Source organism: Oncorhynchus nerka, linkage group LG13, assembly GCF_034236695.1.
Source record: "Oncorhynchus nerka isolate Pitt River linkage group LG13, Oner_Uvic_2.0, whole genome shotgun sequence".
Classification (NCBI taxonomy): Eukaryota; Metazoa; Chordata; class Actinopteri; order Salmoniformes; family Salmonidae; genus Oncorhynchus; species Oncorhynchus nerka.
The window spans coordinates 19,554,356-19,624,017 of NC_088408.1; the positions used below are offsets into that span (position 1 = coordinate 19,554,356).

General features: G+C 42.8%; 1 protein-coding gene across 1 annotated transcript; it reads right to left on the bottom strand.

The window, feature by feature from the left end:
* Positions 1 to 17,164: 17,164 nt before the first annotated feature.
* LOC115139193 (synaptosomal-associated protein 25-A) lies at positions 17,165 to 54,772 on the bottom strand. The gene is made up of 8 exons (XM_029676329.2): positions 54,679 to 54,772; positions 38,430 to 38,573; positions 35,990 to 36,031; positions 33,575 to 33,623; positions 30,130 to 30,247; positions 25,911 to 26,030; positions 18,143 to 18,287; positions 17,165 to 17,350 (listed from the first exon to the last, which is right to left on the bottom strand). Exons 2-8 carry the CDS (start codon positions 38,499 to 38,501, stop codon positions 17,282 to 17,284), a joined length of 615 nt encoding a protein of 204 aa, XP_029532189.1. The 5' UTR covers positions 38,502 to 38,573; positions 54,679 to 54,772; the 3' UTR covers positions 17,165 to 17,281.
* Positions 54,773 to 69,662: the final 14,890 nt, after the last annotated feature.

A 69,662-nucleotide genomic window follows, 5' to 3' on the forward strand; every position in this document is an offset into this window, starting at 1 on the left:
CCGGCTGTAAGGACAGCTCTGTTAGATTTCATTACACTGTGAGCAGTTCTACTTCTACAAGGGCTGCTCAGATGTGATGGTCGCTGTAGCCTGCTTGCAAGGACAGCCTGAATACATTTAGGGAGACAGATATAGCCCCTGTAAATGAGAAGGAGTGCTAGCAAGCCAGGCAGTCAGATAGGGAGAGGAATGAAAATAGAGAGAATAGGGGGATGAGGGTATAGAAGATGAGGGAGTGAACGTGTCAGATGTTGAGAGATCCACAGTGGGTTCTGAGTGTGTGTAGAATAAATAGACAGCCAGGTATGGGGAACATGAGGTGACAGATTCTGTGGGAGACAGTGTATGGGGGATGCCAAACACAGAAGAAGATATGATTCTAGGGAAGAGGCTAATTCTCAGTACTGTTTGAGACAAGACACATCTCTATCATAAAACACCAAATTCTTTAATTACCTGCTAGTAGCCATCAGCACCAGCACAAACTGGGTGGTGTATCCATCAGACAGACAGAGAGAAGGGGAGAGAGAGAGAAAGAGAGAGGACAGGGAGAGAGAGAGAGAGACCATGTCATGTGTCTTCTCTGTCAGGTTGAGACTGATCTATTACTATTGCTTTAATGTGTTATTATTATTGTTGTAGTTGCTGTTAATGGTAATCACATTTCAACTACTACTATTATTGCTGTTGGTCCCTCCAATTAAAATATATTTTTATATGTATACTTTGTCAATAAAGTCAATTGAATTGAGAGAGAGAGACCGGGAGAGAGAAAGGGGGAGCAGGATGTCTGTAATAAGCTCACATCCTGGATGTAGACGACACACAGTACCAGACAGGAGCTGCTGAAAGGAAGAAGTCAGCAATGTTCCACTGCAGGGAGTGCACTTGTCATTCACCACACACACACACACACACACACACACACCCTTTTAATCCATCCATTTTACAACCTCATTACACACAGTCATTCATATGTTATACTTTAGCCATACAACAGTCACTCTTATGTTATACTTTAGCCATACAACAGTCACTCTTATGTTATACTTCAGCCATACATCTGTCACTCATATGTTATACTTCAGCCATACATCTGTCACTCATATGTTATACTTCAGCCATACATCTGTCACTCATATGTTATACTTCAGCCATACATTTCTCTGTATCTTCTCTGAAAACCACATACTCAGACAGCAACATTACCCTATTATTTACTGTGTTTAAGTGATCACGACCCACAGTCACGATGCAGGGAGCATCCGAGCTGTAAATGGCACTGGGTGCATCCCAAATGGCACCCTAGTCCCTATTTAGTGCACTAGCTTGAACCAGGGCCCACAGGGTAGTGCATTATATAATGTATAAGGTGCCATTTGGAACGCAGTGAGGGGACTGGAGGAGGGCTTGTTTACTGGTGGGTAGCACTTTACTTTATGCTATTTATTTATTTATTTAAGAAATTACGTGATCAAATGGTCAAATGGTAATTACACATCTATTGCACAGGCACCACAACCATTTGCATAGAATGCAGCGGGGGCCGGTGCCGTTTAAGATCAGGGAGGAAGATTTTTAAAATTATGAGCATATTGGATAATAATAAATCATTTGCCTGTTTTGCATGTTATTTTGGCATTAAAAATTAAACAGTGAGTGGTTTGGAAGGAATTAGTGGCTAACTGCAAACATTGCAAAGCAATCACAAGCATTTCGCTACACTTGCAATAACATCTGCTAACCATGTGTATGTGACCAATAAAATTTGATTTGACTATTTTGCTTTGCCTGATGTAAGGTGGAGAGGGTGTGTGGTCCAAGTCTGGTTTTAAGGGTCTCTTTTCTAATCTTAAAAGGATAAACATTCACATGCAACACCATGGTCCAGAAAAGCTTGAATACATTGGCCATGCTGTCAATCCAGCATGACTTCTGCCGAGTTCAAAACAACTGGAAACTCAGAACTGGGAAATCTCAGACTTCAGTGAGTTCAAGACAACTGGGAACTAAGAATCAAACAAGCTTCGACTGGGAAAACACGTCATCCAACTCAGAATTCCAAGTTGGGAACTCCGACCTGAAGATCCCTGACAAAAATTTGATGACACAGTTGCCCACAAGAAGGACCGCTGCGCCACCTTCCTGTGAGCACAACGGTGAGTACAAACATGTCTTGTATGCTGCTGCATAAAGGATGTAATATACCAGGGAGATATGTTACTGTAGCTAAGAAAGTAATACTAAGTGTATGTTGTGTAGTAAGCTGTTAGTAGCTCATGTGCCTCACCCTAATAATTTGGTCCCTTCCCCCTCATAAATTAACCGACAGTTCTGCCTTGGTGGTCCACATGTAGCCTATAGTCTGTTTTAGAGAAATGTCATCATCGAATATTGTAAGAGCTTTCATTGTCTGCTTATATGCCCCTTTTATTTATCCTATGGTTCTGACTTGGTGTACAGGGAGAATAATGCAAGAATGGCCCATGTACTGAATTCTGTCGCAGTACATTTCAAAAGTGCTGAACAAATAGTTATTGTCTACGTTTTCCAGGGGTAGTCCTCACACTCTGGTTCTCAGCCAATCCGGTCTGGTACACCAGGGGGTAGTCCGACAGTCCAGGTCACAACGGGCAATCTCACAGATTTTACTCTCGTTTCTCTCGCTCTTCATACCTCCCTTGTCTCTCACCTCCTCTGCCCCTTTGTGCAGGCTACTTCCTCCTTTATCCCCAAGCACTCCCTGGCTTAACGAGTCTCAGTCTTGCCTCGTTGGGGCAGGAAGTCCATATAAGGCTTGGGTCTGAGCCAGCGACCTGTAAATGATCTCTCCTCAATTACCGCTCCCCTCACTTCTCCCTGCCGTCTGCCACAATATTTTCTTAAATGAGGCTTAATAAACTGCCAGACTGCCAGACAAGGCTCCGCTGATAGCCAGGTGTAGTGGTGGTAAAGATTCACTCCTTGGTGCTGAAAAGAAAGCTCTGCTGTTGGGACAGCTTTATGTAGGCCCTAACAGTTTGTGGGCACTGTTTGTCATCGTTATAGTGCAATTCATGCATTGTTGTGTTGTGTGGTGGCTTTGCTGGCCCCACCAAGATTTATATGCTAAAATCACCACTGTCTTGGATGATTGTCTTTCATATTCTATTCACCCAGTTCAATGTAACATTGATAGGTTTAGGCTACTACATGATTTGATACCAATCATGAGGTTGCTGCAACCTAGCCTATGAACTAAAGTTTACAATGTAGGTGCACACAGGCCGAGATAAGTTTTTTAGGTGAGAGACAGTGATACGTTCAATACCGCCTTCCACACTCTTGCCTGCATCTAGCGGATTTAGGGTGTAATAATTAGTCCAACAGTTGCAAACAAGAGTTTCTATTGGACAAATTCAGGTATGTTTGTCTCCGTTTTGTTCCATTTTAAATGTTTTTCAACAGAATCGGCGGAATGAATACACTCCTGATCACCCAGAAACACAGTTGACTGTCATAATAGCCATGAACAAACAGCGTACAGTCATTAAACAGTTCAGCAGTTACCCACCGACGGGCCCCAGTGGCAATAAATGAGTAAACTCAAAAGCTTACCTAGTCATAGCCAGCTAGCTAACATAGCATTCCTCTGTTTGAGACAGGTGTTTGAGTAGGCTAAACTAGCTAGCTACATTTGCTAGCTAAGCAAGTGAACGTGAAAAGAAATGACTAAATATAGCTCTCTCTCTCTTGCTTCCCCTTCATTTTTGAAGAAATATATTTGTTGAAAACTGTTTAACTATTGTCTTTCTTTCTCTTTGAGTCAACTACTTACTACATGTTATGCACTGCAGTGCTAACTAGCTGTAGCTTATGCTTTCAGTACTAGATTAATTATTTGATCTTTTGTTGATTGGGTAGACAACATGTATGCTCATGCTGCAAAAGCTCTGATAGGTTGAGGACGTCCTCAAGAAGTTGTCATAATTACTGTGTAAGTCTATGAAAGGGGGTGACAACCATGTGCCTCCTAGGTTTTGTATTGAAGTCAATGTACCCAGAGGAGGACCGAAGCTAGCTGTCCTCCGGCTACACCATGGTTCTACCCTTCAGGTTACTGTAGGCCTTCATTGCAAAACTGTCTTTGAATCAATTATTTGTTGACCTGAATATATTTATAGTTTTCTCTAAAAATGATAACGTTTTAAATGTCTCACAATTTTTTATTTTTTTTACTGAGGAGGATGTTCCTCCCCTTCCTCCTCTGAGGAGCCTCCACTGATAGAATGTAATATGTTTATGTTACTAAAAAGTATCACAAATATAAATGAATGGAAAGTTACAGTTATTGATCAGTATCGCTGTACCTCTCCTCCCCTGCTCCTCTCTCCTCCTCCTCCTCCCCTGCTCCTCTCTCCTCCTCCTCCCCTGCTCCTCTCTTCTCCTCCTCCCCTGCTCCTCTCCCCTCCTCCTCTCTCCTCCTCTTCCCCTCCTCTCCCCTCTCCCCCTCTCCTTCTCTTCTCCCCCTGCTCCTCTCCTCCTTCCCTCTCCTCCTCCACTCTCTTCCTCCCCTCTCCTCCTCTCCTCCTCCCCTTCTCCCCCTCTTCCCCTCCCCCCTCTCCTCCTCTCCTCCAGTCCCCCTCCTCCCCTCTCCTCTCCCCCTCCTCTCCCCTCCTCCCCATCCCCTCTCTTCCTCTCTTCCTCTCCTCTCCTCTTCTCTCACTAGATGTACTTCTGTTATGAATAATGGAGAAGCTACAGTACAGTGTATAGTGATTGCGTCGTATTGCAGCAGCACTTGTTTTCCCCAATGTTTCCTTTATCCTGATTTATCTCACTGGAAGCTCCAGAATAGATGCAGCATCATGCGCTCTGTCTCTGTAGCAGCTTGGTCTGATTCAACAGTTTGGCAGAAATATGCAGACTGCCCTCTAAGAACTGACGTTCTCTCATAAGAGATATTACACTTTTGTGTGGCATAAGACAACTCAAAATGATCGACAAGGTTGTTCTTGTGAAGAAGACAGGAATATAATTGTGTAATACAGTATAAGGCACATTTATATTTTGGAATACGTTTATTTAGACAGTCACGGTAATAATGTTGTTTTTCTTCCTTGGGATATCATACATGTTGTAAATATAATGTTTTCTTCCTTGGGATATCATACATGTTATAAATATAATGTTTTCTTCCTTGGGATATCATACATGTTATAAATATAATGTTTTCTTCCTTGGGATATCATACACTTTGTAAATATAATGTTTTCTTCCTTGGGATATCATACATGTTGTAAATATAATGTTTTCTTCCTTGGGATATCATACATGTTGTAAATATAATGTTTTCTTTCTTGGGATAAAAAATAATCCACAAAACTCTATAAACAGTGATACACAAAGTAAAAGGTCTGTATCAGACATGATAAGAGTGATCGATTGGTTGCATGTGTGTGTGTGTGTGTGTGTGTGTGTGTGTGTGTGTGTGTGTGGTGTGTGTCTGTGTGCAGGTGTGTGTCTGTGTGTGTGTGTGTGTGCAGGAGTGTGTGTGTGTGTGTGTGTGTGTGTGTGTGTGTGTGTGTGTGTGTCTGTGTGCAGGTGTGTGTCTGTGTGCAGGAGTGTGTGTGTGTGTGTGTGTGTGTGTGTGTGTGTGTGTGTGTGTGTGTGTGTGTCTGTGTCTGTGTGCAGGTGTGTGTGCAGGAGTGTGTGTGTGTGTGTGTGTGTGTGTGTGTGTGTGTGTCTGTGTCTGTGTGCAGGTGTGTGTGTGTGTGTGTGTGTGTGTGTGTGTGTGTGTGTGTGTGTGTGTGTGTGTGTGTGTGTGTGTGTGTGTGTGTGTGTGTGTGTGTTTGCCTGGGGGATGTTGTGCTGGGTTGTCTAGCCATTAGAATCTAATATGAAGTGTGGAAGGATGATTGATTATAATTTTAAAACACCACCATCACATTCATCTAACTAATGAGACCTTCCAAAAGTCCACCGGATGCTGACTCCTGGGTTGTGTCCCAAATCACACCCTATACCCTATATAGGCCCTGGTACAACGTGGTGCACTACATAGGTAATAGGGTGCCGTTTGGAACACAACCCAATTGTTACCTTTAATGAAGGTAACAATTGGCTCATATTAAAAATGATTGAAGTACATGCATAACTCCATAAAGCTGGATGGTGTAGTACAATATATGTATATTGTATATTAATATCAGTCAAGTTATACAGTGCCTTCATACCATTGACTTAATACACATTTTGCTGTGTTACAGTCGGAATTCAAAATGGATGAAATATATTTATTTTCTCACACCTCCACACACAATACCCCATAATGACAAAGTGAAAACATATTTGTAGACATTTTAGCAAATGTATTGAACAGGAAATGCAGAAATATCTCATTTACACAAGTATTCACACCCCTTTTGAAGAAGCACGTTTGGCGGCGATTACAGTTGTGTTATATTTCAGTCTCCTGTGATGTATATAAAGTGTAATACTGAGATGCAAGCTCAACATTGTATACATTTCAGGTGGTACAAGCACGGTGGCTAGGAAAAACTCCCTAGAAAGGCCAAAACCTAGGAAGAAACCTAGAGAGGAACCAGGCTATGAGGGGTAACAGAACATTGGCAAGATGTTCAAATGTTCATAAATGACCAGCAGGGTCAAATAATAATAATCACAGTAGTTGTCGAGGGTGCAGCAAGTCAGCACCTCAGGAGTAAATGTCAGTTGGCTTTTCATAGCCGATCATTAAGAGTATCTCTACCGCTCCTGCTGTCTCTAGAGAGTTGAAAACAGCAGGTCTGGGACAGGTAGCACGTCTGGTGAACAGGTCAGGGTTCCATAGCCGCAGGCAGAACAGTTGAAATGCATGGTCAGTCTACCAGGTCCTTTCTGCCAATTTGCTCAGTTTCTTCAGACAGCAAGTGGTGCAGTGGTCAAAGGCACTGCATCTCAGATACATCACTACAGTGACTACACTTTAATCCAGGCTGTATCACATCCAGCTGTGATTGGGAGCCCCATAGGGCGGCGTACAATTGGCCCAGCGCCATCTGGGTTTGGCCGGGGTAGGCCATAATTGTAAATAAGAATTTGTTCTTAAACTGACTTGCCTAGTTAAATAAAGGTTACATTTAAAAAAAACTACATTTGGCAGAGTCTGGGTAGTTCCATATTTCTTTTACATTTCCCAATGATGGAGACGACTTTGCTCTTGGAAATGTTAAACACTCTAGAATCTCCCCAGATATATGCCTCATTACTATTCTAGTCTACGGACAGTTCCTTGCACTTCATGGTATAGTTCCTGCTCTGATATGAACTGTCAACTGTCAAATATATATATTTCACCTTTATTCAACCAGGTAGGCCAGTTCAGAACAAGTTCTCATCTACAACTGCGACCTTGCCAAGTTAAAGCAACGCAGTGCGACAAAAACAACAACAAAGAGTTACACGTGGGATAAACAAACGTACAGATGTATACAGAATGGTATATAGATAGATGTGTTTCTTTCTAAATCATGTCCAAACATTAGAGTTGGTCACAGGTGGAATCCAATCAAGTTGTAGTGACATCAAGGATGATCAAAGGAAATTGGATGCTCCTGAGCTCAGTTTGGAGAGTCATAGCAAAGGGGTGTGAATACTTATATCGGCAGTCAAAGGTTTTGACACACCTACTCATTCAAGGGTTTTTCTTTATTTGGACTATTTTCTACATTGTTCAAAGTAGTCACCCTTTGCCTTGATGACAGCTTTGCACACTCTTGGCATTCTCTCAACCAGCTTCATGAGGTAGTCACCTGGGATGCATTTCAGTTAAAAGTTCATTTGTTTGTTTGTTCCCCCCTACTTTGTGCAATTTCCACCTGAAGACATACCCAAATCTAACCGCTTGTAGCTCAGGCACATAACCAAGGATATGCATATTCTTGGTACCATTTGAAAGAAAACACTGAAATTTGTGTAAATGTGAATTGAATGTAGGAGAATAACACACAATAGATCTGGTTTAGATAAAACAATGATAAAAACATATGTTTTTTATTTTTATTTTTGTATCATCATCTTTAAAATGAACAAGATAAAACAAACATTCAGATAGGATGATGGGGACAATTTCAGTGAAAAATATAAGAGGGCAACAGTACTTTTGCAAAGTTTCAGAATGATACCTTCCAAAATGAGTGTGCTACATGACATTTATCATGAATCATGAAGTCACCCATGTGTCCCACACAAGTAGCCCAAATGTACCCAAGTGGCCAAATTGGTGAAGGTATACATTTTGAAACAAATAACTATATACAACATACCAAAATGGTATTCTAACACCCCCCCCAAAAAAATGGAGAAAAAAAGAAGAATTATTGATAAAAAAATATATGAAAAAATATATATATACATTTACAAAATAACATGGGTAACTATTTACACACTTTCAATATTTGGAAGACCCTCAGTCCTCTATCAAATCAAATAAATTTATATAGCCCCAGCCTAAAACCCCAAACAGCAAGCAATGCAGGTGTAGAAGCACGGTGGCTAGGACAAACTCCCTAGAAAGGCAAAAATCTAGGAAGAAACCTAGAGAGGAACCAGGCTATGAGGGGTGGCCAGTCCTCTTCTGGCTGTGCCGGGTGGAGATCACAGTGGTTGTAGAGGGTGCAACAGGACAACACCTCAAGAGTAAAAATGAACAGTTTAGGGTTCCATAGCCGAAGGCAGAACAGTTGAAACTGGAACAGCAGCAAGGCCAGGTGGACTGGGGACAGCAAGGAGTCATCATGCCAGGTAGTCCTGACGCATGGTCCTAGGGCTCAGGTCCTCCGAGAGAGAGAAAGAGAGAATTAGAGAGAGCATACTTAAATTCACACAGGACACCGGATAAGACTCCCATTCGGAGTCAGTGTCACTGTGAAAGAAAATGTTCAGTTAGAATAGTTTCACATATGAGCCCTGTATCAACAGGTATAATAAACAGATATATAGAGAGTACAGGGAACATAAGGTTGAATATATTATTATAGACCTGCTAGATCTACTGTCTCATTTATATTATGACAGACCAGCTAGATCTACTGTCTATTTTATATTATAACATTTCAGCTAGATCTACTGTCTCTATTATATTACAACAGACCAGCTGTATTTACTGTCTCCATTTCACTTTGGCCATTGATGTGGTCCTTCCCTCCCCTCAACAGCCTCAAATAGGCTATTTCATGTGGGTTGGGGTGGGGCAGCAGACACACGCATTTTACATTTCATGACATTACATGTTTATATATTGCTTCTAAATAAAAATAAAAAAATCACAAATAATATTTTATATTATTAATTTCAAACAAGGGCATTAGCTTGATAAGAACTTACCAGTCCAAAGCGATGTCCTCTCCCGTTCAAAAAATATTCCTCCACAATCGCTAAATGAAGCGTCCTACAACAATCTCTGTCTCACCTTCCCAATAAATGTATTCTAAAATTGTGTGTTCATCTGTATATCTAGACTTAGATTTAGCTTTCCCTGACTTACTCGTCATAATGATTGATATATAAACAGCTGAATCTGCGCGTTCACCAAACACTGCAGTGCGTAATATGCGTAGCTTCTTCCAGTATGAAACTTCAATAGGGAATGACTCACTTTACGCTGAAGCTTCCTACATGGGTTGGTCTTGTAACACATAAACATGGCGTATTGCCGTTTAGCTCAGCTCATTGGCTATCTACCCAGCTAGATTTCAAGACGATCAGAACTTTTAAAGTTTCTTCAAGTGCAGTCGCAAAAACCATCAAGCAATATGATGAAACTGGCTCTCATGAGGACCAAATCAAATCAAATCAAATTTGTATTTGTCACATACACATGGTTAGCAGATGTTAATGCGAGTGTAGCGAAATGCTTGACCACCACAGGAAAGGAAGAAATGCATTCCAGGTGACTACCTCATGAAGCTGGTTGAGAGAATGCCAAGAGTGTACAAAGCTATCATGAAGGCCAAGGGTGGCTAATCTCAAATATAAAATATATTTAGATTTGTTTAGCACTTTTTTTGTTTACTACACGATTCCATGTATTTCATAGTTTTGATGTCTTCACTCTTATTCTACATTGTAAAAAATAATAAAAATAAAGAAAAACCCTGGAATGAGTAGCTGTGCCCATACTTTTGACTGGTACTGTACGTAAATGAGGTATTTCTGTATTTAATTTTCACTTTTTATGTTTTCACTTTGCCATTATGGGGTATTGTGTGTCGATGGGTGAGAAAAATATTCAGGCTGTAACAACAAAATGTCAAGGGGTCTGGATAGAGTACTGTCTGAAGGCACTGTTACTCTATACGGGGGGTAATGTTCAGATTACACATAGCGTTCAATATACCTTAAATGTTCATACACATTTAGATGTATATTATGTTGCTGTTATACTGTATGTCAGTGTGGGTGAAATGATATTGATGTCTTTGTCCTGGTGAGTCTGACTAACAGATAAAGACAGACATATACAGTTGCAGTCAGAAGTTTACATACACTTAGGTTGGAGTCATTAAAACTCGTTTTTCAACCACTCCACAAATTTCTTGTTAACAAACTATAGTTTTGGCAAGTCGGTTAGGACATCTACTTTGTGCACGACACAAGTCATTTTTCCAACAGTTGTTTACTGTGTCACTGTACCACAATTCCAGTGGGTCAGAAGTTTACATACACTAAGTTGACTGTGTGTCACGTTCTGACCTTTATTTCCTTTGTTTTGTCATTATTTAGTATGGTCAGGGCGTGAGCTGGGTGGGCAGTCTATGTTTGTTTTTCTAGGTTTTGGGTATTTCTATGTTTCGGACTAGTATGGTTCTCAATCAGAGGCAGGTGTCATTAGTTGTCTCTGATTGAGAATCATACTTGGGTAGCCTGGGTTTCACTGTGTGTATGTGGGTGATTGTTCCTGTCTCTGTGTTTGCACCAGATAGGACTGTTTTTGGTTTTCCACTTTTATTGTTTTGTAGTGTTCATGTTTATCTGTTTTTATTAAACATGAATCAATATAACCACGCTGCGTTTTGGTCCGCCTCTACTTCACCACAGGAAAACCCTTACAGAATCACCCACCTCAACAGGACCAAGCGGCATGGTAACGGGCAACAGCAAAAGCAGCAGCAGGAGAAGCAACAGAGGCAGCAGCAGCAGGAGCAGCAGCAGCAGCAGTGGGAGAGGCTGCACTATTTGGAGGAATGGACATGGGAGGAAGAATTGGAAGGTAAAGGACCCTGGGCACAGCCTGGAGAATATCGCCGCCCCAAAGAAGAGCTGGAGGCGGGGAAGGCGGAGAGGCGCTGGTATGAGGAGGCAGCACGGCGGCGTGGATGGAAGCCCGAGAGTCAGCCCCAAAAATGTCTTGGGGGGTGTCACACAGGAAGTGTGGTGAAGCCAGGTAGGAGACCTGCGCCAACTTCCTGTGCTTACGGGGGGGCTGGAGAGACCGGGCAGGCACATGTTATGCTGTGAAGCGCACGGTGTCCCCAGTGCGGGTGCATAGCCCGGTGCGGTACATTCCAGCTCCGCGTATCGGCCGGGCTAGAGTGGGCATCGAGCCAAGCACCATGAAGCCGGCTCTACGCATCTGGTCTCCAGTGCGTCTCCTTGGGCCGGCTTCCATGGCACCAGCCTTGCGCACGGTGTCCCCGGTTCGCCTGCATAGCCCAGTGCGGGCTATTCCACCTCGCCGCACTGGCAGGGTGACCAGGACCATTCAACCGGGTAAGGTTGGGCAGGCTCGGTGCTCAAGAGCTCCAGTGCGCCTGCACGGTCCGGTCTATCCGTCACCACCTCCACGCACCAGCCCTCCGGTGGCAGTCCCCCGCACCAGGCTGTCTCTCCGGCTCATCCTTACAGAGGCTCCCGCCTCTCCAGCACTGCTAGAGCCTTCCTCCTCTCCAGCGCAGCCTGAGTCTCCCGCCTGTTCGGCGCTACCAGAGCTCCCGCCCCTCATTCCAGAGGCGCCAGAGCTACTCAGTCCAGCGCTGCCAGAGCCTTCCTCTACAGCGTTGCCGGAGCTTCCCGTCTGCCCAGCGCCATCTGAGCTTCCCATCTGCCCAGCGCCATCTGAACTTCACGCCTGTCCGGCGCTGCTGCCGGAGCCTCCCGCCTGTCCGGCGCTGCTGCCGGAGTCTCCCGCCTGTCTGGCGCTGCTGCCGGAGTCTCCCGCCTGTCCGGTGCTGCTGCCGGAGTCTCGCGCCTGTCCGGCGCTGCTGCCAGAGTCTGAGGCGCCAGAGCCCCTGCCCCTCTGTCCTGAGCTTCTGCCCCTCTGTCCAGAGCTTCTGCCCCTCTGTCCAGTGGGGTCATTGAGAGGGGTGGCCATGGTTAGAAAGCCACGGAGGCGGACAATAAAGCGGACTAAGACAATGTTGAAGTGGGGTCCGCGTCCCGCGCCAGAGCCGCCACCGCGGACAGACGCCCACCCAGACCCTCCCCTATAGGTTAAGGTTTTGCGGCCGGAGTCCGCACCTTTGGGGGGGGGGGTACTGTCACGTTCTGACCTTTATTTCCTTTGTTTTGTCATTATTTAGTATGGTCAGAGTGTGAGCTGGGTGGGCAGTTTATGTTTGTTTTTCTAGGTTTTGGGTATTTCTATGTTTCGGCCTAGTATGGTTCTCAATCAGAGGCAGGTGTCATTAGTTGTCTCTGATGGAGAATCATACTTAGGTAGCCTGGGTTTCACTGTGTGTTTGTGGGTGATTGTTCCTGTCTCTGTGTTTGCACTAGATAGGACTGTTTTGAGTTTTCACATTTCTTGTTTTGTAGTGTTCATGTTTATTCTGTTTTTATTAAACATGAATCAATATAACCACGCTGCGTTTTGGTCCGCCTCTACTTCACCACAGGAAAACCCTTACACTGTGCCTTTAAACAGCTTGGAAAACTCCAGAAAAGGATGTCATGGCTTTAGAAGCTTCTGATAGGCTAATTGACATCATTTGAGTCAATTGGAGGTGTATCTGTGTATGTATTTCAAGGCCTACCTTCAAACACAGTGCCTCTTTGCTTGACATCATGGGAAAATCTAAAGAAATCAGTCAAGACCACAAGTCTGGTTCATCCTTGGGAGCAATTTCCAAACGCCTGAAGGTACCACGTTCATCTGTACAAACAATAGTACCCAAGTATAAACACCATGGAACCACGCAGCTGTCATACCGCTCAGGAAGGAGACACGTTCTGTTTCCTAGAGATGAACGTACTTTGGTGCGAAAAGTGCAAATCAATCCCAGAACAACAGCAAAGGACCTTGTGAAGATGCTGGAGGAAACAGGTACAAAAGTATCTATATCCACAGTAAAACATTCATTATTCATTGATCTGGCCAAGGCTTTCGACTCTGTCAATCACCACATCCTCATCGGCAGACTCGACAGCCTTGGTTTCTCAAATGATTGCCTCGCCTGGTTCACCAACTACTTCTCTGATAGAGTTCAGTGTGTCAAATCGGAGGGTCTGCTGTCCGGACCTCTGGCAGTCTCTATGGGGGTGCCACAGGGTTAAATTCTTGGACCGACTCTCTTCTCTGTATACATCAATGAGGTCGCTCTTGCTGCTGGTGAGTCTCTGATCCACCTCTACGCAGACGACACCATTCTGTATACTTCCGGCCCTTCTTTGGACACTGTGTTAACAACCCTCCAGGCAAGCTTCAATGCCATACAACTCTCCTTCCGTGGCCTCCAATTGCTCTTAAATACAAGTAAAACTAAATGCATGCTCTTCAACCGATCGCTACCTGCACCTACCCGCCTGTCCAACATCACTACTCTGGACGGCTCTGACTTAGAATACGTGGACAACTACAAATACTTAGGTGTCTGGTTAGACTGTAAACTCTCCTTCCAGACCCATATCAAACATCTCCAATCCAAAGTTAAATCTAGAATTGGCTTCCTATTTCGCAACAAAGCATCCTTCACTCATGCTGCCAAACATACCCTTGTAAAACTGACCATCCTACCAATCCTCGACTTTGGCGATGTCATTTACAAAATAGCCTCCAATACCCTACTCAACAAATTGGATGCAGTCTATCACAGTGCAAAAACACCATTGCGACCTGTACACTCTCGTTGGCTGGCCCTCGCTTCATACTCGTCGCCAAACCCACTGGCTCCATGTCATCTACAAGACCCTGCTAGGTAAAGTCCCCCCTTATCTCAGCTCGCTGGTCACCATAGCATCTCCCACCTGTAGCACACGCTCCAGCAGGTATATCTCTCTAGTCACCCCCAAAACCAATTCTTTCTTTGGCCGCCTCTCCTTCCAGTTCTCTGCTGCCAATGACTGGAACGAACTACAAAAATCTCTGAAACTGGAAACACTTATCTCCCTCACTAGCTTTAAGCACCAACTGTCAGAGCACCTTACAGATTACTGCACCTGTACATAGCCCACCTATAATTTAGCCCAAACAACTACCTCTTTCCCAACTGTATTTAATTAATTAATTAATTTTGCTCCTTTGCACCCCATTATTTTTATTTCTACTTTGCACATTCTTCCATTGCAAAACTACCATTCCAGTGTTTTACTTGCTATATTGTATTTACTTTGCCACCATGGCCTTTTTTGCCTTTACCTCCCTTCTCACCTCATTTGCTCACATTGTATATAGACTTGTTTATACTGTATTATTGACTGTATGTTTGTTTTACTCCATGTGTAACTCTGTGTCGTTGTATCTGTCGAACTGCTTTGCTTTATCTTGGCCAGGTCGCAATTGTAAATGAGAACTTGTTCTCAACTTGCCTACCTGGTTAAATAAAGGTGAAATAAAATAAATAAATAAAAAAACGAGTCCTATATCAACATAACCTGAAAGGCTGCTCAGCAAGGAAGAAGCCACTGCTCCAAAACCGTCATATAAAAGCCAGACTGCGGTTTGCAACTGCACATGGAGACAAAGATCATACTTTTAGGATAAATGTCCTCTGGTCTGATGAAACAAAAATAGAACTGTTTGACCATTGTTATGTTTGGAGGAAAAAGGGGGAGGCTTGCAAGCCGAAGAACAACATCCCAACCTTGATGCACGGGGGTGGCAGCATCATGTTGTGGGGGTGCTTTGCTGCAGGAGGGACTGGTGCACTTCACAAAATAGATGGCATCATGAGGGGGAAAATGATGTGGATATATTGAAGCAACATCTCAAGACATCAGTCATGAAGTTAAAGCTTGGTCGCAAATGGGTCTTCCAAATGGACAATGACGCCAAGCATACTTACAAAATGGCCTATGGACAACAAAGTCAAGGTATTGGAGTGGCCATCACAAAGACCTGACCTCAATCCTATAGAAAAGGTCTGGGCAGTACAGAAAATGCATGTGCGAGCAAGGAGGCCTACAAACCTGACTCAGTTACACCAGCTCTGTCAGGAGGAATGGGCCAAAATTCACCAAACTTATTGTGGGAGGCTTGTGGAAGGCTATCTGAAACATTTGGCCCAAGTTAAACAATTTAAAGGCAATGCTACCATATACTTATTGAGTGTATGTAAACTTCTGACCCACTGTGAATGTGATGAAAGAAATTAAAGCTGAAAAAAATCCTTCTCTCTACTATTATTCTGACATTTCACATTCTTAAAATAAAGTGGTGATCCTAACTGACCTAAGACAGGGAATTTTTACTATGGTTGAATGTCAGGAATCGTGAAAAACTGAGTTTAAATGTATTTGGCATGTATGTTAACTTCCGACAGCAACTGTATTAGCAACTGTTTTTCTACAGAGACAAACCATTGATTGACAAGAGAAATAAAGACCAATTAACACAGAGCACAGAGAATAGGGTTTATTACTTTTAATCAATTCAGCTAGCTACAAAATGTTCCACGACTTCACAAACGGACAGGATACAGAGGGAGTTTGAATATCACATGCGTTTTGAGGACATCAATCTCACAGTTGAATGTATTGTGTCATTCAGAGAAGGTATTTCTTCATGATATTATTCTAACTACTCAACATCTTGGTGATTTGGTGTGCATAGCTCTAAAAGTACAGAAGCAAACAAAACCTTTGTTTCAAAACAATATTATTATTATGATATTCATTTTATTAAGTTATCATTATTATTTTACCAATAACAAACCACACGGGGAGATTAAACTAACAGGATACAGTCTTCTTATAAAAGTAAGGTCTCTCAGAAATACGCGTCTTTGCTTTACATTGCAAACAATGTGTAATTTGTTCATTTTTTCAGAGCATCCAAAATCTATGATACAACACACAACCAGTACCTCACCCTTCAGCACGTATTCCATATCTTCACTGAACTGCATATTCATTTAGAAAAAAACACATCATTTTTTGCGGTTACAGCCATATCCTCATTCTTCCATCATCATCTCTTCACGTTAAGATCATTTTGCATTATTTTACAACGATGGTCACAGTCTGTAAATATATTTTGACAGGAATAGTGGCACTATTGCAAACTTGCAGGAGAGTATGGAACGTTCAACTGTGTCCTAATACTGAGCATGCTTTTGTCAACTTTGCTACTGCCATGTTATTGTTTTTATATATTTTTAAGACAGGTTTTATGTATATGACTCTAAAATCTACCATTTGTCATGCAGAACGCACAATTCACATCACTTGGAATGCAATGTCTATTACAGCAAATCTAGTTGCACATTGTCTAAACAGTAACTCATGATAATTGCGGTGAGGGAAAGGAACCAAAGACAGTGATTGTACGTAAGTGCTTTTTGAATTTACTATCGTTTGTTATCATCTTATTTTTTTCCTCTTCTTCATTCGTCATGACAACATCAAAATAAGGAGCATGACAGCAGCTGATGGAATGACACAGTTTTACTAAGACAATACTGATATACTGAAAAGGAAAAACAGCTTGTATAGCATTCCTATTATACTTGTCATCCAGCAGTGTACCTTTATACATATATATGATATATATATAATATATACATCATATATATATATATATATATATATATTTGATAAAGAGAATAAAAACTTCACAAGTGAGCTAGAGCCATCGAGTCAGCACTATATACAACCTTTGGAAAGAATGATACGGAGTATAAGAAATACTTTTGTTTACGAGGACAATCATTGAAAAAGCGAGACAGACAATACACATAACAACATTTACAATGGGGGGAGGTGATATGTGCATGTGTGCAAACCTAGAAGGTAAATACCATGATAAAAGCATGTTTGCGCCTTGTGACAAACTGCGCTTGCGGGAGAAGCAACGTGCTCCGGGAGCTTAGCCACTGCCCAGCATCTTTGTGGCACGCTGGTTGGCTTCATCAATCCTGGTCTTGTTGGAATCAGCCTGTACAAAGAAAGGGGGAGAAAGAGAGAGCGAGAGAAAGAGGAACATTAGTTATTTGTGGTTCTGTTTTGCAGATAATAACATTTTGACATGTGAGGCTAATGACTCTTGTTTGTCATGTGAAGTAAAAAATATTCGGACAACTCTAAATAATAGCAGATAGAAAATAGAGGACCAATAGAGGATCAATAGAGGACCAATGGAGGACCAATAGAGGACCAATAGAGGATCAATAGAGGACCAATAGAGGACCAATAGAGGACCAATAGAGGATCAATAGAGGACCAATAGAGGACCAATAGAGGATCAAAAGAGGACCAATAGAGGACCAATAGAGGACCAATAGAGGACCAATAGAGGACCAATAGAGGATCAAAAGAGGACCAATAGAGGACCAATAGAGGACCAATAGAGGACCAATAGAGGACCAATAGAGGACCAATAGAGGACCAATAGAGGACCAATAGAGGATCAAAAGAGGACCAATAGAGGACCAATAGAGGACCAATAGAGGACCAATAGAGGATCAATAGAGGACCAATAGAGGACCAATAGAGGATCAATAGAGGACCAATAGAGGACCAATAGAGGACCAATAGAGGACCAATAGAGGACCAATAGATGATCAATAGAGGACCAATAGAGGACCAATAGAGGACCAATAGAGGACCAATAGAGGATCAATAGAGGATCAATAGAGGACCAATAGAGGACCAATAGAGGATCAATAGAGGACCAATAGAGGACCAATAGAGGACCAATAGAGGATCAATAGAGGACCAGCAGCAGTACCTTCTCCATGATCCTGTCGATCTGGCGATTCTGGGTGTCGATCTCGTTGCCCATATCCAGGGCCATGTGGCGCAGGTTACCGATGATGCCTCCCACCTGCTCCAGGTTCTCATCCATCTCATTTTCCCTGGCATCATCTGTTACCCTGTGGAAGAAACACACACCTGGTCAAGGAACTGAATTGAAGCTCATACACACACACACACACATGCACACACACACACACACACACACACACACACACACACACACACACACACACACACGCACACGCACACACACATATTGGTTTAACAATAGAGTTTATAAAGGTAGTGTCCCATCCTGTCCTGTACATAATTCACCTTTGATTTCTCCTGCTCCTGAGAACCTGAGAACCCCAGCCTCCTGCCCAAACAGCTGGCTAAACAACACCCTGTTTACCCTCAACAAAATGTTCTCCACTACCCCCGTCATACCAGCAGATGGTAACTACTGCTCACAACCCCTATCGTCCTTACACACACCTTTAAAGCTTCATATGGAAATCGTTCATGACCTCCACCTCTATCTGTTTACCCCCACCTCTCCCTATCGCCATACCTGTAGACATTCTTTCTCTCATCACACTGCCCTTTCCCTACAGCTCCCCAACTCTATATAACAGGATATCCCTGGTCCATACAGCTCCCCAACTCTATATATCAGGATATTACTGGTCCCTACAGCTCCCCAACTCTATATATCAGGATATTACTGGTCCCTACAGCTCCCCAACTCTATATATCAGGATATCACTGGTCCCTACAGCTCCCCAACTCTATATATCAGGATATCACTGGTCCCTACAGCTCCCCAACTCTATATATCAGGATATCCCTGGTCCCTACAGCTCCCCAACTCTATATATCAGGATATCCCTGGTCCCTACAGCTCCCCAACTCTATATATCAGGATATCCCCCTGGTCCCCCTACAGCTCCCCAACTCTATATAACAGGATATCCCTGGTCCCTACAGCTCCCCAACTCTATATATCAGGATATCCCTGGTCCCTACAGCTCCCCAACTCTATATATCAGGATATCCCTGGTCCCTACAGCTCCCCAACTCTATATAACAGGATATCCCTGGTCCCTACAGCTCCCCAACTCTATATATCAGGATATCCCTGGTCCCTACAGCTCCCCAACTCTATATATCAGGATATCCCTGGTCCCTACAGCTCCCCAACTCTATATATCAGGATTTCGCTGGTCCCTACAGCTCCCCAACTCTATATAACAGGATATCCCTGGTCCCTACAGCTCCCTCAACTCTATATATCAGGATATCACTGGTCCCTACAGCCCCCTCAACTCTATATAACAGGATATCACTGGTCCCTACAGCTCCCACAACTCTATATAACAGGATATCACTGGTCCCTACAGCTCCCTCAACTCTATATAACAGGATATCACTGGTCCCTACAGCTCCCTCAACTCTATATATCAGGATATCCCTGGTCCCTACAGCTCCCCAACTCTATATAACAGAATATCCCTGGTCCCTACAGCTCCCTCAACTCTACATAACAGGATATCCCTGGTCCCTACAGCTCCATCAACTCTATATAACAGGATATCACTGGTCCCTACAGCTCCCTCAACTCTATATATCAGGATATCCCTGGTCCCTAAAGCTCCCACAACTCTATATAACAGGATATCCCTGGTCCCTACAGCTCCCTCAACTCTATATAACAGGATATCACTGGTCCCTACAGCTCAACCAACTCTATATAACAGGATATCCCTGGTCCCTACAGCTCCCCAACTCTATATAACAGGATATCACTGGTCCCTACAGCTCCCCAACTCTATATAACAGGATAGCACTGGTCCCTACAGCTCCCTCAACTCTATATAACAGGATTTCCCTGGTCCCTACAGCTCCCCAACTCTATATATCAGGATATCCCTGGTCCCTACAGCTCCCCAACTCTATATAACAGGATATCCCTGGTCCCTACAGCTCCCTCAACTCTATATATCAGGATATCACTGGTCCCTACAGCTCCCTCAACTCTATATAACAGGATATCACTGGTCCCTACAGCTCCCACAACTCTATATAACAGGATATCACTGGTCCCTACAGCTCCCTCAACTCTATATAACAGGATATCACTGGTCCCTACAGCTCCCTCAACTCTATATATCAGGATATCCCTGGTCCCTACAGCTCCCCAACTCTATATAACAGAATATCCCTGGTCCCTACAGCTCCCTCAACTCTACATAACAGGATATCCCTGGTCCCTACAGCTCCCCAACTCTATATATCAGGATATCCCTGGTCCCTACAGCTCCCCAACTCTATATATCAGGATTTCCCTGGTCCCTACAGCTCCCCAACTCTATATAACAGGATATCCCTGGTCCCTACAGCTCCCTCAACTCTATATATCAGGATATCACTGGTCCCTACAGCTCCCTCAACTCTATATAACAGGATATCACTGGTCCCTACAGCTCCCACAACTCTATATAACAGGATATCGCTGGTCCCTACAGCTCCCTCAACTCTATATAACAGGATATCACTGGTCCCTACAGCTCCATCAACTCTATATATCAGGATATCCCTGGTCCCTACAGCTCCCCAACTCTATATAACAGAATATCCCTGGTCCCTACAGCTCCCTCAACTCTACATAACAGGATATCCCTGGTCCATACAGCTCCATCAACTCTATATAACAGGATATCACTGGTCCCTACAGCTCCCTCAACTCTATATATCAGGATATCCCTGGTCCCTACAGCTCCCACAACTCTATATAACAGGATATCCCTGGTCCCTACAGCTCCCCAACTCTATATAACAGGATATCACTGGTCCCTACAGCTCCCCAACTCTATATAACAGGATAGCACTGGTCCCTACAGCTCCCTCAACTCTATATAACAGGATTTCCCTGGTCCCTACAGCTCCCCAACTCTATATATCAGGATATCCCTGGTCCCTACAGCTCCCCAACTCTATATAACAGGATATCCCTGGTCCCTACAGCTCCCTCAACTCTATATATCAGGATATCACTGGTCCCTACAGCTCCCTCAACTCTATATAACAGGATATCACTGGTCCCTACAGCTCCCTCAACTCTATATAACAGGATATCACTGGTCCCTACAGCTCCCTCAACTCTATATATCAGAATATCACTGGTCCCTACAGCTCCCTCAACTCTATATATCAGGATATCCCTGGTCCCTACAGCTCCCCAACTCTATATAACAGAATATCCCTGGTCCCTACAGCTCCCTCAACTCTATATAACAGGATATCCCTGGTCCCTACAGCTCCCTCAACTCTATATAACAGGATATCCCTGGTCCCTACAGCTCCCTCAACTCTATATAACAGGATATCACTGGTCCCTACAGCTCCCTCAACTCTATATATCAGGATATCCCTGGTCCCTACAGCTCCCACAACTCTATATAACAGGATATCCCTGGTCCCTACAGCTCCCTCAACTCTATATAACAGGATATCACTGGTCCCTACAGCTCAACCAACTCTATATAACAGGATATCCCTGGTCCCTACAGCTCCCCAACTCTATATAACAGGATATCCCTAGTTCCTACAGCTCCCAGAACTTTATATAACAGGATATCCCTGGTCCCTACAGCTCCTCAACTCTATATAACAGGATATCACTGGTCCCTACAGCTCCCAACTCTATATATCAGGATATCCCTGGTCCCCACAGCTCCCCAACTCTATATATCAGGATATCACTGGTCCCTACAGCTCCCTCAACTCTATATATCAGGATATCCCTGGTCCCTACAGCTCCCCAACTCTATATAACAGAATATCCCTGGTCCCTACAGCTCCCTCAACTCTATATAACAGGATATCCCTGGTCCCTACAGCTCCCTCAACTCTATATAACAGGATATCCCTGGTCCCTACAGCTCCCTCAACTCTATATAACAGGATATCACTGGTCCCTACAGCTCCCTCAACTCTATATATCAGGATATCCCTGGTCCCTACAGCTCAACCAACTCTATATAACAGGATATCCCTGGTCCCTACAGCTCCCCAACTCTATATAACAGGATATCACTGGTCCCTACAGCTCCCCAACTCTATATAACAGGATATCACTGGTCCCTACAGCTCCCTCAACTCTATAACAGGATATCCCTGGACCCTACAGCTCCCTCAACTCTATATAACAGGATATCCCTGGTCCCTACAGCTCCCCAACTCTATATAACAGGATATCCCTGGACCCTACAGCTCCCTCAACTCTATATATCAGGATATCCCTGGTCCCTAAAGCTCCCACAACTCTATATAACAGGATATCCCTGGTCCCTACAGCTCCCTCAACTCTATATAACAGGATATCACTGGTCCCTACAGCTCAACCAACTCTATATAACAGGATATCCCTGGTCCCTACAGCTCCCCAACTCTATATAACAGGATATCACTGGTCCCTACAGCTCCCCAAATCTATATAACAGGATAGCACTGGTCCCTACAGCTCCCTCAACTCTATATAACAGGATTTCCCTGGTCCCTACAGCTCCCCAACTCTATATATCAGGATATCCCTGGTCCCTACAGCTCCCCAACTCTATATAACAGGATATCCCTGGTCCCTACAGCTCCCTCAACTCTATATATCAGGATATCACTGGTCCCTACAGCTCCCTCAACTCTATATAACAGGATATCACTGGTCCCTACAGCTCCCACAACTCTATATAACAGGATATCACTGGTCCCTACAGCTCCTCAACTCTATATAACAGGATATCACTGGTCCCTACAGCTCCCTCAACTCTATATATCAGGATATCCCTGGTCCCTACAGCTCCCCAACTCTATATAACAGAATATCCCTGGTCCCTACAGCTCCCTCAACTCTACATAACAGGATATCCCTGGTCCCTACAGCTCCCCAACTCTATATATCAGGATATCCCTGGTCCCTACAGCTCCCCAACTCTATATATCAGGATTTCCCTGGTCCCTACAGCTCCCCAACTCTATATAACAGGATATCCCTGGTCCCTACAGCTCCCTCAACTCTATATATCAGGATATCACTGGTCCCTACAGCTCCCTCAACTCTATATAACAGGATATCACTGGTCCCTACAGCTCCCACAACTCTATATAACAGGATATCGCTGGTCCCTACAGCTCCCTCAACTCTATATAACAGGATATCACTGGTCCCTACAGCTCCATCAACTCTATATATCAGGATATCCCTGGTCCCTACAGCTCCCCAACTCTATATAACAGAATATCCCTGGTCCCTACAGCTCCCTCAACTCTACATAACAGGATATCCCTGGTCCATACAGCTCCATCAACTCTATATAACAGGATATCACTGGTCCCTACAGCTCCTCAACTCTATATATCAGGATATCCCTGGTCCCTAGGGATATCCCTGGTCCCTACAGCTCCCCAACTCTATATAACAGGATATCACTGGTCCCTAAGCTCCCCAACTCTATATAACAGGATAGCACTGGTCCCTACAGCTCCCTCAACTCTATATAACAGGATTTCCCTGGTCCCTACAGCTCCCCAACTCTATATATCAGGATATCCCTGGTCCCTACAGCTCCCCAACTCTATATAACAGGATATCCCTGGTCCCTACAGCTCCCTCAACTCTATATATCAGGATATCACTGGTCCCTACAGCTCCTCAACTCTATATAACAGGATATCACTGGTCCCTACAGCTCCCTCAACTCTATATAACAGGATATCACTGGTCCCTACAGCTCCCTCAACTCTATATATCAGAATATCACTGGTCCCTACAGCTCCCTCAACTCTATATATCAGGATATCCCTGGTCCCTACAGCTCCCCAACTCTATATAACAGAATATCCCTGGTCCCTACAGCTCCCTCAACTCTATATAACAGGATATCCCTGGTCCCTACAGCTCCCTCAACTCTATATAACAGGATATCCCTGGTCCCTACAGCTCCCTCAACTCTATATAACAGGATATCACTGGTCCCTACAGCTCCCTCAACTCTATATATCAGGATATCCCTGGTCCCTACAGCTCCCACAACTCTATATAACAGGATATCCCTTGTCCCTACAGCTCCCTCAACTCTATATAACAGGATATCACTGGTCCCTACAGCTCAACCAACTCTATATAACAGGATATCCCTGGTCCCTACAGCTCCCCAACTCTATATAACAGGATATCCCTGGTTCCTACAGCTCCCAGAACTTTATATAACAGGATATCCCTGGTCCCTACAGCTCCTCAACTCTATATAACAGGATATCACTGGTCCCTACAGCTCCCAACTCTATATATCAGGATATCCCTGGTCCCCACAGCTCCCCAACTCTATATATCAGGATATCACTGGTCCCTACAGCTCCCTCAACTCTATATATCAGGATATCCCTGGTCCCTACAGCTCCCCAACTCTATATAACAGAATATCCCTGGTCCCTACAGCTCCCTCAACTCTATATAACAGGATATCCCTGGTCCCTACAGCTCCCTCAACTCTATATAACAGGATATCCCTGGTCCCTACAGCTCCCTCAACTCTATATAACAGGATATCACTGGTCCCTACAGCTCCCTCAACTCTATATATCAGGATATCCCTGGTCCCTACAGCTCCCCAACTCTATATAACAGGATATCCCTGGACCCTACAGCTCCCTCAACTCTATATAACAGGATATCACTGGTCCCTACAGCTCCCTCAACTCTATATAACAGGATATCCCTGGTCCTTACAGCTCCCCAACTCTATATAACAGGATATCACTGGTCCGTACAGTTCCCTCAACTCTATATCAGGATATCACTGGTCCCTACAGCTCCCCAACTCTATATAACAGGATATCCCTGGTTCCTACAGCTCCCAGAACTTTATATAACAGGATATCCCTGGTCCCTACAGCTCCTCAACTCTATATAACAGGATATCACTGGTCCCTACAGCTCCCAACTCTATATATCAGGATATCCCTGGTCCCCACAGCTCCCCAACTCTATATAACAGGATATCACTGGTCCCTACAGCTCCCCAACTCTATATATCAGGATATCCCTGGTCCCCACAGCTCCCCAACTCTATATAACAGGATATCACTGGTCCCTACAGCTCAACCAACTCTATATAACAGGATATCACTGGTCCCTACAGCTCCCCAACTCTATATAACAGGATATCCCTGGTCCTTACAGCTCCCTCAACTCTATATAACAGGATATCCCTGGTCCCTACAGCTCCCCAACTCTATATAACAGGATATCCCTGGTCCTTACAGCTCCCTCAACTCTATATAACAGGATATCCCTGGTCCCTACAGCTCCCCAACTCTATATATCAGGATATCCCTGGTCCCTACAGCTCCCACAACTCTATATAACAGGATATCACTGGTCCCTACAGCTCCCACAACTCTATATAACAGGATATCACTGGTCCCTACAGCTCCCACAATTATACATAACAGGATATCACTGGTCCCTACAGCTCCCACAATTATACATAACAGGATATCACTGGTCCCTACAGCTCCCACAATTATACATAACAGGATATCACTGGTCCCTACAGCTCCCACAACTCTATATAACAGGATATCACTGGTCTCTACAGCTCCCACAATTATAAATAACAGGATATCCCTGGTCCCTACATCAACAACCCACCGGTTCCTCCACGTCACCCCCCCCCACCACCCCCCAACCCCTCCCACACCTGCGGATGAATCCTCCACTGATGGCCATCTGTTCGCGTTCGTCCACCACGCGGGCAGGCTGGCTGGCCACCACTCCATCCTGGTTGTTCCCCCAAGCCTTGCTGCCTCCACTCTTCATCCTGCGGTGGACCGAGGAAGAGGAGGGTGAGGCTTAACCACTGCTAGGTATCATCTATCAGGTGTAACTGTAGCATCATGCATCGATCCGTCACATAGAAATATGAGAAACAGGTCGAAAGACTAGAGACTAACCAAGCAAAGCAGAGAGAGCAGGCATGGGTTTGGTCATTCCATCATTCTCTAATTTTATCATCATTAGTGTGACGCGATGTTATATCTCCTAGGTATATAACATACTGTACTGTATATTAAGAAATGTTTAGTATGCTGAGACACATGCCTTTTCCCAGCTGAAAGATGTGACATTAGTATATTCATGCATTTTGTAAACAACAGTTAGGATTACTCACTTTGTGCCGCCCTCCCCCACCCGCCCCAAAGCATTCCTTCATATTGAAATGTCCCCCCCCCGCCGCCCCCTCACAATGGTATATCCCAGGTTGCATCTGAAATGGCACCCTATCCCCTACACACATCCAGCCCTGGGAATAGGGTGCCATCTGAGACACAGCCTCAGTGTGACTCTACGTGACACAGAACAGAGACACAAGGCTTTGGCAGACAGACAACACTGAGAAACAGGACTGCCACATCGTTGGGGACAGGTGTGAAGAACTGCAAAATAAAACAAACTGGAGGAACGTAACAGAATGTAACACTGTAGAGTATGCTTCTTTTTCAACATCAAGTGTCTTGTTCAGGTTGTAAATCTATCTAGTAAGGAAGGAAACCACATAGACTTAAGGTTGATCAGTAAAAGATATCCGGCTCAGTCAGAAGATGAGATCTTTGACAAAACGTAGGCTTCCTCGATTTCGGTTTCGCGACTCGGTACCAGTACCACCTGTATATAGACTCGTTATTGTTATTTTATTGTTACTCTTTAAAAAATAAAAATGTAATTTTTCTTAATTAAAACTGCATTGTTGGTTAAGGGCTTGTAAGTAAGCATTTGACGGTAAGGTCTACTACACCTGTTGTATTCAGCGCATGTGACAAATACAATTGGATTTTGATTCAGGGAATAAATATTATTTATGCAATACCTTTTAGCACCTTGAGTGTGAGAAATGCGCTTTATAAATATATAAATTCATTATTATTCATTATTATATAGCAGTGGATCTAACAAATACTGCGAGGTAAACAAGATGAACTGAAGACTAATTATATATCTGTATCTAGATTCTCTATGTACTCTGTCTGACAGAGATCTAACCATGACAAGTGGCTAAGGAGGCCCTGGGTGAGTCTTTGCTTCAGGCTCCGCTTAATGAGTCTATTAGTACACTGCAGTTGTTAAGATCGTAACAATCATCACAAAATATCTGTCTGTGTGAAATGTATGATATACTGTATCTAGTAGGCCATTATTTCAAATGTTCTCTGCTTCATAACATTCAACATGGAGCATGAGAGAACCCCGAGCTATCGTTTTATATTTACCTGTGTTTTTCTTTTCATTTCTTTCCCTAAAACCATGTCTGTCTGTCCTCATTCTGAAACCAAATAGCTTAATTGATTTAATGCCTTTCTGTAACCTTTCAGAGTGGGGACAGTAGATATTTCCTTTCTGTAACCTTTCAGAGTGGGGACGGTAGATATTTCCTTTCTGTAACCTTTCAGAGTGGGGACAGTAGATATTTCCTTTCTGTAACCTTTCAGAGTGGGGACAGTAGATATTTCCTTTCTGTAACCTTTCAGAGTGGGGACAGTAGATATTTCCTTTCTGTAACCTTTCAGAGTGGGGACAGTAGATATTTCCTTTCTGTAACCTTTCAGAGTGGGGACGGTAGATATTTCCTTTCTGTAACCTTTCAGAGTGGGGACGGTAGATATTTCCTTTCTGTAACCTTTCAGAGTGGGGACGGTAGATATTTCCTTTCTGTAACATTTCTTGTTTTATCAGAGGATAGAAAAGATGGCTGATTATTAGCCCTCCCACTGAGCTAGTATTTATAGAAATGGACTGGGGCGACGGTTCTCTTGGCTCTCTGACAGCGCTGACAGTCCACTGTGGTAAACACACACAGTCAGACATACTGCCTGGTTAACTCTCCTCCTCTCCTCCTACATTCACCCGTCTCAATGATATAATACCATTTGTGTTGTATAGGCTACAGTTCGGTTATCGCATCCTTTCCATGTGCCATGTGTAACTTTCTCGCTATATCTTTCTTTATTTCTCCTTTTATCAGCTAAAAATATGTTTTGGGTGATAAACTCCCAGGTCCCTGATGGGAGTGGATCTGTTTGGGTAACACATACTGTATAACCTCCATAAACTTACAGTATAACTGGACCTATTTGGATATTATGTAAATCAGACATGCAGACAGACCCTCATCAGGGTGAACGCTTTTGATCGACAGGCTGATAAAATATTAAATCCCAATAGTCCTACTAGTGAAGAAGCTTCATTCCATTTGATTGGATCAATTCCATTCGATTGGACCAAATCAATTTGATTGGATCAATTCCATTTGATTGGAATAAGAAGAAAGACACCTACAATAGAGGTTAAATCCAGTGGGTTGAGATTTTTTCTCCAGTTTAAATCTAGAGAACTAGAATGTAGCCCTGGGTTTCAGTCAACCTAATATACTAATTGTTCTAGTGGCTTCCATAATAGTGGTAAATGAATCTGAGGCCCCGGACTACAATTATATGACAAATAACAGGAGTTCATCATGAACATCATCAGCATCAGTATTTCATCATGTGTACCATTACTCTCAGTGCATTACCAGCATGCATGGTATTCAAGGGTCATGCTCTTCCTGTCATTCCAGTCAGTAGTCATTATTGTGTTGGGTGAGAGAGAGAGAGAGAGAGAGAGAGAGAGAGAGAGAGGGAGAGAGAGAGAGAGGGAGAGAGAGAGTGAGAGAGAGAGTGAGAGAGAGAGAGGGAGTGAGAGAGAGAGAGAGAGAGAGAGAGAGAGAGAGAATGGCTCACGCATGCCATGCTGCTACTGATCTACTCTACAGATGTCAGCTTGTTTGGTTGTCTGATGGTGTGTATTTACATGCAGATGAGGAAAATGTTAAGCAGTCTTGGAATCTTACAGTGGCTAAGACAGTAATAGTAACTATAGTGGTTATGACAGTAATAGTAACTATAGTGGCCATGATAGCAACAGTAACTATAGTGGCTATGATAGTAATAGTAACTATAGTGGCTATGATAGTAATAGTAACTATAGTGGCTATGATAGTAGTAGTGGCTATAGTGGCTTTGATAGTAGTACTGGCTATAGTGGCTTTGATAGTCTGGCAAGAGGAGAATGGTGTTGTTCTATGGACTCTTATGTAAGCGTGCAAACGAGAAGTTTGCTTGGACGAGAAGGGTACTTGGAGAATGGTGCTTGGAGAAGGGCACTGCTAATGAGTTTTGACCTGGTCTGAGTGGAGGAGAGTTTGGTTTGCAGATGGATAGAAGCTTTGGTGGTTGGATGTGTTCAGGGGTCATAGAATGTCCTGTCTAGCATTACTAGTTAGGGACAGGAAGTGTTTGGACATTTTGTGGGCAGTAGTCAGCTTGGCTATTATGCTGCTGAGGGGACCTCGGATACTCTCTACACACTGTATAGGCTAACAGTGCATTGTTGTTAACAACCTCCATGCACTGTTCTGACACCCTGGTTCAGCGTAGGCAGTGACAGATGGGCCTGTGGGGAGCTCCTGAGCCGAGCCTGCGGATGGTGCAAAGGATTCTGGGATATGTCTGGAGGCCTGCCCGGAGGATCACTAGAGCGAGACCCATGAGGACCTGAGGCTCCTGTCAGTCACTGTGTGTGTGTGTGTGTGTGTGTGTGTGTGTGTGTGTGTGTGTGTGTGTGTGTGTGTGTGTGTGTGTGTGTACAGCATGTGTGCGAGACAACATGTCTTGTGTGGAAGTGTGTGTGTGCCTGTCTTATGCCGTCATGGCCTCCTTGGTTCAGGCTGAGTTATTGAGCGTGGAGGTAAGAGGTCAGAGGTTAGAGGTTAGAGGGGAGGAGTCAGTCTGGTTAGAGCTGGAGAAGACTAGCGCACTACTGACCACTATGACGCCACTTGTACCCTGGTTTTAATGGCAGGCAGGCAGGCAGGCAGCACCTACTTGTTACAAGGACAGGAGCAAAGACCACAGAATGCTCCTAGATCGTTCAAATTCTTTTCTGCATCCTTCATGTCCTTATTGATTTGGTCCATTCCCTCCTCGATGCGCTCCATTTGCTCTGATTAAACACAAGTAATTTATCCCCCACAGAACGAAGCACGTGAGAAGAAAAGGAAACAAAAGAAAGAAAGGAGGAGAGAAGACAAAAGAGAAGACAACAGATTCAGACAGTCACTGTGACGAAAGGAAAAGAACTGGACGCCACCACATAGTGAAGAACCTTTGGGCTCGTTGGGTCAGTACCTACTTGTTACAGGGACATATGAAAAGGCCACAGCATTTCCCTAAATCTTTTAAACTTTTCTCGGCCTCCTTCATGTCTTGGTTAATATGGTTCATGCCATCTTCAACACGATCCAGTTGTTCTGGTCAGGACAAAGGGATGACAGCAGTGGAATGAATTTTATTGACTATGACAGAAATATATGAGTACTGGGGACTGATTAAAGTCATGACTGAGACATTCAGTTTCCATAAATCATTTTTATATACTAATTTCATTTTACAGAAGCCTTTTAGTGTTAGAAATTATGTTAAATAAATATTAATGGTTTCAATTGAAAATCTGAAGATATAACCCTTCACAACATTCGCCATGGTTGTAGCTTCATGGAAACTTAGGGCCAATCTGAAATCCTACCGATTCTACCCTACAGTATCCTTCCTCTAGGAAATTCTGTATGCCGTTCATGGGCAGTGGGGTCTGGACCTGGTGAAGGTAGCTGGTGGGTCCTATTGATGTGGTGTGGTGTGGGGAAGGGTAGGGTTGGGTTGTGGTAAATTCCATTGTCAATTCAGCAGAAAGTTCAGAATGAATGGAAAATTGACAACATTGTCTATGAGGATTTTTTTACTCATTCATTTAATTTCAGTTTTATTTAAATCAAATGGTCTTTAAATGAATGCATTTAATTCCCTGCAGTAAATTAATTGAAAATGGAATTGACCACAGCCCTGGTGTGGGAGGGGTGCCCCCCAGGTAGGTGGGTGGATGGACAACTCCGGGGGCATGTTAAGGAGACTGCGTAGGAATTACGTGCAGTATGTGTTATAGTGAGATGAGGTTGTTAGGTAGAGTAGAGTACGTCAGGAATACAGTCAAGGCTAAGCCCATTTACACTGTTCACCTTTGTCAAATCCCTGCCATGCTTTTGTACTGTAGCAACAACTTAGTCATGTGACCTTTACTTAATTAAACAGAGGAGAAGAAGAACATAAAATGGAAATAATACATTTATTTGCTAGTGGAACATTACCCAACCCTATATTTTCCATCCAGCTTTCTTTGTTATTTCATTTTGTGATTCATTCAAACCTTGTGCACTGCATCAGCCTCAGGCTTCTCCAATACGACACCATCAATAAGCAGAGGTCAGAGGGCAGCTAGCCAGGCTTACAGACACCTCAGCAACTAGCAAGCTGTCCAAATGGGCTTTGTGGAGGCAACCCTGGAGCAGGTTGACGTTTATTGTCATGAGTCTTGTCCTTGAGGCAGAACTACGCGATTTCCGCTAGATGTGCAAGCTGCAAAGTCAAAATATTCTATAATATAAAAATGCATGATTTTGTTGTGCTTTTTGGACTTAATTTAAAGTTAGGGTTAGGCATTATGGTTAGCAGTGGGGTTAAGGGTGATGTTTATGTTCCAGCTAGTGACTACTCTGCAGAGCTGCCTCCAGAACAAGATTCATGATTTAAAAACGCTTCCCTGTAACCCTGGACGGATGGATTGCAGAAGGGGAGAGATGAGTGGATAGAGGGATGACAAAGATATAAGAGGGATGATAGAGATACAGAGTGATGCCAGAGATATAGCGGGATGACAGAGATATAGAGGGATGATAAAGATATGGAGGGATGATAAATATATGGAGGGATGATAAGGAATGAGCAGATTACAGTGAGTCTGTAATCAAGGTCCTCAGTCGTGGGCTTTCCCCATTAGGATCTGATCACAGCAGTCAAACCGGCCAATCAGAAGGCTAGATTGAGGCTAATGCCTTCCTGCAGGACAATTATGTCCTCTGGTCAATCCAAGCACAACAAACCAGTGGTAATGCCAATAACCCACTATGCACACACTGGTTGAATCCACGTTGTTTCCACGTCATTTCGATGAAATGATGTTTAACCAACGTGGAATAGATGTTGATTTGATGTCTGTGCCCAGTGGGAAGTTTCAACTGAACCAGGGTTTAGGCCATGTTATTAGTTTCTCTATATAACATTTGTTATTGGTCACTATCAGGTGTAAATCATGTCTGCATTCTTTGTCTGCTTTATAGAGTAACAAGACTTTAAGGAATATGGCTAACACAGTAGTCCTTTACAGGAGTACAGTGTGTTAAACATGTTGACTTGTACTGTTTGTTTGTGTGGCTCATGACGTGCTATAATCCAGTGCATTCACAAACTGCATTTAACCAGGGATGATACAAAAGTGTGTTCAATTGTTAGTGTGTAAATCCATGGAAGAATGAGAATGAATTTTGTGGTTAAATGGATCCTTGGTTTACCTCCCCAACTCTGAGACAGAACCGGTTTTATCACTACACCTTTGACACGTTGGCCTACTGTTCGGTTGGTGGTCTTTTAGGGATAAACCCCCATGACTGGAACAATTCACCCAAATTATGGATAAGTGGGCTTCTCTAATTCAACTTTTGGCACAGAAGTATAATGGAGACTTAAATATAGTAAATAAAGGGTGGTTGTTGCAGTGTTTTTGCCTGAGAATGTTTTGAGGTATACTTGTTGTCTTTGGGGTACGAAAGCAGAGAAAAGCTGTTAGCGAAGCGAATGAAAAACTGTTAGCAAAACCAAAGAATATCAGTTAGTGAAACCAAGGTAATGAAGTTAGCGAACCAAAGAAAACATGTTAGCACACCAAGAAAAAGCAGTTAGCAAACAAAACCAAAAGTTAGAAAACGAAAAAAAAAAGAGTTGTTAGTTTCTTCATCAGGTTTCAAATGAATTGTTGACCTGCAGTGGAATTCATAATAAAGCATGCATTAGGGCAGAAATTAAAATAGAGGAAATCACTGTTTCAAAGGGGTAGTTGGAGAAAACCTTAGTTATGAACTGGCATGTAATGGATATGAGCAAGTACACAGCAAACAATTCAAACATCAAGAATATCTACATTTGTTAGTTTACATTTAACGTCTAAAAGATAACCACATGAGGTTTTTTGTAACTTCATCCATATATCTGTCTATTTCAATGTACAAAGCACTTGAAAATAACTCAAGTTGAAATATACGGTAGGATCTGTCGTTCTAGCTAACTACTTCGAAACATGCACTGTTATGGTATTCATCGCTTAACATCAGATACAAGGCTGGGAACGTCGTCCCATTGGGTTTCCCTTCTCCAAGACACTTACCTCCTTGCTCATCCAGCATAACCAAGGTCCTGATACCAGCATCTTTACTCTAATCCCCAATAACCACAGCGAAGAGAGGTGAAGAAGGAAGGGATGAATGGAAGGAAATAAAGAGAAAGAGAGAGGTCAGATCACAAAGGTGGGTACGGACGCCTTATAGAATACAGATTAGAGTGCAAGGCAACATGATTGGAAAACAGGAGGAGACCATCAGAATAAAACCCACCTCAAGCCTTAGGCAAAGTTAGACCAAGTTCTTGCCATTTGCTCAACTTAAAATCTCTCAAGAAACAGTAACATTGTCCGAATCGTGACAGTCTGAGAATATTAGCATATTCTAAGCGTTTCTGGTGTGATTTTAAACTGGACTGGCCAACCTGTGTGTCTTTGACTTTACTGTAATCGTTAGCGCTTCGGGTTTTAATGTTGTAGGTGTTTATGTTTAAAAATGTAGATATTGAGGGAAAGTGGGGTCACCTGTTACCCTCCTGTCAGAGGAAGTGGGGTAGTATTGATCAGGTTCAGAGGTTATAAGCCAGGGAACATTAACCCTTTGTTTGGTATGACACATTGTAAATATCTGACATACAAAGACGATTGATAAAAAAATCCTAAATGAAAAGCTTGGCATCAGATTGAAAGCTGATAATAATGTCAAAATCGGACTTTACGCCTATTTACGATTTACCATCTTCTTTCTTACAGCAGCCTGTACACTGCTATTCTATATCTGTGCCAGATCATTTCACCAATCCCAGCAGTGGATTACAGTGCACTTGGAGACCTTGGGGTTCTGAAACTACATGAATAGCCAGCCCAAACCACCCTCCGCAGGGTCGGTTTTCAGGGATACAGTATTTTCAACCTAACTTCCGTTTCCCCTGAAAAACGGGTGTGGGACTCTGTTCAGGCATCTTTTTTACACCTGCTATGTTAGGTTAGCCAACACTATCCATATTAGTAATCGATTGGCTTTAGATACAGATACAGTATGGACCTCTGACCAGTGTGCAATGTGGCTAACAAAACATAACCCTCCTGATATCATGGAGACTTTTACAGTTCCTGGCTGACTAATAAACATGGAACCTGGTGTGGAGCATAGGCAGCATAAAAAGACACCCTGCCTCCCCTGCCTCTCATTCCTCCCTCCTCAGCAGTTTACAAGGAAGAGAGCATCAAAGTTTGGGGCAAGGGGGAGCAATAAGCCACAACTGCAGTGTATAAATGATTCTGTAATTTAGCATTCCACTTCCCAGAGAAATCCCAAGTTAGTTAATATGACTCCCAGGGGAGTCTTCTTGGCACAATTGAATACGATCCCCATAGTGCACTGCACTGAACCCCTCAGCTTGGCTCAGCTTGGCTCGATACTATCACCTTATGCAAACCGTATGGATGGAGATGGATACCCCTGGATTCTATCATTATGTATTTGGAAATGCAGATCCATTTTTGTTTGTATGAAAAAGAGAATTTGCTCACCTAAATATTATGACGACAGAGAGAGAGATAATCACTTGAATAAAATAGAATCTGTGTTCTTGACCTGTGGGGTGATACACTCTTATCGCTAATCATCTGATTGAATGTCGCAGTCTAACTGTCCCTCTCTTCTTCTCTTGCTCCCTCTCTCCATTATCCTCCATTTTCTCTTTTGTCAGACAGTCCCTCCCTCTATCTTCACCTACACTTGTCTGTTTGTCATGTCCGAGGTGCTGTTATCCTTCTCTCTCTCCCCTCTCTCTCTTGTTCTCTCTCTCCCTCCCTCTATCTCTCCCTCTCTCCCCTCTCCCTCTCTCCATCTCTCCCCCTCTGTCCATATCTCCCTCCCCCCTCTCTCCCTCTCTCCCTCCAGTGATGACAAGGAGATGCTGTGCTGTGCTATTCGGTGAGATATATGAACTGATGATCAATATGACCTTGAGATATGCAGCACAAGGCTGTCATCAGAGACCTGTTATCTCTCTGTTCTCTGTTCTCTCCCTCCCTATCCCTCTCTCTCTCTTCTGACATCTCTCTCTCAGTCTCTCTTCTGATCTCTCTCTCTCTCTCTCTCTCTCTCTCTCTCTCTCTCTCTCTCTCTTCTGATCTCTCTCTCTCTCTCTCTCTCTCTCTCTCCTGATCTCTCTCTCATCTCCCTTCTTCTTACCAAGATAACATTTCAAAACTCTCAATAGTGTTATTTTAACACTGTAATAGTGGGACTCATACGTGCACTGTAAAAGTGATACATTTAACACTCTCCGAGTTAAATGTGCTCCAGTGAAATTGCTGTGCCAGGCAGATCCTGGTTCTGTACATGTAAGAACACACAGTGCATGTCTTACCCATGTCAATATCGTGCACGGCTCGGCATTGTATTCTGGCTTGGCGTTGTGAACACTGTAAGTATGAATGGTGTCTTTCTCTTACCTCTTCCACCAGCTGTAGCATACGACGAGTGCTCTCCAGTGACTGTGGACAGAAAGGAGAAGAAACATGAGAACTGGAAAGCATCAGAAGACATGACAGATATGAGTGGAGGTTGAGATGCAGGTCTACTCTAGATATCACCACATGGTCTACTCTAGATATCACCATATGGTCTACTCTAGATATCACCACATGGTCTACTCCAGATATCACCATATGGTCTACTCTAGATCTCACCACATGGTCTACTCTAGATATCACCATATGGTCTACTCTAGATATCACCACATGGTCTACTCCAGATATCACCATATGGTCTACTCTAGATCTCACCACATGGTCTACTCTAGATATCACCATATGGTCTACTCTAGATCTCACCACATGGTCTACTCTAGATATCACCATATGGTCTACTCCAGATATCACCACATGGTCTACTCCAGATATCACCATATGGTCTACTCTAGATATCACCACATGGTCTACTCTAGATATCACCATATGGTCTACTCTAGATATCACCACATGGTCTACTCCAGATATCACCATATGGTCTACTCTAGATATCACCATATGGTCTACTCTAGATATCACCATATGGTCTACTCCAGATATCACCATATGGTCTACTCTAGATATCACCACATGGTCTACTCCAGATATCACCATATGGTCTACTCTAGATATCACCACATGGCCTACTCCAGATATCACCATATGGTCTACTCTAGATCTCACCACATGGTCTACTCTAGATATCACCATATGGTCTACTTTAGATATCACCACATGGTCTACTCTAGATATCACCATATGGTCTACTCCAGATATCACCATATGGTCTACTCTAGATATCACCATATGGTCTACTCTAGAAGCACCACATGTTTGTTTGTGAAATACTTAATAAGATACTTAAGTACTTGAGGTACTTAACTGTTACCCATAAATGATTGATATTGAGATAAAAATGATTGCATTGGACCTTTAAGGTTAAAATAAAAATAGAATGTTGTGTATCAGTAGGGTGAATTGTTACAATGACCATCATGGAAATGACAGAACTCTGATGTAGCTACAGAGAGTCAGTTATAAGATATGTTTCTTTAGAGGCACAAAAAAAACACAAAATCACAATTATGCACAATCATGACAATACTGGGCAAACAAAACATTTAAAAGGTTTGGAAGCATTACTGAACTTGTATTTTAAATACATTTGTATTTAAATAAGATTAAAAACGTGCTTATAGTCATCAGTATCATTCAAACTGTTGTAAACCATGTTGTAAAATAACTGCATATACTCTACATTGAATGCTTGGGATCAATTTCCCAACCCCCTTTTCAACCTCTTCTACTGTTGGCCAGCTAGCAAGCTAGCGAGCGATAGCGGCATGCTCCAATTTTCTCTCTAAATAGAGATCATTAGGTATGTTGCTGTGAGGCTCTGGCTGTACTGGGGTTGCGGGGTTTCTGTGGGAGCTGTGATATCTTATCCCTTTTCCATGGCTGCAGCTCGGATCCGCTCTGTGAGGCAGCTCACTGCACTGCTGAGCCCCCGGGGATGGGGGAGGGGGGGGGGGTGGGGAGAGGGAGGAGACACAGCCCGGGTTCACAGGCTGAGCCTCAACGCTGTAACGTTTACAGTCAGCCTCTCGTCTACAGTCAGCTTCTCCCCCACTCCCCCACACCCATCAGAAACCAAATGACCACCACTATACTCTGAATCTCAGAGATACAGCTTCAAGATGGCCGTTGTGTAAGAAACGTCTCAAGGTGAGATGTTGTTTAGCATTAGCGATGTGATTGGACACAGAGAGAGAGGAAACTGTGATTGGAACCACCATTTTATGTCCTGGTTGTGTTGCATGTGTGTGTGTGTGTGTGTGTGTGTGTGTTAATATTCTGCTCAGCTGTGAAAGTGTGAGTCATCGGAGAGGCAGGAGAAATGTGGGCTAGGCTGCTGCAGGCTAGTACGGAGGCTGCTGGCAACACACACACACACGTACAAACTAACACACACACACTTCACCGTTACATAAAACTGGATGCAGTTGGACCCTCCCTCCACCTGACACACAGACCCTGGCATCGAGCAGCGAATGAGGGCAACAGCACATTACCCTTCTCTATAGGAGCTGGCTGCTCTCAGGATGAGGTCATCTAGCGGGCCATCTTATGGTAATGTGTGACACTGTAACGTGTACAGTCATTTGAGGTGGAAGATGTATTTAACTGGATCTGTGGATTTTATGTCAAGTGGAGAGTGAGGAATGAGTTTATCATCAATTCTACAGCTTTTACGTGTAGTGGTTGCATATGCCTATTTCTGGATGATTTTCTGTGTACTCCCTGAAGGCTTGAGTGTCTCTCACGTGTCTATAAATCTGTTGAAGTGGTAAACAGTAGAATGGGTAGGGGTTGTGTTGCTCACCTCATCTCCAAGCTGGTCGGCGCGTTGCTGCATATCCGACAGCTCATTGCGCATGTCCAAGTCTTCAGCCATGGCTACTGGCTGTATGGGGTGGAGTTGGTCTCCAACGGGAAAGAATAGATCCTACTGGGAGGCCGGGGAAGACTAGCGGAGGAAAGGAGACACAAAACAACAAATGTTAGCATGCTAAGCTAAATAACGTCTTTTAGCACGCTAAGCTAGACATTTTATTTAGTCTGCTAAGCTAAACGGCAGCCTTTAGCATGTTAAGCTAAACAAGTATGTTCCCAGAGCTAAGGTTACGTTCCAATTGACATACTAGAATAGCACTTAGAATGCGTGCCAAATACATTGCTTCAGTGCTAGTGTAGATATTTGTGTCTTTTTAGGAAGCATGCTACATCATGTAATTTTCTGAGATGTGTTTTGCCCAATGCCACAGTAATTAACCTACACATCAAAGGTGAATCTACCCCCCCTCTATTTTCTTGGATCTCAGGCGAATGAACGGCAGGTGCTTTCCATCTGCAGTCCCTGGAACAGTTAGAACCCAGTATAGTAGAGGATTAGTGACTGCAACAGCATTTGTTCCACTGAATGATAAGTAAGTGCGCAAGTCATTGATGTTTGCAGAATGATGGCAGTCTTAGAGAGTCAAGTCGAAGGGATATTGTGGGTTAGCTAGCTCGAACACTGGACACTGTAAGCCTGTGCTGTGTTTCGCTGTAGGCCAGAATCATTAGAGGTTCAGTCATACAGTAGACAGCAGTGGAGGCTACTGAGGGGAGGACGGCTCAATGGAATGGTATCAACCACATGGAAACCATGTTTTTGATGTGTTTTGATACCATTCCATTGACTCCATTCCGGCCATTATTATGAGCCGTCCTCCCCTCAGCAGCCTCCACTGCCAGACAGGGGTTGGATCTCTCCTCAGTAGCACCCACTCACATTCACTGAGGGATTGACGATAGTCATTGTTTACCTTGCTAAATATAATAGTGGGGCAATCGTATAGGGATGCACGTCACAGAATATATGTACCCTTCACAGTAAGGCTCCGCTGATTACTATAATAAATCATCTTTACAAGGGTAACCTAACAACCTATCAACTTCGAAATCACCATCGTTAAAGTTATGTGTAGTAGTGTAAAATATTATGTGTCAGAGAGTGTATCATCGTTCGTGACAAGGCAATCCAGATTCTATTCCATATTCTGCCCTCCAGATCGTTCTGTTCCCTTGCAGTTGGAACCTACATGTGTCTTGGGAATCTCACGACATCTGCGGTTGTAACAAGCGCCACATCTTTACTACAGTAATCTTAAAGATGTATTACAGTAATCAGTCATCTTTAGTACAGTATCATAAAGCCCTCTTCCTCTTGGTAACTGACTAGGCCATATACTGTAATATATGACTCCTACATACAGATATACATATTCTCATGCAGAAGTGACCATATTATCATGTTAACAAAATACAGTATCATTCATAACCTTTTTTACAGCCACTGGAGAGCTATCCCACTGGGTACCTCCTGTCACTGGAGAGCTATCCCACTGGGTACCTCCTGTCACTGGAGAGCTATCCCACTGGGTACCTCCTGTCACTGGAGAGCTATCCCACTGGGTACCTCCTGTCACTGGAGAGCTATCCCACTGGGTACCTCCTGTCACTGGAGAGCTATCCCACTGGGTACCTCCTGTCACTGGAGAGCTATCCCACTGGGTACAGACGTCAGTTCAATGTCTAGTTTTAATTTACATTTGGTTGAGTTGTCAATTAACGTGAATTCAATGTGAAATCAACAAAAAAATGTCACTGTCTTGTCATTGGATTTAGGTTAAAAGTTGGGTGAAAAGAAGATCAAATTCCCTGACGTTGATGACTATTTTCAAATCCAATCAGTTTTCCACCTTGATTCAATATCATCACATTGAATTGTTTTGTTGAAATGACGTGGAAACAATGTTGATTCAACCAATTTTTGTCCCATGGGATCTTTGTACACAAAGCACACAGTAAGTTCGCTTTCCTCCCTCCATAGCTTTTCTTTAGACGTTTCCTTCTCCTGCAAGGCTAAACATGACCAGCAGCCATCTTGGATTACAGAAATCTCTTATCGACTGGGCAGCAGCAGAAGCAGTGCCTTTTAAATCAAATTAGATTGAAAAACAGGGCATCAACATTTGTTACGCGAGAAAGAAAGGCTTTCATCTCAAACACAAACAGGCTGGATTCTCTCTCTGGAGCCCCTCAAGGCTGCCTGTTATCCCCTCTGCAGTTTACCGCTGAAACTAGCACATCAACCAGTCCTAAACTGAGGGGTGCAGAGGGCAACTGGAAACATGCCATCAATTAATAGATTTTTAATAAACCAATTAATTAATTATTTAATCAACCTATTGAGTCATATTATTTAATCCGGCTATTAATTGAACGTTTTCACAATGGACTAGAGATATGTGTCTGTGAACCATTTAGCTTCTTATCTAAAGATTCCATTAAGCTTCTGATCTAAAGATTCCATTTCGATTCTGATCTATTTAGATTGAGATCTGATGAGACCGTTGTCATTATGAGTGTGAACTACAAGCCCGGGGTTTATCACCTCTCTTGGACATTGTGAAGACGTGATTCATGCTGAGGGAGCATCCACTAGGGTTGTTGTCACAGAAACATGGATAACCCTTGGAGACGTATGTCATAACTAGTTGAGACTTTAAACACAGCTAGGACATAACCTGGCCTACATACTGTATATGCTACAATACATACACTCCTCGTTACTATGTAGAGAGCTTGAAAGCACTTGGAAAAACCCTATATAAAAAAAGCACTATATAAATCCAATCCTCTGACTTCAAATATATGTATAACACAAGAGAACAATATCTAAGGTATCATGTGAAAATATATTCAACTGAATTACTTATTTGCAGTGCAAATAGATGGGAATCTAAGTGGGAATCAGCAGGTAATATTCAGATAACACAAGGAACTCTATTCAATCTGTAAAGCGTTACAGATAGCATGCTAGAAATGTAAAGGTAATTTCCTATTGAGCCGACAGAGAGTTTACCATGAATCCAGTTTCCGCCAACACGGGAATATTACATTTTTATCATGCTGCAACACGATACGGATTGAATAGAGCCCAAGGTAAACATGCTGCTATACAATCAACCTACAAATCTGGACCACAGAATCAACACAATCAATGTGTGAGGTTGAACGGTCCACGTCCATCTCCACTGACAGATAAACAGGAAGCTTTATGTTACTCTCAGATCCAGCAGAGAGAGAATGGGTTTCTGTCATGTTAACAAGGTCAGACACATTTACTGATTGGCTCAGCTAATTTACTATGATTTACTCTCTTCTGTTTCCCTCTGACAGCTGCCAGACATCTGCCTCTGAGACAGACATGCTGCCTTATTCTTTACCTTCCTCGACCTCCTTCCCCTCCCTCCCCTCCTCAAGCCCATCCACTATCTAATCTATCCATCTACCTCCCTCTTTCTCTCCAAACCTCATCCTATACCTCCCTCTTTCCCTCCAAATCTCATCCTCTACCTCCCTCTTTCTATCCAAACCTCATCCTCTACCTCCCTCTTTCTGTCCCAACCTCATCCTTTACCTCCCTCTTTCTCTCCAAACCTCATCCTATACCTCCCTGTTTCCCTCCAAACCTCATCCTCTACCTCCCTCTTTCTATCCAAACCTCATCCTCTATCTCCCTCTTTCTCGCCATACCTTGTCCTCTACCTCTCTCTTTCTCTCCAAAACTCATGCTATACCTCCCTCTTTCTCTCCAAACTTTGTCCACTACCTCTCTCTTTCTCTCCAAACCTTATCCTCTACCTCCCTCCCTCTTCCTTTCAAAATCCAAAATGCTGGTGAATGTTTCATTTGGGATTCGTAGGAAGCACCAAATATCTGCAAAGGAAGCATAATATCATTAAAAAATGTCTGTGGAGATGTTTTCCAGTGTCATCCTCTTATTGATGATTCTAACACACATCAGGTCCTCCACCACTGCTCCATGCAAGCCACTGCTAGGCCTAACTGACCATCTGTCCTGATACAAGCTAAGACAAACTCTCTCTCTCTCTCTCTCACACACACACACACACACACACACACACACACACACACACACACACACACACACACACACACACACACACACACACACACACACACACACACACACACACACACACACACACACACACACACACACACACACTATAGGGAGTGTTTAACTGAGCTTTGCTGAGTATAGCATCATTTCATTATGGCAGCAGACAATATGTTGTTAAATGTTTTATATGACAGCTCTTACATTTCCCAAGGTAATAAACACTGTGTTCGCTTCTAGTTGACTAAAGACTTATTAATGAGATGTTAAAAAAGAATGAATAAGATATTAAAAAGCAGTTAACCAGTTAATGCATCTGTTACTTTTACAATTTACACATTTTAAAACGTAACTGTCAAAGATACTGTATTATATAAGAGGCACCCTTCATAGACGATATGGCTGAGCTACAGTCAGGCAGCTATAATCACTGCAGGTCCAGTAATGAAAAATATTGAGATTCGAATTCCCCACACGTTCCCTTATCTTATGAGGCGGCCATATTTCATGCCTTGTCCAATCACAGAGTACTTACAGAACGCTCTCTCCACCCCCACCCCTGTCGGCTGGCTCTCCCTCGTGTGCCTGCAAATGATCTCGCCTGGAAAACTTAAAATGACTGTACATGTATTCATCAAATAAATACCCTGCCTGGTACAGAACCACAAACACATTACCGTGCTGTCTGAAATCAAAATGAACGAGGGAATGAGAATTTCAAGGAGGTGCTTTAAATTCCTCAGGGATGCGTTCCATGCCCTGATCGAAACTTCAGCTAAAGGTAACTGCCTTCGTCATTCATTCAGTGGGCAGCAGCTATGTGGTTGACTCAAGCACCCAGACCAAACAAATGTTCAGTTAGACTGGCATTTCCTAACCTTACAGACAAACCGACACATGGTCTGTTCTGACAATAGACAGAATCATTGTTCTGGTCCAACACTTAAACAGAGAATAGCTCTTTGTCTCTGTGTGTGTTTTGCGTGCATGTTGGCATGCTCACAGTGACCCTTTGTTTTGCAACGGCTGCCATTTTCTCTTCTTCCTCTGGTTAATCTCAGTCTTTGCTCCAGCTAATACCACACACAGTATCCACCACAACAACACCATTTACACATCAATATGTGCTCTGTGGTATATGTTTAATCTGTGAGATATTAGCCTATGGAATAAGAATGAGTCCTCTTTAAATCATCGTAAACTAAAGAAGCGTATTGTGAGGACGTTTTTGAAATAGGGTCATCTCTCTTCTAAAGCCCGTTAACACTGGGATATAGGGTAGCTGACCCTGCTGTTAACACTGGGATATAAGGTAGCTGACCCTGCTGTTAACACTGGGATATAAGGTAGCTGACCCTGCTGTTTAGGCTGGGATATAAGGTAGCTGACCCTGCTGTTTACACTGGGATATAAGGTAACTGACCCTGCTGTTAACACTGGGATATAAGGTAGCTGACCCTGCTGTTAACACTGAGATATAAGGTAACTGACCCTGCTGTTTACACTGGGATATAAGGTAACTGACCCTGCTGTTAACACTGGGATATAAGGTAGCTGACCCTGCTGTTTACACTGGGATATAAGGTAGCTGACCCTGCTGTTTACACTGGGATATAAGGTAGCTGACCCTGCTATTTACACTGGGATATAAGGTAACTGACCCTGCTGTTTACACTGGGATATAAGGTAGCTGACCCTGCTGTTAACACTGGGATATAAGGTAACTGACCCTGCTGTTTACACTGGGATATAAGGTAGGTGACCCTGCTGTTAACACTGGGATATAAGGTAGGTGACCCTGCTGTTAACACTGGGATATAAGGTAGCTGACCCTGCTGTTTACACTGGGATATAAGGTAGCTGACCCTGCTGTTTACACTGGGATATAAGGTAGCTGACCCTGCTGTTAACACTGGGATATAAGGTAGCTGACCCTGCTGTTTACACTGGGATATAAGGTAGCTGACCCTGCTGTTTACACTGAGATATAAGGTAGCTGACCCTGCTGTTAACACTGGGATATAAGGTAGCTGACCCTGCTGTTAACACTGGGATATAAGGTAGCTGACCCTGCTGTTTACACTGGGATATAGGGTAGCTGACCCTGCTGTTAACACTGGGATATAAGGTAGCTGACCCTGCTGTTTACACTGGGATATAAGGTAGCTGACCCTGCTGTTTACGCTGGGATATAAGGTAGCTGACCCTGCTGTTTACACTGGGATATAAGGTAGGTGACCCTGCTGTTTACGCTGGGATATAAGGTAGCTGACCCTGCTGTTTACACTGGAATATAGGGTAACTGACCCTGCAGTTTACACTGGGATATAAGGTAGCTGACCCTGCTGTTAACACTGGGATATAAGGTAGCTGACCCTGCTGTTAACACTGGGATATAGGGTAGCTGACCCTGCTGTTTGCATTCATGACCTTCTCACACCACTCAGGCCGTTTCAAAAAGCTGATTGTCCTCTCAACATCACCTCTCTACAGTTGATTGTCCTCCTCCAATCCTCAATACAAAACACACACAAAAATGTGTACCTGCTTCTCATCCATCAATCAGCCAAATCAAACAAAAATAAATACTATATCCCCATGTACTGCAGAGCAGAAGCCCTATATCCCCATGTACTGCAGAGCAGAAGCCCTATATCCCCATGTACTGCAGAGCAGAAGCCCTATATCCCCATGTACTGCAGAGCAGAAGCCCTATATCCCCATGTACTGCAGAGCAGAAGCCCTATATCCCCATGTGCTGCATAGCAGGAGCCCTATCTCCCCATGTACTTCAGAGCAGAAGCCCTATATCCCCATGTGCTGCAGAGCAGGAGCCCTATCTCCCCATGTGCTGCAGAGCAGGAGCCCTATCTCCCCATGTACTGCAGAGCAGGAGCCCTATCTCCCCATGTACTGCAGAGCAGAAGCCCTATATCCCCATGTGCTGCAGAGCAGGAGCCCTATATCCCCATGTACTGCAGAGCAGAAGCCCTATATCCCCATGTACTGCAGAGCAGAAGCCCTATATCCCCATGTACTGCAGAGCAGAATCCCTATATCCCCATGTACTGCAGAGCAGAAGCCCTATATCCCCATGTACTGCAGAGCAGAAGCCCTATATCCCCATGTACTGCAGAGCAGAAGCCCTATATCCCCATGTACTGCAGAGCAGAAGCCCTATATCCCCATGTACTGCAGAGCAGAAGCCCTATATCCCCATGTACTGCAGAGCAGGAGCCCTATCTCCCCATGTACTGCAGAGCAGGAGCCCTATCTCCCCATGTACTGCAGAGCAGAAGCCCTATATCCCCATGCGCTGCAGAGCAGGAGCCCTATCTCCCCATGTACTGCAGAGCAGGAGCCCTATCTCCCCATGTACTGCAGAGCAGAAGCCCTATATCCCCATGTGCTGCAGAGCAGGAGCCCTATCTCCCCATGTGCTGCAGAGCAGGAGCCCTATCTCCCCATGTACTGCAGAGCAGAAGCCCTATATCCCCATGTACTGCAGAGCAGAAGCCCTATATCCCCATGTACTGCAGAGCAGAAGCCCTATATCCCCATGTACTGCAGAGCAGAAGCCCTATCTCCCCATGTGCTGCAGATCAGGAGCCCTATCTCCCCTCTGACGGTGGCAGACAGTCACCTCTGCGGTCTCCTTGTGTAGTGTTACGGTTAGGACCAGGGAGGCACCCAGCTGGGCTGGTCAAAACTAGCTCATTCCCTTCCTCTTGGGAACATTAACTAACAGCAGACTGCCCCCGGAGGGCCTGGGAAATATGACAAATATGACGAACACAACAAAGAGCGGCCACCGCAGAGGTCGGCAAGGGACAGGGGAAGAGAGGAGAGAGGTGGGATGGGGGAGAGAGGGGAGAGGGGTGGGAGGGGGTAGAGAGGTGAGATAGGTGAGATGGATTAGGAGAGGGGTGGGGTGAGGTGGGGAAAATAGTGAGAGGGGAGAGAAGGGAGAGAATGGGAATGAGAGGTTATGGGAGAGGCAGGAGGAGACAACCTGTTACGAGACAATAGATCTATAGAGAAAACCTGAACCTACTGTACCAGACACTAGAGCTGGGATATGATCGGAACCTACTGTACCAGACACTAGAGCTGGGATATGATCTGTAGAGAAAACCTACTGTACCAGACACTAGAACTGGGATATGATCTGAACCGACTGTACCAGACACTAGAGCTGGGATATGATCTGTAGAGAAAACCTACTGTACCAGACACTAGAGCTGGGATATGATCTGAACCTACTGTACCAGACACTAGAGCTGGGATATGACCTGAACCTACTGTACCAGACACTAGAGCTGGGATATGATCTGAACCTACTGTACCAGACACTAGAGCTGGGATATGATCTGTAGAGAAAACCTACTGTACCAGACACTAGAGCTGGGATATGATCTGAACCTACTGTACCAGACACTAGAGCTGGGATATGATCTGTAGAGAAAACCTACTGTACCAGACACTAGAGCTGGGATATGATCTGAACCTACTGTACCAGACACTAGAGCTGGGATATGATCTGTAGAGAAAACCTACTGTACCAGACACTAGAGCTGGGATATGATCTGAACCTACTGTACCAGACACTAGAGCTGGGATATGATCTGTAGAGAAAACCTACTGTACCAGACACTAGAGCTGGGATATGATCTGAACCTACTGTATCAGACACTAGAGCTGGGATATGATCTGTAGAGAAAGCCTACTGTACCAGACACTAGAGCTGGGATATGATCTGAACCTACTGTACCAGACACTAGAGCTGAGATATGATCTGAACCGACTGTACCAGACACTAGAGCTGGGATATGATCTGTAGAGAAAACCTACTGTACCAAACACTAGAGCTGGGATATAATCTGAACCTACTGTACCAGACACTAGAGCTGGGATATGATCTGAACCTACTGTACCAGACACTAGAGCTGGGATATGATCTGAACCTACTGTACCAGACACTAGAGCTGGGATATAATCTGAACCTCCTGTACCAGACACTAGAGCTGGGATATGATCTGAACCTACTGTACCAGACACTAGAGCTGGGATATGACCTGAACCTACTGTACCAGACACTAGAGCTGGGATATGATCTGAACCTACTGTACCAGACACTAGAGCTGGGATATGATCTGAACCGACTGTACCAGACACTAGAGCTGGGATATGATCTGTAGAGAAAACCTACTGTACCAGACACTAGAGCTGGGATATGATCTGAACCTACTGTACCAGACACTAGAGCTGGGATATGATCTGAACCTACTGTACCAGACACTAGAGCTGGGCGATATGGACAAAAATACATTTTAAGATAAATTGACTGAATCAACACCATTATGATAAATAGGTTATAACAATGTCCACCAGTTTTTTATATTACCCTTCAAACTACTACTGCTAGTTTGAATATAAAGTAGCTATCAATTGTCCCAACAATCACCCATATTAGCAAACTTCATTTTAAACTTCACATTTCTCTAGTAATGCCTACTTATCATAATGAACGATATTAGCTAAATGTCCACAATAAGTGGTCGGTTTGGTCGGTGTCGATCATTTTCAGTTTATTGTTCCAGCGCTACGAGACGGGTCGGGAGCCTGTTTTGAATTAAAAGCATGACCTTCCAGTTTTTAATGGACTGAGACGATAAAACTGTGTCGAGATGCACAGGCACGCCAAACCTGCAGCAGAAGCTTTTTAATGTTGTGATATTTGATGGAATTGAATGGCAAGGGCACATTGAAGCACCCAATCCCCATCCCTGCAAGGAACATGCAGATTCAATTACAGATGGTTTACTGATGCTGTGGTAATAGATAATCAAAGTGTTTTGTCTTAATCAATATTGATTTGTTTCATTATCCCCGTAATCCTTTTTCGTCTGTGGAATGTGTTTGTACTGTAATACAGCCTATTCAGAGTCCTACCCCACAATGTTCCATTCAAACACATTGATGGTCCAATTCCGTGAACACATTCATGGCTTATATTTGACTGATTTATGGCAATTTTCCCCACCTAATTTATCTGTGATCCAAATGGATAGGCTGTCATCTGGGACACATTGAATTATGTGGGGAAAATTGCCATGAATCAGTCAAATAAGCCCCAAAATGTAATTTCTCAGTTGTCCAGTGACAGCAGCCTCGGTAGCCAAGATGTGGCAGCATTAGAGGCTATTAAATATTTGAGGAGTCATAAAGACAAAGACATTAAAAAGCAATTAGTGGGCCCCCGGGCCAAGAAACACATTCTGACAAGACCCTCACTCACAATATCTAATAATAATAGCTATGTCTGAATGACATCGTATTATTCCCTAGTGCACTCATTGAATTACATACAGGATCTCTGCTATTCTTCTTCTCTTCCTCTTCTTCTTCTGTCCAATCCCTCATGATTATCTTTACATTTGGTTAACTATTAACATGAATAGGTGTTAATACATGTAATAAGCATGTTCTAACCTACTATTTAGTACATGTTACTAGTAGCAAGCAAAAGAGAGAGATGTGCATAATCCACTATGAAAAAGACTTCAGACAGAGAGAAAAATAACTCATTATGAGTGTAAATCCAGTCAAGACAAATATGCATTGATCTGATTGGCCAGGCAGGAAATTGAAGCATGTTACCTACAATTGTCCCTAATTGATATTCTCTATATTCCCATGAAGCTTTAGCTCAGTGAACCAACATCTGCATCATTAACATATTACGGCTATACGAAGAACACACACACACACAGATTAGATCAAATCAAAATCTCTCAGGCAAATCAAATGTGTGTTTGCACGCGCATGCATGCGTGCCGGCGAGAGAAAGAGAAAGAGAGAAAGAGAGAGAGAGAGGAGAAAGATCCAATCCCAGGCAGTGATATGACAATAAAGCCAATGTATTGCATACAGACAGTGTCATTACTCATTCACTATGAATTCTGATCAGGCAGTTCTAGGTGCAGTATGTGCAAGCCAGAATAAAGTAAGTAGCCTTGGCTCACAACAGCAGGAGCCAATCTCCTGTTTCTATAGTGTGATGTACAAGCAACCCCCTGGACAGGATACTAGTCTATCACAGGGCCTTACCCCCAATCTATCTCCTTAATGCTGAGTGCCAAGCAGAAACACATAAGGTCCCATAATTGTTTATTTTTTACTGTCTTTTATATGACTTGCCTGGGGATTGAACCCCCAACCTTCCAATCTTAGGGCAGTCAGTCTAACAACAACTGAGTTGTTTACAAGCCAGAAAAACCCGGGCATAATCTACCAGAACCCCCACTGCCTTCACTGCAGCATCATAAATTACCCAGCCTCAGATTGACAAAGGTAGAGCAACAATATCACCACAGAGACTCGCTTCATTGGCTTCTGAATAAGATACAGTAATGGTGTTGAATGCAGCCCAGAGTCAACACAATACTAATGTGTATCTAGCCTATTGTCAGGCACCTGAGCTCCCTATAGGACATGTAATGGTGAACGGCCCAAGCACATTCATGTTGACGAGACCAGATGACTTGGTTAATAACGTGGCTCACTGAAGAAGGGATTCGATGGCGATGTCCGTGCTTCAGTCCAGACCAGGGAGGTTTCAACCAATCATATGCCTCGTAACTCAACACAGAGGAATCCTTCCACCATACAACTGACTGGGAAGATGCTCTCTGTGGTCACAGCAACTTGCAGCACTAGACTTACTACTGTTGCAGTCTGCGTCATACCCTGTTACTGGCAGGCCTGCTCACACCATATGTCTTGTCATCACTGACCAATGTAATGTTCTAAAAACAGAGATAGTTGATGAGGTCTATGAAAACCAACAAATATTCTTTACAAAAGCTTTGATGATATATGTGCTGTATGATTTGGAGAAGGTCCAACAACAAGAAGACAAACAATATTTACCAAAGATAACTCACCCTAATCACATTTGGGCATCTCTACTCGAAAGTAAACATTTAGTAGATGTACTACTGTACCTGCAGTGGATTAAATGTTTTGATGCAGTATAGAAGATTAAAGGTACAATCTCTCTTACTCGTCTCTATCTCTCTATTTCTCTCTCTCCCTCTCTCTCTCTCTCTTTATCTCTCTATTTCTCTCTCTCCCTCTCTCTCTCTCTCTTTATCTCTCTCTTTCTCTCTCTCTCTCTCTTTCTCTCTCTCTCTCTCTCTCTCTCTCTCTCTCTCTCACTAATCCTTTCATTCGCCATTATCTTCTATTTTCCATCATTCTGAGGAACATCAGCCCCTCTTCTGATTGGTGGGTGGTGGGAAGAGAGGATCATGGGAAAAAACCCAGTAGCACCAGAGAAGAAGAGCTCAGATGGTAACAGCCCGCAGAGTGACACTCCAGCATCTCTCACTATTATTACCAGTGAATAATTGTTAGCGACATGCTCTGTGGGGGTCCATGGGTTAGGTTTCTGGCTATATAAACACAATTTGATTGATTGAATAACTGAATAGTGCAATGCAGCTCAGTAAAGTACATCGAAAACCAACAACTATGTTGATGACTCTGACATTTGCAGGAAATATAACTATATGACTGTCAGCCAAATGGAATCATTAGTTGGAGCCAACATAACATTATACAACTATCTCAGAGACTGCAGCGCAAGGTGACATCATAGCTTCTCTGTTTCATCTTCACTATAAAGACGAGGGGGCTTTGGGTATAGAAGAATTCTACAACATCTTCTACCAAAATTGTACAACTCCTTTGTCCCAGGGCTGATGCAGACTTGCTATCGAGAGATTCTCCCATCGATGTGTCCCAGCCATGTGTCATAGGCAGTGACGGAGGGAACACGCCAAAGTCCTCAATCTTCGGACATCGCCATAGCTTCCTCTGCTCTACAGCAGCAGCCATTTTGTCTTATTGTTTACTACCTGATTGTCTCAGGGAAAATGAGACTAACTCCCTTGTGGTAAAGAGTAGATGCCAAATCCTCTCCCCTCCTCCTCCTGTTCCACTACTGTCATCAGGTCAAAGGCAAGGTTAACTCTCTTGGTGAAACTGATGCTACTGGAGTAGGCCTTTGTTATGTAGTGAAACAGAATACGCTGTACCTGATAGAAGCCTATACATACTCTGAAAAGCTTAAACATAGTGTTGGATTGAATCTTATCATATACATACTCTGAAAAGCTTAAACATAGTGTTGGATTGAATCTTATCATATACATACTCTGAAAAGCTTAAACATAGTGTTGGATTGAATCTTATCATATACATACTCTGAAAAGCTTAAACATAGTGTTGGATTGAATCTTATCATATACATACTCTGAAAAGCTTAAACATAGTGTTGGATTGAATCTTATCATGCAACATACTTTAATGTTTCCACGTATGTGTTAGATCTTATATGTTTCTGAATTGATAATAGCCTACACAAAAATGGCCAGATTATGATATCAATACAGTCAATCCCCACACATATTTTGCAAACGGCACCATATTCCCTACAAAGTGCACTACTTTTGACGCGAGCCCTATGGGCCCAGGCCAAAAGTAGTGCACTAAATATGGAATAGGGTGCCCTTTGGGATGCAAAATACAGTACTTCCTGACTGAAAACCTAATCTACAGTCCTTTTCCAGGGCCATGAACCTAGAATAGCGTCCACTAGTCTACGTTGGTCAGAACAGCACATTACTCAACATCAATACAGACCTCATTATAGAGATACCATCACACACAGTCCCCCTGACATCGAGCAAAATGCACGATTCTTCAGCTTCCTCAAGGCATACAGTACATCATAAATGCATGTCGAATTACAGTAGAATGCCATCGTTCTTTCAGTTGACAAGCATCATTATCAATCAGTAACAGTGAGGCATTTATTCGTTGGTATGTTTGGCAAAAAAAGGTGAAATTATTAATCCAAGGCTGCAATCATATAGATTGTGATATAAGTTAAATGTTCTGAAATCGATTTATTGGCCAAACGGACTTCTTGGCCAAATGTCCATTTCATTATAGCTTTTTTAGGGGGACATTTGGTAATTGTCGGCAGTCATTTACTGATATCTGGAGAGTATATGCTCAGAAAAAATAGGGATAGCCGCATGCACCAATACGCACAATGCACAGTTCAGCAAATCTATAGATTTCAGCTCGGTATACCAGACACACACATAGAGAGAGAGAGAGAGAGAGAGAGAGAGAGAGAGAGCTATATAAACGAACAATAGGCTGTTCCGAAAAACAATCAACCGCTACCGCTGGGTGATGGTACATGAGTCACCATTTACTCGTGGAAAAAGCCCTATAGTGCCGCCCACGCTCTGCAGTCAAACCGATGGAAGCCGCATGATGCGATATGGTAGGCTATAGCAGCCATGTCAACCGAAAGCATGCGTTTCATGTTCTTTTATTTGTCAGCTCAACATGGGCCCTCTCAACACTCCATTCAATGCTGGATTCCTTTCATATCTAACGGCCTGTTACTAGCTTCTCCATTTTGATATTATCTCTCTCTCTCTTTCCTCTCTCTCTCTCTGTCTCTTTCTTTCTGTCCCTGTCTCTCTCTCTGATGTTATGGCACAAGAGACTGAAAACTCTCAGGTAGAGCAATGGGGAGATGCGACGGTGGTCCAACATCACGTGGTGCTGAAATCTAAAAACAGTATTTCCAGGTGCGACCTGCGAAGAAGAGCACGTAGAGGAGCACGTGACCTACATAACTAATTTGCCGCAAACCTTAAAGGTCTGGTCAGCAATCAACCAATGTTCCATTGAGCCATGATGGAGAGAAGACCATTTAAATTCACATACATCATAACAGATTTGGTGTCAATTTCACCACATGCTTCGTGCTTGACAAGTCGATGATCTAAGGATCTCATCTGTGGTTTGATGTAGTCGAGGTGCAGTGCATATACGTATAGGATGGCGTGGATGGATGGGGGCTATAGGATGTCATAGTGCGGGTTTCACCGTCCTCCCCCGCTCCCCCCGCCCATCCTCTAGCACCGGGAAGACACAGACGTAATTACCGATGCTTCGTCACCTAAATGGCATGGCAGGGATGTGGCCATTTTGACGCAACAAACTGAGTAGGCTACAGCCAGCGAGCACGGACGGGCGTACATATATAGTGGCATATTCATGAAGAATGTCGGTCGTGTCTCCCCTGTTTACCCCCCCCCCCCTCCTCCCATCAACACACTCTGGCGCAGTTTACTATAATGACATTCCCTAAATCAATTGATGACCCCTTCTTTCACCCCTTTCGGATGTTTCTCCCCAACTGCATTTTTAACGCACATTAGGCTCTAAATCTGCACTAAATCACACCTACTTTTGTTTTGATAGACTTACTATCATTCACGATTCCCCTGCGGCATCAGCAGTGGGCTGTTGCCTACCCACATTTGAGAAGCGGTCGTAAAATACCATCCTCTTAAGCATCACTCGCGGGAGTGATAAACCAGCTCTGCGCAAAATCCCCAAAAGCTTCTAAATATACACACGTTTCAAAGCATGCTGGTGCAAAACACAACAAGTCATATCTAATACGGTTTGAATATCTAATAAAGCCGTGTCTTTGTTTAATGTATTGTGCGTGTTCGTCTGCATATTTTCTGAGCGAGTTTGAGAGCAAGAGAGACAACAGCGCAGCCGAGCCCCAGCTGTCATTGTCCAAGGTGCTGAAACGCAGAAAACGCCCACACCTTACGCATTAGCACATACAGCATCCTTCAATTTCAGAAAATCGACTGCTCGTGGAGATTTACACGCACAGCACAAGGTTCATGTAATTAGAAAGAGGCAAACGCCGGCATGGCTTTCTCTAATAACAATACACATAGCCTATCATTGATATATTTCAAAATCAGGCATGCGAATTAAACAAAAAGGCAACGAATAAACCTTTATTAATCAAGTGGATCGTCATGCAGGGTTTATCAAAACATATCATCCGATGCTCTCAATCGAAAACGGCTTCACAATTCAAAACCGAGTACTTTATTTTGTACTGAAAATATTTTGGTGAAAACCCCCGAAAATAAAAAATTTGCGTTATAATAGAAAATATAAATCTAAAGTGTTCTCTTACCTGTACCGTGGTCGGTGGCTTGCAGTCAGCAGGAGGAAATGTCTGCGTATTTCAACAACTAACAGATATCACTCCCGTTCTGTGTGGACTGGATTGCTGCAAAGGCACTGCGCGTGGTTGATACCTCCTCAGTTCTTCAATGGAACGCAGCAGCTCTGCCCTAGTCAAAGATGGCAGTCGCTTTTGACGTCAGCAGCTTTTAATAGATAGGCCTATCTGTCAAAAAGAGAGGCACTTCTGTAAGCTTGGTAGTGGGCAGCTGCATGCGCACCGGTAACTGCTCAACGGAAATCGCCATGTATTATTTTGGGCAAACAACAACCTGTGAATGTGTTTACATGTGTCGTGTCATGGTATCACATTTCAGCCATCGATTCTAAACAGTTTCTCCCCTAAAACAGATATTTATGTAGAATTATTTTTGTCGCTTTATGATGAGAAATAGGTAGCATAATATAATAGATAGGCCTACACATGCTCGGTATGACGATATTATTGAGGATCTACTACTAACGTGTGATTTAGTCCTATTGAAACAAACAGCACCCGCACAACAACATAACCATATTGGATGCTCTGAAACAGAATTGTGAATAGTCTATAGCGTTATACTAATGGGTGGTCGTTACTTTCTCTTACAGCAATGACGCATTTCTTTTTTATCTCTTGACATTTTAGTCATTATTTTCCTGACTCACCCACATTTTAACCTAACAATACACACTGCATTTCAGTCACTGTGAATCCCAAACAAAACAGAAAGAAAACAAGTAAAGGTTTGAATCACTATTCTAACTTCTGTAAGTTAGGGGAGGACGGGTTGGTTGTCCCATGGGTTGGTTGTCACAGTGCTAATTACTCCCAATCTAAATGGAGTTGTGTAATCATTTTAAAGTTAAAATGTGTGAATTCGTTTAAAACTTCTTCGGGATTGGTGGGTCCCCTGTGGGACGTTGAGCTAACGTAGGCTAATGTGATTAGCATGAGGTTGTAAGTTACACAAACATTTCTCAGTACATAGACATATCTGATAATGTCAGAAAGCTTAAATTCTTGTTAATCAAATCAAATCAAATCAAATGTATTTATATAGCCCTTCGTACATCAGCTGATATCTCAAAGTGCTGTACAGAAACCCAGCCTAAAACCCCAAACAGCAAACAATGCAGGTGTAAAAGCACGGTGGCTAGGAAAAACTCCCTAGAAAGGCCAAAACCTAGGAAGAAACCTAGAGAGGAACCAGGCTATGTGGGGTGGCCAGTCCTCTTCTGGCTGTGCCGGGTAGAGATTATAACAGAACATGACCAAGATGTTCAAATGTTCATAAATGACCAGCATGGTCGAATAATAATAAGGCAGAACAGTTGAAACTGGAGCAGCAGCACAGTCAGGTGGACTGGGGACAGCAAGGAGTCATCATGTCAGGTAGTCCTGGGGCACGGTCCTAGGGCTCAGGTCCTCCGAGAGAGAGAGAAAGAAAGAGAGAATTAGAGAGAGCATATGTGGGGTGGCCAGTCCTCTTCTGGCTGTGCCGGGTGGAGATTATAACAGAACGTGGCCAAGATGTTCAAATGTTCATAAATGACCAGCATGGTTGAATAATAGTAAGGCAGAACAGTTGAAACTGGAGCAGCAGCATGGCCAGGTGGACTGGGGACAGCAAGGAGTCATCATGTCAGGTAGTCCTGGGACATGGTCCTAGGGCCCAGGCCAGTTGAAACTGGAGCAGCAGCATGGCCAGGTGGACTGGGGACAGCAAGGAGTCATCATGTCAGGTAGTCCTGGGGCATGGTCCTAGGGCTCAGGTCCTCCGAGAGAGAGAAAGAAAGAGAGAAGGAGAGAATTAGAGAACACACACTTAGATTCACACAGGACACCGAATAGGACAGGAGAAGTACTCCAGATATAACAAACTGACCCTAGCCCCCCGACACATAAACTAATGCAGCATAAATACTGGAGGCTGAGACAGGAGGGGTCAGGAGACACTGTGGCCCCATCCGAGGACACCCCGGACAGGGCCAAACAGGAAGGATATAACCCCACCCACTTTGCCAAAGCACAGCCCCCACACCACTAGAGGGATATCTTCAACCACCAACTTACCATCCTGAGACAAGGCCGAGTATAGCCCACAAAGATCTCCGCCACGGCACAACCCAAGGGGGCGCCAACCCAGACAGGCCGACCACAACAGTGAATCAACCCACCCAGGTGACGCACCCCCCCAGGGACGGCATGAGAGAGCCCCAGTAAGCCAGTGACTCAGCCCCGTAACAGGGTAGAGGCAGAGAATCCCAGTGGAAAGAGGGGAATCGGCCAGGCAGAGACAGCAAGGGCGGTTCGTTGCTCCAGAGCCTTTCCGTTCACCTTCCCACTCCTGGGCCAGACTACACTCAATCATATGACCCACTGAAGAGATGAGTCTTCAGTAAAGACTTAAAGGTTGAGACCGAGTTTGCGTCTCTGACATGGGTAGGCAGACCGTTCCATAAAAATGGAGCTCTATAGGAGAAAGCCCTGCCTCCAGCTGTTTGCTTAGAAATTCTAGGGACAATTAGGAGGCCTGCGTCTTGTGACCGTAGCGTACGTGTAGGTATGTACGGCAGGACCAAATCAGAGAGATAGGTAGGAGCAAGCCCATGTAATGCTTTGTAGGTTAGCAGTAAAACCTTGAAATCAGCCCTTGCTTTGACAGGAAGCCAGTGTAGAGAGGCTAGCACTGGAGTAATATGATCAAATTTTTGGTTCTAGTCAGGATTCTAGCAGCCGTATTCAGCACTAACTGAAGTTTATTTAGTGCTTTATCCGGGTAGCCGGAAAATAGAGCATTGCAGTAGTCTAACCTAGAAGTGACAAAAGCATGGATTAATTTTTCTGCATCATTTTTGGACAGAAAGTTTCTGATTTTTGCAATGTTACGTAGATGGAAAAAAGCTGTCCTCGAAATGGTCTTGATACGTTCTTCAAAAGAGAGATCAGGGTCCAGAGTAACGCCGAGGTCCTTCACAGTTTTATTTGAGACGACTGTACAACCATTAAGATTAATTGTCAGATTCAACAGAAGATCTCTTTGTTTCTTGGGACCTAGAACAAGCATCTCTGTTTTGTCCGAGTTTAATAGTAGAAAGTTTGCAGCCATCCACTTCCTTATGTCTGAAACACATGCTTCTAGCGAGGGCAATTTTGGGGCTTCACCATGTTTCATTGAAATGTACAGCTGTGTGTCATCCGCATAGCAGGGAAAGTTTACATTATGTTTTCGAATAACATCCCCAAGAGGTAAAATATATAGTGAAAACAATAGTGGTCCTAAAACAGAACCTTGAGGAACACCGAAATTTACAGTTGATTTGTCAGAGGACAAACCATTCACAGAGACAAACTGATATCTTTCCGACAGATAAGATCTAAACCAGGCCAGAACATGTCCGTGTAGACCAATTTGGGTTTCCAATCTCTCCAAAAGAATGTGGTGATCGATGGTATCAAAAGCAGCACTAAGGTCTAGGAGCACGAGGACAGATGCAGAGCCTCGGTCCGTTGCCATTAAAATGTCATTTACCACCTTCACAAGTGCCGTCTCAGTGCTATGATGGGGTCTAAAACCAGACTGAAGCATTTCGTATACATTGTTTGTCTTCAGGAAGGCAGTGAGTTGCTGCGCAACAGCCTTCTCTAAAATTTTTGAGAGGAATGGAAGATTCGATATAGGCCGATAGTTTTTTATATTTTCTGGGTCAAGGTTTGGCTTTTTCAAGAGAGGCTTTATTACTGCCACTTTTAGTGAGTTTGGTACACATCCAGTGGATAGAGAGCCGTTTATTATGTTCAACATAGGAGGGCCAAGCACGGGAAGCAGCTCTTTCAGTAGTTTAGTTGGAATAGGGTCCAGTATGCAGCTTGAAGGTTTAGAGGCCATGATTATTTTCATCATTGTGTCAAGAGATATAGTACTAAAAGACTTGAGCGTCTCTCTTGATCCTAGGTCCTGGCAGAGTTGTGCAGACTCAGGACAACTTAATCTAGCTGCACTGTCCAATTTACAGTAGCTATTACAGTGAAAGAAAAACAAACTATTGTTTGAGGAGAGTGCACAGTTTTGAACATGAAAAGTTATGAATAAAGCAATTTAGCACATTTGGGCAGTCATGACACAACATTTTGAACAGAAATGCAATGGTTCATTGGATCAGTCTAAAACGTTGCACATACACTGCTGCCATCTAGTGGCCAAAATCTAAATTGCAGCTGGGCTGGAATAATATATGATGGCCTTTCTCTTGCATTTCAAAGATGATGGTACAAAAAAATACAATAGAACGGTTGGTTTTGTCTTTGTATTAACTTTTACCAGATCTATTGTGTTATATTCTCCTACATTCCTTTCACATTTCCACAAACTTCAAAGTGTTTCCTTTCAAATGGTACCAAGAATATGCATATCCTTGCTTCAGGGCCTGAGTTACAGGCAGTTAGACTTGACATGTCATTGTAGGTGAAAATTGAAAAAAAAGGGGTGGATCCTTAAGAACTCATCCACCTGGTCAATTCATGTCAGCATGACAAAACATTGAGCGGATGGGAATTTGTGTTTTTCATAGGTGAAGGTAAAAAAAAAAAAATTGGAATTTTCTTTATAAATGTTTGAGTTATGGGAGTATCCATGAACAATTATGTTGTTGGGGATGGTTGTCACATGGAATGTGGGGTTGGTTGTCACATGGAATGTGGGGTTGGTTGTCACATGGAATGTGGGGTTGGTTGTCACTATCAACATTTCCACTGCCAGTTTACAATAAATCCCAAGCTCTTACAGTATGTGCTAGGAAGAGATCCCTTCATTGCTTCTCTCTTATACAATTTTTTTCTGTCACACACCCACACATTCATACACAAACACATTTACTCAATATGTTGTTCTCAAGACACAAAATGCTGAATTTTTTTAGTAAATATAATTTGATCAAAGAAAGGCTCTGTATACCATGTTGCTTCATTTCCTGTTACAAAATAAGTTACATTGTGACATCCAACCCCATTCTGTGTGACATCCAACCCCATTCTGTGTGACATCCAACCCCATACTGTGTGACATCCAACCCCATACTGTGTGACATCCAACCCCATACTGTGTGACATCCAACCCCATTCTGTGTGACATCCAACCCCATTCTGTGTGACATCCAACCCCATACTGTGTGATATCCAACCCCATTCTGTGTGACATCCAACCCCATACTGTGTGACATCCAACCCCATTCTGTGTGACATCCAACCCCATTCTGTGTGACATCCAACCCCATACTGTGTGACATCCAACCCCATTCTGTGTGAAATCCAACCCCATACTGTGTGACATCCAACCCCATTCTGTGTGACATCCAACCCCATACTGTGTGACATCCAACCCCATTCTGTGTGACATCCAACCCCATACTGTGTGACATCCAACCCCATTCTGTGTGACATCCAACCCCATACTGTGTGACATCCAACCCCATTCTGTGTGACATCCAACCCCATACTGTGTGACATCCAACCCCATTCTGTGTGATATCCAACCCCATACTGTGTGACATCCAACCCCATACTGTGTGACATCCAACCCCATACTGTGTGACATCCAACCCCATACTGTGTGACATCCAACCCCATTCTGTGTGACATCCAACCCCATACTGTGTGACATCCAACCCCATACTGTGTGACATCCAACCCTGCGATGGAGCTAGTGGGATTGGTGGACAGAGTGTGTTTGATGGCTTATTACTCCATATTGGAATACGATATGATGATATAAAAGGTCTCCATTTCAACCTTTCTCCTAATATTAAAAAGAGTCTTGTAAGATATACAGGTCCTGAGAAATACACATAAGAGTAAAAAGTGTGACAACAAACCCCGGTCTCCCCTACTCATGCGGAATACTTTTTTCAGGAGAAAGCAATGATAGAGCCAGTTCTAGTGGGACCAGTGCTAACAGTAGAATTAGCAGAGGTAATGAAGCACACACAAGAACACACAGACGCACGCACGCACGCAAGCACACACGCACGCACGCACGCACACACACACACACACACACACACACGCGCATGCACGCACAAGTATATACTATTTATTCAACTGCACAACCAGAAGACACTACCCACTTTACATTTGTAAACACAGTCACACTTGACAGCACATTCATGATCTATTATTCTATTGTGTACATACCAGGCTCTTACTATGCATACTAGTTCTACTATTCCTTGATTTGACTCCAATAATTATATAGATTATTGTACTGTTATGTTGAGGGTGCTAAGCACACAAGCATTTCACTGCACCTTTTATACCTGCTGTAAACTGTGTACATGACTAATACAATTAGATTAGATTTGATTGGAAAGTACATGCCAATTCTCGCTGGCTTGTTCGGGGGAAATTGCAAGCCTGACCTCTTACAGCCTATCTTTTGGTGTGCTTAGCTTTCACTAGAAACCATGATTGCTTCTTCCAACCTATGTCTTCAGCCTATGCCAGCAACACCTAACCCTTGTCTTACAGTACATGTATTCAAGACAAGGAAATTCACAGTCATGTATGAGGGAGTTATCAATATAATCACAAACACAAGGATGATAAACACAGGCTTTAATTTCAGATCAATCAAAGGAAATAAACACCGGGAAATTAGTAGTTGCTATTTCCTAATGAGCAGTGTAGACTTCTCCAGGCAGCGTGGGAATGTTCCCCTCTCCTCTCTACCTCTGTTTGGCAGTCTTATACATGTGTCTTCTATGGCTCGGAAGCCTTCCTGTCTCCTAAATTAATGATAACACTGAATGAAAAATCCATTTAGAGAAGAGAAGGAGAGAAAGAAATAGATGGGGAAAGAGAGATGGGGAGAGAGAGGGGGATGGAGAGAGAGAGCGGGAGAGAGCGAGAGAGAGGGTGGGGGAGAGAGGGGGGAGGAGAGAACGAGAGAGGGGGAAAGAAGATTCTTGCAGGCCATTCCATTCATGAAACCAACTGATAGTAACTGCATGTATTTATAGATAGCCAGCTATTTTGCAGTTCCATACTACCAGTACCATGAAATGTTGTATATTTGTAATACAGAACATAGTAGATATGAAGAGTTTATTCCAAAACACATGTATTGTTTAAAGAAATTATGAAAAGATTGGTGTTTTTTTCACTATCTAATCATGGTATGGGGTTATTCACTATCTAATCATGGCATGAGGTTATTCACTATCTAATCATGGGGTTGTTCACTATCTAATCATGGCATGAGGTTATTCACTATCTAATCATGGGGTTGTTCACTATCTAATCATGGCATGAGGTTATTCACTATCTAATCATGGTATGGGGTTATTCACTACCTAATCATGGCATGAGGTTATTCACTATATAATCATGGGGTTGTTCACTATCTAATCACGGCATGGGGTTATTCACTATCTAATCATGGCATGGGGTTATTCACTATCTAATCTTGGCATGGGGTTATTCACTATCTAATCATGGCATGGGGTTATTCACTATCTAATCATGTCATGGGGTTATTCACTATCTAAACATGGGGTTATTCACTATCTAATCATGGCATGAGGTTATTCACTATCTAATCTATGGGGTTATTCATATCTAAACATGGCATGGGGTTATTCACTATCTAATCATGGCATGGGGTTATTCACTATCTAATCATGGGGTTATTCACTATCTAATCATGGTCATGGGGTTATTCATATCTAAACATGGCATGGGTTATTCACTATCTAATCATGAGGTTATTCACTATCTAATCATGGCATGGGGTTATTCACTATCTAAACATGGCATGGGGTTATTCACTATCTAATCATGGCATGGGGTTATTCACTATCTAATCATGGCATGGGGTTATTCACTATCTAATCATGTCATGGGGTTATTCACTATCTAAACATGGGGTTATTCACTATCTAATCATGGCATGAGGTTATTCACTATCTAATCATGGCATGGGGTTATTCACTATCTAAACATGGCATGGGGTTATTCACTATCTAATCATGGCATGGGGTTATTCACTATCTAAACATGGCATGGGGTTATTCACTATCTAACCATGGGGTTATTCACTATCTAATCATGGCATGGGGTTATTCACTATCTAATCATGGCATGGGGTTATTCACTATCTAATCATGGCATGAGGTTATTCACTATCTAATCATGGCATGGGGTTATTCACTATCTAAACATGGCATGGGGTTATTCACTATCTAATCATGGCATGGGGTTATTCACTATCTAAACATGGCATGGGGTTATTCACTATCTAACCATGGGGTTATTCACTATCTAATCATGGCATGGGGTTATTCACTATCTAATCATGGCATGGGGTTATTCACTATCTAATCATGGCATTGGGGTTATTCACTATCTAAACATGGGGTTATTCACTATCTAATCATGGCATGAGGTTATTCACTATCTAATCATGGCATGGGGTTATTCACTATCTAAATGGCATGGGTTATTCATGGGCATGGGGTTATTCACTATCTAACCATGGCAGGGCATGGGGTTATTCACTATCTAATCATGGCATGGGGTTATTCACTATCTAATCATGGCATTGGGGTTATTCACTATCTAATCATGGCATGGGGTTATTCACTATCTAAACATGGGGTTATTCACTATCTAATCATGGCATGGGGTTATTCACTATCTAATCATGGCACTTCTAATCATGGCATGGGGTTATTCACTATCTAATCATGGGGTTATTCACTATCTAATCATGGCATGGGGTTATTCACTATCTAAACATGGGGGGTTATTCACTATCTAATCATGGCATGGGGTTATTCACTATTCTAATCATGGCATGGGGTTATTCACTATCTAAATGGCATGGGGTTATTCACTATCTAATCATGGCATGGGGTTATTCACTATCTAATCATGGCATGGGGTTATTCACTATCTAATCATGGGGTTATTCACTAATCATGGCATGGGGTTATTCACTATCTAATCATGGCATGGGGTTATTCACTATCTAATCATGGCATGAGGTTATTCACTATCTAATCATGGCATGGGGTTATTCACTATCTAAACATGGCATGGGGTTATTCACTATCTAATCATGGCATGGGGTTATTCACTATCTAATCATGGCATGGGGTTATTCTAATCATATCTAAATCATGGCATGGGGTTATTCACTATCTAAACATGGCATGGGGTTATTCACTATCTAAACATGGCATGGGGTTATTCACTATCTAATCATGGCATGGGGTTATTCACTATCTAATCATGGCATATCTAATCATGGGGGTTATTCACTATCTAATCATGGGGTTATTCACTATCTAATCATGGCATGGGTTATTCACTATCTAATCATGGCATGGGGTTATTCACTATCTAATCATGGCATGGGGTTATTCACTATCTAATCATGGCATGGGTTATTCACTATCTAATCATGGCATGGGGTTATTCACTATCTAAACATGGCATGGGGTTATTCACTATCTAATCATGGGGTTATTCACTATCTAAACATGGGGTTATTCTAATCTAATCATGGCATGGGGTTATTCACTATCTAATCATGGCATGGGGTTATTCACTATCTAATCATGGCATGGGGTTATTCACTATCTAATCATGGCATGGCATGGGGTTATTCACTATCTAAACATGGCATGGCATGGGGTTATTCACTATCTAAACATGGCATGGGGTTATTCACTATCTAATCATGGCATGGGGTTATTCTAATCATGGGGTTATTCTAAATCATGGCATGGGGTTATTCACTATCTAATCATGGCATGGGGTTATTCACTATCTAATCATGGCATGGGTTATTCACTATCTAATCATGGCATGGGGTTATTCACTATCTAAACATGGCATGGGGTTATTCACTATCTAATCATGGCATGGGGTTATTCACTATCTAATCATGGCATGGGGTTATTCACTATCTAAACATGGGGTTATTCACTATCTAATCATGGCATGGGGTTATTCACTATCTAAACATGGCATGGGGTTATTCACTATCTAAACATGGCATGGGGTTATTCTAATCATGGCTATCACTATCTAATCATGGGGTTATTCACTATCTAATCATGGCATGGGGTTATTCACTATCTAAACTGGGGTTATTCACTAAATCATGGCATGGGGTTATTCACTATCTAATCATGGCATGGGGTTATTCACTATCTAATCATGGCATGGGGTTATTCTACTATCTAATCATGGCATGGGGTTATTCACTATCTAATCATGGCATGGGGTTATTCACTATCTAATCATGGCATGGGGTTATTCACTATCTAATCATGGCATGGGGTTATTCACTATCTAATCATGGCATCATGTTATTCACTATCTAATCATGGCATGGGGTTATTCACTATCTAATCATGGGGGGTTATTCACTATCTAATCATGGGGTTATTCACTATCTAATCATGGCATGGGGTTATTCACTATCTAATCATGGCATGGGGTTATTCACTATCTAATCATCATGGGGTTATTCACTATCTAAACATGGGGTTATTCACTATCTAATCATGGCATGGGGTTATTCACTATCTAATCATGGCATGGGGCATTATTCACTATCTAATCATGGCATGGGGTTATTCACTATCTAAACATGGGGTTATTCACTATCTAATTATGGCATGGGGTTATTCACTATCTAATCATGGCATGGGGTTATTCACTATCTAATCATGGGGTTATTCACTATCTAATCATGGGGGTTATTCACTATCTAATCATGGCATAACTATCTAATCATGGCATGGGGTTATTCACTATCTAATCATGGGGTTATTCACTATCTAATCATGGCATGGGGTTATTCACTATCTAATCATGGGGTTATTCACTATCTAATCATGGCATGGGTTATTCACTATGGGGTTATTCATCTAATCATGGCATGGGGTTATTCACTATCTAATGGCATGGGGTTATTCACTATCTAATCATGGCATGGGGTTATTCACTATCTAATCATGGCATGGGTTATTCACTATCTAATCATGGCATGGGGTTATTCACTATCTAAACATGGCATGGGGTTATTCACTATCTAATCATGGCATGGGGTTATTCACTATCTAAACATGGGTTATTCACTATCTAATCATGGCATGGGTTATTCACTATCTAATCATGGCATGGGGTTATTCACTATCTAATCATGGCATGGGGTTATTCACTATCTAATCATGGGGTTATTCACTATCTAATCATGGGGTTATTCACTATCTAATCATGGGGTTATTCACTATCTAATCATGGGGTTATTCACTATCTAATCATGGGGTTATTCACTATCTAATCATGGCATGGGGTTATTCACTATCTAATCATGGGGTTATTCACTATCTAATCATGGGGTTATTCACTATCTAATCATGGCATGGGGTTATTCACTATCTAACATGGCAAGGGGTTATTCACTATCTAATCACATGGGGTTATTCACTATCTAATCATGGGGTTATTCACTATCTAAACATGGGGGTTATTCACTATCTAATCATGGGGTTATTCACTATCTAAACATGGGGTTATTCACTATCTAATCATGGCACTATCTAAACATGTCATGGGGTTATTCACTATCTAATCATGGCATGGGGTTATTCACTATCTAATCATGGGGTTATTCACTATCTAATCATGGGGGGTTATTCACTATCTAATCATGGCATGGGGTTATTCACTAATCATGGCATCATGGGGTTATTCACTATCTAATCATGGCATGAGGGTTATTCACTATCTAATCATGGCATGGGGTTATTCACTATCTAATCATGGCATGGGGTTATTCACTATCTAATCATGGCATGGGGTTATTCACTATCTAATCATGGCATGGGGTTATTCACTATCTAAACATGGGGTTATTCACTATCTAATCATGGCATGGGGTTATTCACTATCTAATCATGGGGTTATTCACTATCTAATCATGGGGTTATTCACTATCTAATCATGGGGTTATTCACTATCTAATCATGGCATGGGGTTATTCATCTAATCATGGCATGGGGTTATTCACTATCTAATCATGGGGTTATTCACTATCTAATCATGGGGTTATTCACTATCTAATCATGGGTTATTCACTATCTAATCATGGCATGGGGTTATTCACTATCTAATCATGGCATGGGGTTATTCACTATCTAATCATGGCATGGGTTATTCACTATCTAATCATGGCATGGGGTTATTCACTATCTAATTATGGCATGGGGTTATTCACTATCTAAACATGGGGTTATTCACTATCTAATCATGGCATGGGGTTATTCACTATCTAAACATGGCATGGGGTTATTCACTATCTAAACCATGGGGTTCACTATCTAATATCTTATTCATCATGGCATGGGGTTATTCACTATCTAATCATGGCATGGGGTTATTCACTATCTAATCATGGGGTTATTCACTATCTAATCATGGGGTTATTCACTATCTAATCATGGCATGAGGTTATTCACTATCTAATCATGGCATGGGGTTATTCACTATCTAAACATGGCATGGGGTTATTCACTATCTAATCATGGCATGGGGTTATTCACTATCTAAACATGGGGTTATTCACTATCTAATCATGGGGTTATTCACTATCTAATCATGGGGTTATTCACTATCTAATCATGGCATCATGGGGTTGTTCACTATCTAATCATGGGGTTATTCACTATCTAATCATGAGGTTATTCACTATCTAATCATGGCATCATGGGGTTATTCACTATCTAATCATGGGGTTATTCACTATCTAATCATGGCATGGGGTTATTCACTATCTAATCATGGCATGGGGTTATTCACTATCTAATCATGGCAGTGGGGTTATTCACTATCTAATCATGGCATGGGGTTATTCACTATCTAATCATGGGGTTATTCACTATCTAATCATGGCATGGGGTTATTCACTATCTAATCATGGCATGGGGTTATTCACTATCTAATCATGGCATGGGGTTATTCACTATCTAATCATGGGGTTATTCACTATCTAATCATGGCATGGGGTTATTCACTATCTAATCATGGGGTTATTCACTATCTAATCATGGGGTTATTCACTATCTAATCATGGCATGGGGTTATTCACTATCTAATCATGGCATGGGTTATTCACTATCTAATCATGGCATGGGGTTATTCACTATCTAATCATGGCATGGGGTTATTCACTATCTAATCATGGGGTTATTCACTATCTAATCATGGCATGGGGTTATTCATATCTAATGTCATGGGGTTATTCACTAATCTAATGGCATGGGGTTATTCACTATCTAATCATGGCATGGGGTTATTCACTATCTAATCATGGCATGGGGTTATTCACTATCTAAACATGGGGTTATTCACTATCTAATCATGGGGTTATTCACTATCTAATCATGGGGTTATTCACTATCTAATCATGGGGTTATTCACTATCTAAACATGGGGTTATTCACTATCTAATCATGGCATGGGGTCATTCACTATCTAATCATGGGGTTATTCACTATCTAATCATGGCATGGGGTTATTCACTATCTAATCATGGCATGGGGTTATTCACTATCTAATCATGGCATGGGGTTATTCACTATCTAATCATGGCATGGGGTTATTCACTATCTAAACATGGCATGGTTATTCACTATCTAATCATGGCATGGGGTTATTCACTATCTAAACATGGCATGGGGTTATTCACTATCTAATCATGGGGTTATTCACTATCTAAACATGGCATGGGGTTATTCACTATCTAATCATGGCATGGGGTTATTCATTCACTATCTAAACATGGCATGGGGTTATTCACTACTAAACTAATCATGGGGTTATTCACTATCTAATCATGGGTTATTCACTATCTAATCATGGCATGGGGTTATTCACTATCTAAACATGGCATGGGGTTATTCACTATCTAATCATGGGGTTATTCACTATCTAATCATGGCATGGGGTTATTCACTATCTAATCATGGCATGGGGTTATTCACTATCTAATCATGGCATGGGGTTATTCACTATCTAATCATGGCATGAAACATGGGGTTATTCACTATCTAATCATGGCATGGGGTTATTCACTATCTAATCATGGCATGGGGTTATTCTAATCATATCTAATCATGGCATGGGGTTATTCACTATCTAATCATGGCATGGGGTTATTCACTATCTAAACATGGCATGGGGTTATTCACTATCTAATCATGGCATGGGGTTATTCACTGGCATGGGGTTATTCACTATCTAAACATGGGGTTATTCACTATCTAATCATGGCATGGGGTTATTCACTATCTAATCATCTAATCATGGCATGGGGTTATTCACTATCTAATCATGGCATGGGGTTATTCACTATCTAATCATGGCATGGGTTATTCACTATCTAATCATGGCATGGGGTTATTCACTATCTAATCATGGCATTATTCACTATCTAATCATGGCATGGGGTTATTCACTATCTAATCATGGCATGGGGTTATTCACTATCTAATCATGGCATGGGGTTATTCACTATCTAAATCACATGGGGTTATTCACTATCTAATCATGGCATGGGGTTTCACTATCTAAACATGGGGTTATTCACTATCTAATCATGGCATGGGGTTATTCACTATCTAATCATGGCATCTAATTATGGGGGTTATTCACTATCTAAACATGGGGTTATTCACTATCTAATTATGGCATGGGGTTATTCACTATCTAATCATGGCATGGGGTTATTCACTATCTAAACATGGGGTTATTCATATCTAATCATGGGGTTATTCACTATCTAAACATGGGGTTATTCACTATCTATCTAATCATGGGGTTATTCACTATCTAAACATGGCATGGGGTTATTCACTATCTAAACATGGGGTTATTCACTATCT

Excerpts from the sequence above, each read along its gene's own strand:
- LOC115139193 (XM_029676329.2), bottom strand. The coding sequence starts at position 38,501 with ATGGCTGAAGACTTGGACATGCGCAATGAGCTGTCGGATATGCAGCAA. Across the intron at positions 30,248-33,574 it reads TATGCTGGATGAGCAAGGAG|AGCAAATGGAGCGCATCGAG; the intron begins GTAAGTGTCTTG and ends GTGTTTAATCAG. Across the intron at positions 26,031-30,129 it reads TGCTCCTGTCCTTGTAACAA|GATGAAGAGTGGAGGCAGCA; the intron begins GTAGGTGCTGCC and ends GGTCCACCGCAG.